This window comes from Miscanthus floridulus, chromosome 17, assembly GCF_019320115.1.
Source record: "Miscanthus floridulus cultivar M001 chromosome 17, ASM1932011v1, whole genome shotgun sequence".
In the NCBI taxonomy this organism is placed as follows: Eukaryota; Viridiplantae; Streptophyta; class Magnoliopsida; order Poales; family Poaceae; genus Miscanthus; species Miscanthus floridulus.
This window is the reverse complement of record NC_089596.1, coordinates 79,315,806-79,387,628: the sequence shown is the minus strand read 5'-3', so window position 1 is coordinate 79,387,628 and position 71,823 is coordinate 79,315,806. Positions and strand designations below refer to the sequence as shown.

Below are 71,823 nucleotides of genomic sequence, written 5' to 3'. Positions count from 1 at the left end.
CGTTTTTTGCAACTTTTTTTGCAAAGTACACAAGACATAGATGCTCAACATGCACGCACACTCATCCCTATAAACACACATACAAAAACCCTATCTCTCAAGATTGATGAAGTCACCACATGCGCATCGCCGTCGATGGGAATATCGCCTACCACTGAAAGCACAACGCCGTTAAATCCTAGAATAAATCTAGAAAAATACAAGCACTCGTGCCAAGTTGAGAACTGAACTCGGGTGGACAAGTTCCACCACAAGGAAGGCTCAGTTCGCTAGTGTATGTTTTCCTTTCTAATAAAAAATGAAGTCTTACAAAATATAAAGGTCACACATACAATGGATATATTAGAAATATCTAGTATTGTTGAAGATCCAACGGTATCCTGCTAAGAGATTATTAGCAACCTTAATCACTTCTCTAATAACAAGCCCTCAATATCAACTAGGATCAATTTGGGAACAAGCAGCAAGCAGTACAGTAGGTGCAAGGAGGAAGACACTAGGAGGTTCTAGAAGATACGGGATGGAAGTATGAGATTTGGGTACATGAGGGAGGACTAGAAGTGGAAGAGAAACAGTACACTAGAGATGGAGATGTGTGTCTGGTTCACTCAATATAATCATCAATGCCCTCTCCTCTTCCTGACTATTCCCTTTGTACTATTGCCATTGTTGTGCCAAACAGTCGAGTCCCATCTGGCAGCCCATCCATCGAGCTAGAATGACGCCACCACGTTCTGGATCCGTACGGGAGGTCCGGTAAAGGTAGTACAAGAAGCGGTTAGGCAGTGGTAGCACCTTGCTAGTGGCAATTTGGTATTGGACGTTTGCCAGCATGTAGATGTTGACACCAAAATTTGGTTCAAAACAAAGGGATCCCGTGGTCTAAATACGTCAAGGGAAATCTAAGATATTTAGCAAGGATCGGCTAACCAAGTTGCCATCAAATGAATAAGATGGCATCATCATTCCAAGGGAATGGGTCCCATTGGTAAGGACGGCAAGGCGTAAAGCAAGAAGATACGTCAGACTTCATAGAAGGGAATGGTTGAGGTCCAAGTTATCATAATTTAGGAAGCTTTATTTTCTTTTCCAAGTTTGAGGTCAGTCTTGTTTGATCAGGACTCGTAGTCAGCCTTGGATATAAATATTGAATCTCGGCTATTATAATAGACATCTCTCATCGATCAACCAAACAAGTATCTTTACTTTTTGGCTTATGCCACCCCTTAGGAGTAGGAGTAGAGTAGATTTCGATGAGTTCTTTCGGCAAGCAGGGCTTCATCAGACGACCTGACCTCTGACTTGTTTGTGAGTATCCATCACAACTTGTATTGTTACTTGTAAGGCTACAACTGACAACTGATCTCTTACAAGTCACGGTATAAGTTAGTTATCGATCTATATTGTTGTTTGTAAGGCTGCAACAGACGACTGATCTCTTACAAATCATGATATAGATTAGTTATCGATTCATATCAACTTTTACAAGGCTGCAACAGACGACTGATCTCTTGTAAATGTTGGTATTAATCAAAGTTATCGATATTGTGTAAAATAGTTTACTATTTAATATAATATCACTAATTGTCCGATCTAGATTGAGATTTATTAGTCCTATTATTTTGATCTATCATATGCTAGACACCTTTACGGTTGAATTTGATTCTTGACGTTAGATCCTGTTTTGATGACTAATCTATCTCAATCCTGATCATACATAGCGAGTGTTTGAGGTCATGTTCTATTAAGAGATAGATTCATTGATCACCAGTATCTGGTATGACTCCGCTATCAATGCTGCATCAGCCGACTTGATCAGTTGATAGCGTGTTAGATTGGACATTGTCGGTTAATAGATATATCTATTTAGAAGAGAATGGCATCAACCACCCGCTATGTCTCCATCGGCCATTTAGCCGATGGCCTGAGCTTCCACGCGTATAATATGCCCTCACTACTCCTTTACGATATAAGTAGATCTATCGACTGCTAGTCTCTGACGTAGGGTCCTACTATCAATGCTACATCAGATGACTCGACCTATTGATGGTATAATAGATCGAGTCTAGTTGTTTGTAGATTTATTTATATCTGACGAATGAGTGATCGTATGCTATACGACAAGATCACTAGAATCGGCTGTTTTAGCTGATAACCTATTTTGTTGAGGATGTACTGGCTATTTACATACTTTTATTCATTTTTATCTCAGTTAAAAGCTAGTATGTTTCTCACATGAATGCTTACACGCCTATCCTTACATCTTTCGTATGTTTTCATGATCATCGACTAGTTAAGATCTATATTCTTGAATAACTGACAGTTGCTGATATGCTTATTTTGCTTACCATGCATCATGAACATGCTGGATATCGACTCTTTAGTCGATAGCCTTATTTCATCGACTACTTAGCCACATATTTAGAACTATCTAGACAAACACCGGTATGTTCCACCTTAAATTATTGATCAAGTTTCTCTCCCTGTCAATTGTAGGGTCAAATTGACTGGCATGCTCTCGGTCATGACCATCCGGTCCAGTGTCCTCCTAAGTCCAGGGCGAGCTCAAGATCTGCTCCACGTGGTTTCTCTCGGCTTGCTGTGTGTCCTGGCGGCCCGTCACTTTTCGTCATCGACACATAACTTGGCACGCCCGGTGGGACCACAATCATCAACATGGATAATCAGACAATCCTCAAGGTTAATCTTGAAGACCTGCCTAATGACCAGAAGGCACTCATTGAGAAGACAGTAGGAAAATTCAGATAGAAGTGGTTGTTGTCTTATAGTAGGATGCGTGATTCTGTCATTCAGAAGACTCCATTGCCAAGGGTCCTCCTACATGGGCAGAGCGATCCAAATGAAGAAGCTAAAACCAGAATTGTCGCCCAGATGGTCCATAAGACTGTTCATGAAGCCTTCACGAATCACAATCAGGTGCTAGCCAATATGATTGGCAACGTCATGAAAGAAGTTTTCATAGGGGCATCGGTTGATCAAGTAGGGCCATCATATTTCAATAGCTTTAATCCTTCCACTATGGGAACCAGTGTATCTGGCTCTAGTTAGCAGCCATAGCTGAAAGATGGATAGTTCTAATAGGCACCAATGCAGCAGCTTCAAGGAGAACAAGCCCTAAATTTTCAAGCTCAGCTAACCACAGGCGAGCAAGGTCAAGTCCCGTTAGCAGCAGGGGGCTAGATCAAGCCCTACCAATGGTAGGGGGCAAGGTTAGATGACAAGAGGGAAACCACCAGCACATCAATCACCAAGTGCCCCTGTCATGCAGATGAATCAACAACCTACTAGACAAAACCAAGCCTATTCAATCCAGTAGCCAGCCTCTCTAGCTACTCAGCAGGTTAAGCAATGGCCAACTGAGGGAAGATTCAGTACTTTCTATCAAATGCCTCAGTCAGCCCATAAAATTGCTCCATCAGTGCAGAGGATCATCAAGAATGTTGATCCTAACTACTTCAATAGTTGATTACAAGGATATGCAGCTCGCAATGCTCAGATCAACTATCTAGAGGGATATCACCTGGTTTCTAATGCCAACACATACGAGATCATGCCACATCCTGGGTACCAGAATCCTTATAGTTATAATGCACAACAACTCCAGCAGCCTCTGTCTCAAGGTCAATAAGCTCAAGTACAAGGTTCTCAGGCTTAGGCTCAAGAGCAGCCAAGATAGGAAGTTGCTAGCATGGATGCTAATGAGTTTGTCAACCGGATAACTGCTATGATGTAGAGCCAGTTTGGTCTGAAGCCTAAAGGATAGGTTGGCTCTTACCAGCGCCCATACCTGGCCTGGTATGATATTATGCAACTCCTACCATGCTATAGAGTCCTATATTTCTCCAAATTCACTGGGATAGATGAGATGACAACCATGGAACATATCAGCTGCTATCTTTCCTAGCTTGTAGAAGCATCTATTGAGGAGGCACATAAAGTTAGATTCTTCCCTGTGTCCCTATCTGGACTGACTTTTAGTTGGTTTTCATCACTAGAGTCAAACTCGATCACCGGATGGGCCAATCTAGAGAATAAGTCCCACACATATTTCTATAGTGGGACAGGAGAGAAGAAGATTACAAACTTGACAAGCATGAGACAGAGGAACAATGAGTCAGGCTCTGAGTTCATTCAAAGATTCAAAGAAGTAAGGAGCCATTGCTACTCATTGAACTGATCTGATGGCCAATTGGCTGAATTGGTCCTTCAAGGGATGTCTCCATTAGTTAGAGAGAAGTTTGATGGCTAAAAATTTGAAAGTTTGGCCCATTTAGTTTAGGGGGTTTCTGCTTCTGAGAGTCAACATCAGTCCCTGCGCAAAGAGAAATATTTGAAGGGTACTGCTACCATGACTGATCCCTATGATGCCGACTCTGATGTGGATGATCTAGAAGTTGTGATCACCGAATGGACATGGGACAAGGCTCCTATATCTTGTCCATGGGTGAAGGAGTCAGAAAATACCTATGACTTAGATGTCAAGAAGGCCGATAAGATCTTTGACATGCTGCTAGAAAAGAAGTAGTTGAGATTACCTGCAAATCATGTGATCCCTTCAGCTGAAGAACTTAAAGGGAAGAAATACTACAAGTTCCACAATGCTACTAACCATAATACCAATGAGTGTTGAATCTTCCACTTTCACATTTAGAAGGCCATCGAGCAAGGAAAGATCAAGTTTGAGCTAGCTAAGAAACCAACGATGGACATAGATAATCATCCTTTCCCGGGGTGCATATGGTAGAGTTTTAGTTGGCTAAAGGAAAGACGAAGATCTTGACGTTGACTAAGGCTAGAGAAGATGGGTCGGTTGACTCCAAGGTTCAAATATTGGCTAATGAGTATGAAAAAGCTAAGAAACAGCGCGATCAGCAAAAGGGCCAATATGAACAAGGTGAGACATCTAGAGCTGGTGCTATGTGTCCTCATGTGACTTTTAGAATTTTATTGAACAAATGGCAATGCCAGAAGGTGAAGGACTACCAACGTTGGCTTGAAGAAGAAGAATATGAACGTCGATGCGAGGAAGAAAGGTATGAAAGAGATGCAGAGTTACATTGGAATTGTCCTTTCTTCTGACATGGTTGGAACGAAGGTTTGAAATTGCCTACACGACATAACTGCCTAGGGTGCATTAATCAATATTCAGAGTTCAGGCAATCTCAAACCAACCATCGATCTATCCATGAACGTTTAAGTTATCAATCTAATAACATAGATCGACGCATAAAAAATAAAGGAGTTCATGATCAGCTAGGTAAGCGTGCATATGATCAGAGTTTGGTCGGTCATGATGGAGAGAAAGAGTATGTTTGGTAAGAAGACCAATGGTGTCCAGGAGGTCTAACAAGGAGCCAAAATAGAAGAGTTCCATGCTTGAGGAATAGAGAATTAGAAGCTCAGAAGTATAAAAGACCCATAGATAGTCAACGGGTTGGCTCGGCACAGCATGACATGGGCCTGTGAAAGCACGGCCCAATGGGGGTCGGGCCAGCATGGCATGACGTGCCTCCCGGGCCGTGCCTCACAAGGCCACAGGCCTAGCCTCTAGCCCAGGCATGGCACTATGGGTTGATTTTCATGTTGGGCTGGCCCAAGAAGCATGGCCAATTTCACAGGTCGTGCCAGCCCAAGGCCCACTGGCTACTAATAGAGAGAGAGAGGGGAAGGGCAACGCCGCTCGAGAGGTGTAGGGGGTCGATGCCGCCCACCGTCGAGGAGATTGATGTTGGATCCAGAGGAGGCCATCACGCTCGCCACTCGCTGGATCCGTTGCACCGGTGTTGGATCCACCGCCACTGTTCACTAGATCTGCCAAAGAAGGGAGGGAGGGAGGATGCAGGGAGCGGATCCACCATGGAGGAGGACATCTGCGTTGGATCTGCACTGCCCCTGTCCGGAGATGTTCGCACTAGAGGAGAGTCGCCCTGCTCTATGCCGCCACCTCCTTAGGCTAGATCTCGCTGGCCGCTTGTAGGGGAGCATCACCACTATAGGGGCCATGTGAGCTTCACCATGGGGGGGCATGCGAGCTCCACCATGGAGCACCGCTGTAGGGGGCACGCACGAGGGAGGGAGAGGGGCGCCGTTGTTGCGCCAGGACAGATTGGAGGGAGGGCCGGAGGGAGAGATCGATGGCGCGTGAGGGAGAGCGACAGCACATAAGGGAGAGAGGGTGCTACATCTGAGAGGTAGGGAGAGACGTAGGGGCTAGCTGGGCCGGCTGGGGCTCTTAGCAGGCCGGTTGGCTAGGCCACCAGTGGGCCTTTAGTTGTATAGCAGGCTATGCCATGCCGACCACATACCTAGGGTAAGGCCCAGGCATGGCCTGCTCCTTCGGGCCATGCCAGCCCAGGCCCGCTAGCCACTAGGCCAGGCTAAAAAATGGGCATTGGGTTGGGCCGATGGGCTCAAGCTGCATGGCCATATATAAATAGACCTCGGACATGACACGTCAAACAAATAGCCAATAGGGGTAAGCCATCGGCTAATATTGATATGGTTTTCATCCTACCTGCAGAATTCAGAGCTCCGTCTAAGTATGAGCAAGAAGGATCCGATGAGGAAGGGTGTGATGAAGAAGAATTGGGAGAAGTAGTGGTTCAGCTAACCCTCTAGTCCCAACAAGCTATATTTGATAAACCATCTCAACATCGGCACTTAAAATCTTTATACATGAAAGGATTTGTCGATGGAAAGCCGATGACTAAGATGTTAGTCGATGGAGGTGCTGTTGTCAATCTGATGCCTTATACCATGTTTTGCAGACTTGGAAAGGGTCCTGGAGATTTGGTTAAGACTGACATGATGTTGAAGGACTTTGGTGGTAATGCATCTAAGACACGGGGGGCAATTAATGTCGAATTGATGATCGGGAGTAAGACTCTACCGACCACTTTCTTCATCATTGATGGTAAAGGAACATACAGTCTGCTCCTTTGGCGTGACTCATTCCATGCTCATTGTTGCATCCATTTGACAATACACCAATGCCTTATCCAATGGCAAGGAGATAATGTTGAAGTTGTTCAAGCCGACACCTCTCTAAGTGTGGCAACTGCTGATCCAGCCTACTGGGAGTTTGAAGATTGTGAGTGCTTGTCTGGTAGAATCTAGGAAGGAGGCATCATCAGGGTCAATGATGAACATCAACAGCTAATCCAAGCAATCGGCTCTAAGAGTTTATTTTGATGACTCCTCTAGTTGGCTATTGTGAAATGGCTAAACATTTCTCTTATAGATCAAGCTTGACAAAATATAGTCGTTCTATTTCTAGGAGTCAGAGTTGGATTTAAACGCATAACATTTCAAAGAAGCTTAATAGCCAATGGTTTCTAGAATTTCATAAATGATTTAACACTTAAATCATCATCGGCTATTTTTAGAGGCAGTTTTCCATTATGGGATTTTAATTCTGGTCATTAAGATTATTGTTCAATTATGATCGAGTTCAAATCATTGCCAGGATTGACAGCCGATACCAGCAGAGTATCACCTTTAGAACAAAATTAGCAATCCTAATTCAGCCTAAGGGTGTGAAAGCTGGTGTAGTACACATCGCCTATAGTGCAAAAATAAAGAAGAAAAATACAAGTCATGTGGAAAAGCAATAGTAGCATTCAACAGGGAGATCAACATAGAGAAAATCAATTGTTTTATTCATGATAGAGACCCTAAATACAAACTACGGGCCAAAGAAAACATTATTCATGATTCCTTTGGCCAAAGAAGTATCCGCCATAGCATCTGCATGTCCGATGAAGGCCACCACCAACTCATGATGATCATCGCCGCTGATGAAGCCAGGCTGATGCCACATGAGCTCATGTTCGAAGTTCACCTGGGCGATGGTCAAGGCAACTGTGGCACCATGACGAACGCCGTGAAGAGCGATCTCCATGGCATGCATAGGGATGTCTTGGAGGTGACTCACCACCAAATCATCCCGGGTGTTTACAGCCCCGGCGACATTGTTCGCTGCTAGTTGGAGGACCTCCAATTCCTCCGTCAGGGCGGTGATAAGGAAAGAAAAGAATCATCAAGAAAAGCATGATGGACTAGAATGATAGAAAGGTAGGGTTTTTCCTATGGATCCTACCTATGACCCTAGCGTCAGAATCTACTAGTCATGCCCGGACGACGCTGCTCTCCACCTCCATGGTGGCGAGAGTGGTTTGGGAGGCAGCCAGGGTGGCCTCCAAGTGCTCAGTTTCTTAGGTCGCCTCCCAGTGAAGACCCAGCGCCTCATCCCATTCACGAAGATAATGTCGAGCGTCATCTCTATTATACGAATCAGATGAATCATTGGAGGAAGCCACCGATGCCGCTGATTGAGCACCTCGAGCTGCAAACCTCACCAGCATGCAGTGAGTACCGACACAAGAAATGGTCCTATAGGGTATAGAATGGTTAAGTCCTGGTAATGAACAAGAGGTTTGAGTACGACTAAGCTTACCCTGGGACACGAAGATGTTGGCGTGGAAGGAGATCCTCTTCTAGAATGTCACCAGCAGGACACTTGTCATCTGTCATTGTTCCTGGCTAAGATTGGGTTTTCTGATCAGAGGATGAAGAAGAAGGAGTTGTGCAGTGGCAAGAGCAAAGGCGAGCGCATATATGACCTCTCGGTAATCCCCTGGATGTATATATTTATAACTGAAGTTGACATGGGTAGGTTTATCGAGCCGCATCAAAATAAAGAGTAGTTAATAGAGGGCAAAAGGTTGTTCCAAGAATCGAGGAGGCCATGCATGACCAAATGGGAAAGCAGCGGTTGTCAGGGTCCTCGCTATCTAAGAAGCCGAGATGCAGCAGACAGAGATCATGCCCTGAGCGCACCATGGAGAGCCACCTCCTAAACACATGTAGGGACGTCCTAGAGGTGGGCCTCCAACACATCGCCCCAGGCATTCAGGGCATCGGCCGCATCATTTGCTACAACCTGGAGCTCTGTCAGAGCTACAACAAAAAGAAAGAGGTCATCAAGAGAGGATCAGGAAAATAGAGTAATCAAATACAGAGTTGTCTTGAAGAACTTACCCACAACTCTAGCATCAAACACCACCAGTTGTGCCTAAATAGCGTTGGTCTCCCCCTCCGCGATGGTGAGGGCAGCCTAGGAGGCTTTCAAGGTGACCTCTAGACGACCGCTCTCACGGGTCACCTCCGAATAGCGGTCCATCACCGTGGTTCACTCGTGGAGATAACGACGGGCGTCGTCTCCATTATAGGAGTCGGAGGACTCATCAGAAGATCCTGTCAGTGCCGCTGATTTGGTATCTCGGTGTAGGGTCGAGATGGCGACTAGAGGGGGGTGAATAGTCATTTTTAAAACTTAATCACGACGGCTAACCAAAATAAGTGCGGAATTAAAACTATTGGTCTAGCCAAGACTATACCCCTCTATCTATATTCTCTAGCACCTTGCAAAGATCCTAATTAAGCAACAAAGGTGCCAGGCTAGCTAGAGCTCATCTAACCAATTCTAGGAGCAAGGTCACACAAACCTATGCCACTAGTATTTCAAGCAACGAGGGAGCTCCTACACATGCTAGTAAACAAAAGCACAAAGCCAACTAAGCTCACTAGCAATGCTCAATAACAAGGTAACCAATGCCAAATTAGAGAGCGCAAATACTTAGCTACACAAACTAAACAATGTGACTAACAAGGTTACACAAACCAAATTTGCCACGCAAGGAAGCTACTTCTATGCTACACAAGCAAGAAGGAAACTAGTGATTTACACAAGCTAACTAGTTACAAGAGCAACTACACAAGCACAATGTATATGAATGTAATTGCAAGCTTGTATAACGAGGATGCAAACCAACTAGAATACAAGGATGACACGATGATTTTTTTCCAAGGTTCAGGTGCTTGCTAACACGCTAGTCCCCGTTGTGTCGACCACTCACTTGGAGGTTCACACGCTGATTGGCATCACCCGCCAAACCCTCAATAGGGTGCCACACAACTAATACAAGATGAAGGTAGCTCAATGACATGCTTTACTAGAGTTGCTCTTCGTGGCTCCCATGGGGCGAGCACAATGCACCTCATAAAGCTCTTCTCTGGAGCACCGCACAAGCTTCTTGTGGGCTTCGACGGAGACCACCACCAAGCCATCTAGGAGGTGGCAACCTCTAAGAGTAACAAGCACCATCGGCTTGCAAGATGACCACCTAGTGCCACTTGATGCAACCTCATGATGCAATCATACTAGAATCGCTTACTCACTCAATCGGATGAACACCAAGCACTACCAGACAAGCCACCAAGGCTCTAGTGTGCTCAGCACAAGGCCAAAGGCTGACCACCACTCCTATTTATAGCCCCATGGGCTAAAATAGCCATTACCCCTTCACTCGGTGTTTTTCAGGACGACCAGACACGTAGGTCGTTTGCACCGGATGCATCCAGTCGCTGCTGACCAGCCACGTGTCCCATTCAAACTAGTCGTTGCCACCAATGGCTCTCTCTAACAAGTCGCATTGGATGCGCTGTTAGAAATGACTGGACGCTAAGTCGCAGTGTCTGATCGAGTCTAGTAAGCTCCTAGGGCCAACCGAATGTGTCCAGTCACTCCAGACCGGATGCTCTCAGCGTCCGATCAATTATAGCGTTGAAACCTAAGACTGTTGTGTCATATCAGACATGTCCAGTCACAGCGTCCGATCGCTATCTGTGATCCTGCCTCAGGCTATGTCTCTTTAACCGGATGCTGAATAGTAACTCCTCAGTGTTCGGTCACTCCTCTGAGCCAGAGTCTGGTCACTTTCACTTAGTCACTCACCTTGGGTCCAAATATCAGACGCGTCCGGTAGCCACACCAGACACGTCCGGTCACTCCTGTCAGACTACCCAAATTATGGATAACATACCAGACACATCCGGTATCCACACCGGACGTGTTCGATCACTCTGTGACCAGCGTGACTAACTCCTTTTCTTCACCAACTTCTTATCCTTTGCAAATGTACCAGCACCACCATGTGTATGTGTGTTAGCTTTTTACAAACATTTTCCAAAGGATTAGCCACTCAACTTGCCACGCCACTCGATCCTAGCGATGATGCAAAGTTAGATCACTCGAGTGGCACTAGATGACCGATATGCAAACAAGTTTGCCCCTCTTGATAGTTCGTCCATCTATCCTAAATCTGATCATAAACTTCTCTATACACCTATGACCAGTGAAATGAAATGTCCTAGGTTATACATTTGCCTTGCGCATTCCATTCCATCTTCTCTAATGTCGATGCAACACATGCACCAACACAATCAACAATGATATGATCCACTTCATATCATCACGTGATCATATTGGTTCATCGATCTTGACTTCACTGGCTTTTCACCGTTGCCTTCGTCCATCGGCGTCAAGTCTTGCTCAAGCTTCACCGCCACGTGGTCCATCGCTCCAAACCTCTGACTTGCCCTTCACGCTTGCAACCAGTCCATCAAGCCAAGTCATGTCTTGATCTTCTCCACCTTGATCACATGACTTAATGTCATGTCTCATTTGCATTGAGCTCCTTCATCATCACATGTGTGAGCTTTGCAACATCTCCAAGCCATTTTCACCTTCATGGCATATGTTGCTCACACACATGTACCTATGAACTAATCACATGTGTATCTCACATAAATACAATTAGTCCACCTAGGTTCTCACTCAATTACCAAAACCACACAAGGACCTTTCAATCTCCCCCTTTTTGGTAATTGATGACAACTCTATAAAGATATGGAAATTAAGCTCTTTTGGATTCATGTTGCTTGCCCAAGCAATTTTACCATGTAAAAATGATTTTGGACAAGTACCACAAACCCGAGATGGTAGTATTAGCTCCCCCTACATATGTGCTAGAGTGTTTGGTTTGAAGTTCGCACATATGCATAGATTAGAAATGTGGGAGAGTAATTACTACCAAATGGTGCTAAGGTGTACAGAGTAAACCTTTGAAGTGTGATACCAATTGGAGTTGCACCTTTAAGTTCATCCTTAGCACCATGGTTAGCTAGATAACACTTGGAAATAAAAAGCACTAGATACCTCGTGAGATCAACATTAAAAGCAAGGTACTAGCATTACTTGAAAAGCATACCAAGTGTCTAGCTATCATCCTATGCATGCTAGTTTTTATTTCATCAATCAAATTCTACAACTAGCATACATCACACAACATTCATATTGAATTTAAGAACTTATGCGATGCAAGCAAACACATGAATATGCACATATCAAATGCAATCAATCAAAGTTCATGAGCTTGCTCCCCCTACTTGTGTGCTTCTCTTGTCCAAGAATTTTGATCCATCTCTTTTCTTCAATGTTGCTCCCTCTTTGTCCATGTCCATGTCCAACCTATACTTCTTTGTCTCAATCTATCCCAAAGCTTTCATATCTTATCTCTCCCCCTTATACAATCTCAATCTCAAAGCTTTCATATCTTTGTACATTCTCTCCCCCTTTGTCATCAATTTCCATAAAAGGTGTGCTTCTTATTGATGCAAAGGTATGCATTTAGGGTAGATGGTTGAGACTTGAATCTTGCATTTTTATGGACATCACTTGATTGTTGGAATGACACCACTTGTAGATACCACTTGTAACTTGTACCACTTGTATCTTGTGTAGGGCTTCTTGAGATACCACACATAGGATCTTTGATCTTGATATCAATTTTGGGGACACCTCCCCCTATGTGATAGCATGGGTCATCCATTTGATACACTTAAGCTCTTGTAGGTGAGGGATGCATTCTTTATTTGATGATCACTTAAAGTTGAGGATCACTTGTGGAACTATCGTCTTACATAATTGATACCATGTGTAGATGTGATACCACTTGAAATATCATGATTGACCCTCTTTTTGGGTGTTGCTTCCTTTTCTTGATCAACCCTTTTGATTGCTTTAACTAAGCATCTCAAATATTCCTCGGATCACCACTTCTATGTTAGCCTTCCAAATACCACACTTGGTTTACCTACACATAGGCGGTAAGCCCCTACACTAGGGAGAAGTGACCTCTCTCCAAGAACCATTCATGACACTCACTTGAAATGATTTTTTTATTGACCCAAGGGATGGACTTAATTTGATGAGTAATCTTGATTCATTCTTTAGTCCTTTTCTTTCTACTTGTTTAAGTCATTTTCTTTCTACCAAATGATTTCCAATAGTCACCAGAACTTAAACTTTATCTTCATCTTAAGTTTGATCTCGATTTTCTAATTTGAGTATCAAATGTGTGTAAAGTACACTCTGCTTATAGATCATCTCAAAGCCAAACTTAGGTGCCTTAATTACTTATAAATATGTTTCCAATTTGAGGAACTTTCAATCAAAGTGACTCTAGATCAATCCAACATTTATCACTTTTATGGCAGATTTTGTACTCTTCAAAGAAAAATGCGTATCTCTCAAAGTATAAATCCAAATGCCACAAAATTTTGTGGAGATGTGCATCACTAAGTTATCTAGAAGCTTTAAAAATTTGAGTTTCATTTGACTTCTAGATTGCTATCAGATTTCAATTCTTCCACCACTGCTATATGCTCAAAACTGCTGCACTATAGCTGATAAGGTTCACTCTAAAACTGAAGCATCTCTTATTCAATTCTCATAAAATTTGTACAACATCTTATACCATAAGTCTAGAGCATGTACACCAATTTTTATGCCAATCCAATAAGTTTTCATCACTCAAACATGGCTTAGATCACAACTAGCTCAGATTTTGCAATATAGGACATATTTCAATAATTGAGCTATACTTCATCAAATATGAATCAAACTTGAAACTAACTTATTTGAATACTTCCATAAGACATATATCCATTAAAACCACTTACTAAAAGTCATCTCATGATTTTATCCAATATAAATCAATTCAATCTTGATTACTAAGCAATTATCCATTCAATCATCTTATAGCAAGCAATATTGCATATTTATCTAATTCAATCAACTCATATGCACCCAAATAAAATGATCAACAAGAGATATACCTTGGTTAGCTCATGATAATTGAATTAGTAAACTTCAACTCAAATATTTGCAAGTCATCTAATATATCCAATGAATCATCAATAACTTGAATATGACACTTGTATGTTGATAGCATTTGGACTTCACACAACTTTCACTTGGCATTAGGTTTGGATGTGCACTAAGCTTCATAGATTGATTTAACATATTATGAACAATGTGAGATCAATTGAGTCAAGTCTTCAATACCGATGATACCTACAAACAATCATCCACTTTTTGATGGTACCCAAACAATTTTGGGTCATCTCATGTTAGGAGCAACATACTTAGGCAAAGCCTTAGTATGAGTAGCAGGATGTTTTGCAATAGCAACCATAGAGGTACCATTACCATCCTTCCTAAGCATAGAATTATTATTAATTAAAATAGGCTTAGGGGTGTTACCTAGGGGACATGAATATGCCATGTGTCCCCTTTCCCAACATGAGTAGCACTTTCTCTTCGATTGAGCCTTCTCTTTCTTGCTCATGTGGTGCTTCCCATTGCCTTGCCTCTCATGGATTGCTTGAGCCTTCTTCTCAAGCTTGGTAGGACACTCAGAGGCAAAGTGTCCCATATTTCCACACTTAAAGCACTTGATGTGAGCATAGACTTTCTTCTCATCTTCATTCTTGCTCATCATCTTAGCATCTTGAGTTTGCATTGGATGCCTTGCCTTTCCACCCCTTCTTGTTTTCTTCTTCTTTGTCATCAAGTCACCACCATCTGCATGATAGATCTTGACTTGCTCTTGGGGTGCCTTCTCTTGCTCAACTTGTGGCTTTGGTTGAGGCTCTTCTAGTTGCTTCACCAATTGCTTGGTTGGGCACATTGAGGTAAGATGACCCCAAGTATGGCACTTGAAGCATTTCACATGCTTGAGCCTCTCTTCTTCTTTTATCTTCTTGAGCTTCTCCATGTTAGGGTAACCATTTGCATGGTGTCTCGCTTCATAACACCGGTAGCACATGGTATGAGAGAGCTTTATTTGTTGTAGCTTCTTTATCTATCTTTCTCTCTTTTTTGCCCTTTGTCATCTCCTTCTTGAAGCCAAGGCCACACTTATCACCATTGTTTCTTTGAGTCTTCAACATGTGCTCAAAGGTGACTTGAGAGCTGTAGCACCTCTCTAACTTGTTGCTCAATTTCTTTGCTTGTTCATTGAGCTCATTGTTCTCCTTCAAAAGGTTAGTCTCACAAGACATAGAAGTAGAACAAGCATCTAATTGTGAAGAACATGGCATTTCTAATAAATTATCACAAGAGGTGGATATATGCTTCTTGCCTACATCATAAGGGTTAGCAACAACATGTGATTGATCAATTGACCCATGTGATGAGCTCTCACTAGTTTTAATTTTTCCATTGGAAAGCTCCTTAGTGAGAAAAGCATAGTCTTATACCAAGTTGTCATGAGCAACACTTAGTTCCTCATGAGCCAATTTTAGCTCCTCAAGTGAACAAGTAGTAACATAAAGTAGATACTTTTGTTGTTCACATGTGTTCTTTAGAAAAGAGTTTTCATTTTTCAATTTCTTGGTTTTACCCATCTCTTTTTCTAAAGCTTTGATCATGCAACCATATCTATCTAGAAGCTCATCATATGAATCAACATCAATCACATTTGCATTAGATACCTTAGTGTCACCTCGTGACATGAAGCAATGTGGTGTAGTTGGAGAGCTTGTAGTAGCATCAACATCATGGCTTGAGCATGAACCAACATCATCAAGATCATCACCAAGCATGCTTGAGGTAGATTCTTCATGTGCAACACTTGTGGCATCATCATCAATCTTGTCAAATGATCTTGTGGTAGAAAGATCATCATCATCACTTAACAATGAGGTGGAGCAATCTTCCACAATCACTGAATCGTGGTCATGCTCAACATCCTCATGCACCTCCTCCATGGACTCATCATCATCAGAGACCATCCCATATTTCTCATTGAGATAACTCCAAATCTCATGGGCTGTCTTCATGTCAATGATCTCTCCAAATATACAATCATGCAAAGATCTATACATGATGTTAGTAGCTTAGATGTCGAGATCTAGGCATTTCTCTTATGCTTGAGTTAGATTATCTTCGTCCAACACATGAGAAAAGCCTACATCTACCATCCACCACATTTGAGGGCAAATAAACTTAAAATTGCATATCATCCATTTTTTCCACCGTGCAAAGTGTGTGCCATCAAAAATATATGGACAATCAACATCTAGCTCATAAGTCGCCATCCTCTCGGGTTGGTGAAGACCATAAATGAGAGACCTAGCTCCGATACCACTTGTAGGGTCGAGATAGCGACTAGAGGGGGTGAATAGTCGTTTCTAAAACTTAATCGCGTCGACTAACCGAAACAAGTGTGGAATTAAAACTATCGGTTTAGCCAAGACTACACCCCTCTATCTATGTTCTCTAGCACCTTGCAAAGATCCTAATTAAGCAACAAAGGTGTTGGGCTAGCTAGAGCTCACCTAACCAATTCTAGGAGCAAGGTCACAGAAACCTATGCCACTAGTATTTCAAGCAATGAGGGAACTCCTATACATGCTAGTAAGCAAAAGCACAAAGCCAACTAAGCTTACTATCAATGCTCAATAACAAGGCAACCAATGCCAAATTAGAGAGCGCAAATACTTAGCTACACAAACTAAGCAATGTGACTAACAAGGTTACACACCAAATTAGCCATGCAAGGGAGCTACTTCTATACTACACAAGCAAGAAGGTAACTAGTGAGCTACACAAGCTAACTAGTTACAAGAGTGAAAGGTCCTAATATGGCTAGAGGGGGGTGAATAGCCTATTTAAAAATCTATAAATCAACTAGAGCAATTTGATTAGTATGACAAATAGCAAAATGCAAACTTGCTCTAGCTCTACAAAGGTTGCAAGCCACCTATCCAACAATTCTAGTTGCAATAATTACTAGGCACACAACTTGCAATGTTACTACTCACTAAGAGCTCTCAAACTTGCTACTCTAAAGAGCTCCACTAGATGAACTTAAAATAACAAAGCAAGCTCTCAATTCTAATTACACTAAAGAGCTTGCCACAACTAGTTTGCAAGAATATAAATGAGTGAGTAGGGTGATTATACCGCCGTGTAGAGAAGTAAACCAATCACAAGATGAATACTAAATCAATCATCGAGAGAATATCAAAGGGCAAGAGACAACCAATTTTTCTCCCGAGATTCACATGCTTGCCGGCACGCTAGTCCCCGTTGTGTTGACCAACACTTGGTGGTTTGGTGGCTAAGAGGTGTTGCACGAACCTCGTCCACATAATTGGACACCGCAAGAACCTATCCACAAGTGAGGTAACTCAATGACACGAGCAATCCACTAGAGTTACCATTCGGCTCTCCGTCGGGGAAGGCACAAGACCCCTCACAATCACCACGATCAGAGCCGGAGACAATCACAAACCTCCACTCAACGATCCTCACTGCTCCAAGTCATCTAGGTGATGGCAACCACCAAGAGTAACAGGTGAATCCTGCAGCGAAACACGAATGCCAAGTGCCACTAGATGCAATCACTCAAGCAATGCACTTGGATTCTCTCCCAATCTCACAATGATGATGCAACAATGATGGAGATGAGTGGGAGGGCTTTGGCTAAGCTCACAAGGTTGCTATGTCAATGCAAATGGCTAAGAGAGTGAGCTTGAGCCGGCCATGGGGCTTAAATAGAAGCCCCCACGAAATAGAGCCGTTGTACCCCTTCACTGGGCATAACTCCGGGTGACCGGACGCTCCGGTCAGTTTGACTGGACATAGGACCCTAGCGTCTGGTCGCCCGATGCTTGCCATGTGTCATCAGCTTCAAACACCGATCGCCCGATCTCAACGGTCAACTGATGACCGGACGCGTCAAATAGAAAGTGACTAGACATAAGACCCCAGCGTCCGGTCGTTTCCAGTAAGGTTCCAAACATGAAATTTCACGACCGGACGCGTCCGGTCACTCAATGTTTCCTCTGTGCGCCTCACGTTAGCGTATGTCAGCACTGATCGGATGCACCCTACCAGCGTTTGGTCACTCTTCACGCCAGCGTCTGGTCACAAGACCGAGACACGTGCTCACAGCTGCTACTGACCGAACTCAGGACCCTAGCGTCTGGTCACTGTGCCACCAGCGTTTGGTCACTCTATAAACCCCTGTCTTTTCTGTATAGGGCGTCGGTGGCACTGTCGGACTATCCGCACTCTATGGGCGGACACTTCGCCGGTGAAGTTTCTAACCCTTGCTCAAATGTGCCAACCACCAAGTGTATCACCTTGTGCACATGTGTTAGCATATTTTCATAAATACTTTCAAGGGTGTTAGCACTCCACTAGATCCTAAATGCATATGCAATGAGTTAGAGCATCTAGTGGCAGTTTGATAACTGCATTTCAATACGAGTTTTGCCCTCTTAATAGTATGGCTATCTAACGTAAATGTGATCACACTCGCTAAGTGTCTTGATCACCGAAACAAAATGGCTCCTACTATTTATACCTTTGCCTTGAGCCTTTTGTTTTTCTCTTTCTTGTTTTCCAAGTTCAAGCATTTGATCATCACCATGCCATCACCATTGTCATGATCTTCGCCATTGCTTCATCACTTGGGCTACCTATCTCATAATCACTTTGATAAACTAGGTTAGCACTTAGGGTTTCATCAATTAACCAAAACAAAACTAGAGCTTTCAAAGAGCAACTACACAAGAACAATGTATATGAAAGTAATTACAAGCTTGTGTAACGAGGATGCAAACCAACAAGAATACAAGGATGACACGATGATTTTTTCGAGGTTCACGTGCTTGCCAACACGCTAGTCCCCATTGTGTCGACCGCTCACTTGGAGGTTCACGCGTTGATTGGCATCACCCACCAAACCCTCAATAGGATGTCGCACAACCAACACAAGATGAAGGTAGCTCAATGACATGCTTTACTAGGGTTGCTGAAAGGTCCTTGTTTGGTTTTGGTAATTGAGTGACAACTTAGGTGGACTAATTGTGTTTATGTGAGATACACAGGTGATTAGTCCACAGGTATATGTGTGTGAGCAACATATGCCATAAAGGTGAAAATGGCTTGGAGATGTTGCAAAGCTCAAACATGTGATGATGAAGGAGCTTAAATGCACATGAGACATGACATTGAGTCATGTGATCAAGGTGGAGAAGATCAAGACAAGACTTGGCTTGATGGACCGGTTGCAAGCGTGAAGGGCAAGTTGAAGGCTTTGGAGTGATGGACCGCGTGGCGGTGAAGCTTGAACAAGACTTGGCGCCGATGGACGATGGCAACGGTGAAGAGCAAGTAGAGTCAAGATCGATGAACCAATATGATCATGTGATGATATGAAGTGGATCATATCATTGTTGATCGTGTTGGTGCATGTGTTGCATCGACATTTAAGGAGATGGAATGGAATGCGCAAGGCAAAGGTATAACCTAGGGCATTTCATTTCACCAGTCATAGGTGTGTAGAGAAGTTTATGACCGGGTTTAGGATAGATGGCCGTACTATCAAGAGGGGCAAACTTGTTTGCATATCGGTCATCTAGTGCCACTCGAGTGATCTAACTTTGCATTGTCGCTAGGATCGAGTGACGTGGCAAGTTGAGTGGCTTTCGGGAAAATGGAATGTCTATTTCCTATTGCGCTGAATGCAAATTCTTGGTGGTTAGCACATTGGTGCAAGGGTGAAGAAGTTAGAAGTGAAAACAAGTTGGTCGCGAAGATGCCGGCGTCGGTCAACTGACCGGACGCTGGATCTGAATGCACTGGACACTGGAAGGCTGCGTCTGGTTAGGCTGACGTATGGTGACATAGTAGCTGGAGTGTGACCGGACGCTGGCTGCGTCCGATCGCGTTCGACCGGATGCGTCCGGTCATGCTCGGGAGCTTACTGGAAATGACCGGACGCTGGGGGTTCAGTGTCCGGTCAGTAGAGTGCTGCTGCGTCCGGTCAAGTTAAATGACCGTTGGAACCGGGACACGTGGTCGTCTGCGAGCGACCGGACGCTGAGGTCCAGCGTCCGGTCAACACGACCGGAGCGTCTGGTCGGCTCGACCGTTGCCCAGTGAAGGGGTAACGGCTAGTTTAGCCCTTGGGGATATAAATAGAAGTGGCCTTTGGCCATGGCTGGTGTGGAGCACCTCAAGGGACTTAGTGTCCATGCTTGTGAGTGCTTGGGAGCCTCCATCACACATATACTTGATAGTGATCATTCGATTGTGTGAGTGAGCGATTCTAGTGCGATTGCATCGTGAGGTTGCATCGAGTGGCACTAGGTGATCGAGTTGCAAGCCGGTGGTGCTTGTTACTCTTGGAGGTTGCCACCTCCTAGACGGCTTGGTGGTGGTCTCCGTCAAAGCGCGCAAGAAGCTTGTGCGGCGCTCCGGAGAAGTGCTTGTGAGGGGCATTGTGCTCGCCTCGCGGGAGCCGCGAAGAGCAACTCTAGTAAAGCGTGTCATTGAGCTACCCTCACTCAAGGGGTAGGTTCTTGCGGCGCCCGACGTGCGGGCTTAGCGGGTGATGCTAATTAACCGCCGAACCACCAAGTGAGCGGTCGACACAACGGGGACTAGCGTGTTGGCAAACACGTGAACCTCGGGAGAAAAATCATCGTGTCAACCTTGTTCTTCCCATTGGTTTGCATCCCCATTACACAAGCTTGCAATTACTTTTATACATATTAAGCTTGTGTAGTTGCTCTTGTAATTAGATAGCTTGTGTAGCTTGCTAATTACCTTCTTGCTTGTGTAGCATAGAAGTAGCTCCCTTGCGTGGCTAATTTGGTTTTAGTAACCTTGTTAGTCACATTGCTTAGTTTGTGTAACTAAGTATTTGCGCTCTCTAATTAGGCATTGGTTGCCTTGTTATTGAGCATTGCTAGCGAGCTTAGTTAGCTTTGTGCTTTTGCTTACTAGCATGTGTAGGAGCTCCCTTGTTGTTTAAAGTACTAGTGGCATAGGTTTGTGTGACCTTGCTCCTAGAATTGTTTAGGAGAGCTCTAGCTAGCCCGGCACCTTAATTGCATAATTAGTATCTTTGCAAGGTGCTAGTGAACATATATAGAGGGGTATAGTCTTGGCTAGACCGATTGTTTTAATTCTGCATTTATATCGGTTAGCCGACGCGATTAAGTTTTAGAAAAGACTATTCACCCCCCCTCTAGTCGCCATCTCGACCCTTCAGTTGCCTTCGTGGCTCCTGCGGGGCGAGCACAATGCCCCTCACAAAGCTCTTCTCTAGAGCACCGCACAAGCTTCTTGTGGGCTTCGACGGAGACCACCACCAAGCCATCTAGGAGGTGGCAACCTCCTAGAGTAACAAGCACCATCAGCTTGCAAGACGGCCACCTAGTGCCACTCGATGCAACCTCATGATGCAATTGCACAAGAATCGCTCACTCACTCAATCGGATGAACACTATCAAGCTAGAGTGAGTTAGAGGGCTCCCAAGCACTACCACACAAGCCACCAAGGCTCTAGTGTGCTCAGCACAAGGTCAAAGGTCAACCACCACTTCTATTTATAGCCCCACGGGCTAAAATAGTAGTTACCCCTTCACTCGATGTTTTTTAGGACGACCGAACGCGTAGGTCATTTGCACCGGACGTGTTCGGTCGCCTGCGTCCGGTCGCTACTGACCAGCCACGTGTCCCATTTAAACTAGTCATTGCCACCAATGGCTCTCTCTAACAAGTCGCATCGAACGCGCTGTTAGAAATGACCGGACGCTGAGCCGCAGCGTCCGGTCAAGTCCAGTAAGCCCCTAGGGCCAACCAGACATGTCCAGTCACTTCAGACCAGACGCTCCCAGCGTCTGATCAATTATAGCACTAAAACCCAAGACTGCTGAGTCATATCGGACACGTCCGGTCGCTACGTTCGGTCACTGTCTGTGATTCTGCCTCGGACTGTCTCTTTGACCGGACGCTGAACAGTAACTCCTCGTTGTCCGGTCACTCCTCTAAGCCAGAGTCCGATCACTTTCACTTAGTCGCTCACCTTGGGTCCAAATATCGAATGCATCTGGTAGCCACACTGGACGCGTCCAGTCACTCCTGTCAGACTACCCGAAGTATGGATAACATACCGGACACGTCTGGTATCCACACCGGACGTGTCCGGTCACTCTGTGACCAGCGCGACTAACTCCTTTTCTTCACCAACTTCTTATCCTTTGCAAATGTGCCAACACCACCAAGTGTACACCACCATGTATATGTGTGTTAGCTTTTCACAAACATTTTCCAAAGGATTAGCCACTCAACTTGCCACGCCACTCGATCCTAGCGATGATGCAAAGTTAGATCACTCGAGTGGCACTAGATGACTGATATGCAAACAAGTTTGCCCCTCTTGATAGTATGTCCATCTTCTAAACCCGATCATAAACTTCTCTACACACCTATGACCGGTGAAATAAAATGCCCTAGGTTATACCTTTGCCTTGCGCATTCCATTCCAATTACCAAAACCACACAAGGACCTTTCACTCAGGCGGCACCAGAAGGCCCTACCGCATGACGACGGGCACCAGCATGGGATATGGCTCTACATATCAAAAGAAGATAGTTAAGACGATCATTAAAAAGAACAAAGATGTGGACGAGGTCTAACTTACCCCTGACGGTAGAGGCGTTGGCGCATGGGGAGCTCTTCCTCCGGGATATCACCGGTAGTATGCATACCGTCGGCCATGGTTTTGGAAAAAGGAGGGATGGTTTAGATCTAGAGAGGAAGAAGATGCACAGTGACAAAAGCGGAGGCAGGAACATATGTGATCCCTCGGCTATCCTTCAAGGATGTATTTATAGCCAGAGTGGGATGCTAATGGATCTTTTGAACTGGGAAAAAATAAATTCATTTTGTGGAAGATGGAAGGTCATATCGAACATCGAGGAAGCCACGTGTGGTCTAACGAAAGGGCAGCGATTGCAGAAGCAGCGGATGTGAAAGTTTTATTCATCAAGATTATTTACAGCTTCATTCAAATCTAGGACACGGACGTGAATTGTTATCCACTGCAATTCTACATTTTTACGTGCATCCAGAAACATGCACTAGAATTGATCAGCTAAAGTTTAGTTGGTTAGCTGATAGATCATGATCAATCAAAGGAGAACCAATCACTGGTGCAGCAGTCGACAGCAATAGGAAATTTGTGCATAGCAGGGTACAATATCAACCAGACCAAGGGAATGATAGGAGATCGGCTATGAGCACGAGTTGGAAGGGGAAGGTGGATCAAAAGGTTAAAGGGATGATCGCCATCAAATGACCAAACATCATGATCTTTGGTATGCCCTTGGTCAAGAAAGGCCAACAGAATAGGTTTGCAAGGAGGCCAAAGAAGTTAGCATGGGATCAGAACGAGTGGTTGGAAGTACGGCACATGCAACGATCATGAGAAGTAATTTTGGAATAAAATCATTTTATCCTAAAATTGGGGGCCATGTGTTGACACCAAAATTTGGTTCGAAACGAAGGGACCCCGAGGTCTAAATTCGTCAAGGGAAAGCCAAGATATTTAGCAAGGATCGGCTAACCAAGTTGCCATCAAATGAATAAGATGACGTCATCATTCTAAGGGAATAGGCCCCATTGATAAGGACGGCAAGGCGTAAAGCAAGAAGATACGTCGGACTTCATAGAAGGGAAAGATTGAGGTCCAAGTTATCGTAATTTAGGAAGCTTTATTTTCTTTTCCAAGTTTGAGGTCAGTCTTGTTTGACTAGGACTCGTAGTCAAGCCTCAGGTATAAATATTGAACCTCGACTATTATCATAGACATCTCTCATCGATCAACCAAATAAGTACCTTTACTTTTTGGCTTATGCCACCTCTTAGGAGTAGGAGTAGAGTAGATTTCGACGAGTTCTTTGGGCAAGTAGGGCTGCATTGGATGACCTGACCTCTGGCTTCTTTGTGAGTATCTGTCATGACTTGTATTGTTACTTATAAGGCTACAACAGACGACTGATCTCTTGCAAGTCATGGTATAAGTTAGTTATCGATCTATATTGTTGTTTGTAAGGCTGCAACAGACGACTGATCTCTTACAAATCACGGTATAGATTAGTTATCGATTCGTATCAACTTTTATAAGGCTGCAACAGACGACTGATCTCTTATAAACGTTGGCATTAATCAAAGTTATCGATATTGTGTTAAATAGTTTACTGTTTAATATAATATCACCAATTATTCGATCTAGATTGAGATTTATTAGTCCTATTATTTTGATCTATCGTATGCTAGACACCTTTATGGTTGAATTTGATTCTTGACATTAGATCCCGTTTTGATGACTAATCTATCTCAATCCTGACCGTACATGGCGAGTGTTTGAGGCCGTGTTCTATTAAGAGATAGATTCATTGATCACCAGTATCTGGTATGAGTCCGCTATCAATGTTGCATCTGCCAACTCGATCTATTGATAGCGTGTCAGATTGGATATTGTCAATTAATAGATCTATCTAATAAGAAGAGTTTGGCGTCAACCACCCGCTATGTCTCCATCGGCTATTTAGCCGATGGCCTGAGCTTCTAGGCGTATAATATGCTCTCACAACTCCTTTGCGATATAAGTAGATCTATCGACTACTAGTCTCTGATCTAGGGTCCTACTATCAATGCTGCATCAGATGACTCGATCTATTGATGGTACAATAGATGAAATCTAGTTGTTTGTAGATTTATTTATATTCGGCGGATGAGTAATCGTATGCTATACGATAAGATCACTGAAATCGGCTGTTTTAGCCGATAACCTGTTTTGTTGAGGATGTACTAGCTATTTACATGCTTTTATTCATTTTTATCTCGGTTAAAAGCTAGTATGTTTCTCACATGAATGCTTACACGCCTATCCTTAGATCTTTCGCATGTTTTCATGATCATCGGTTAGTTAAGATCTATATTCTTGAGTAACTGACAATTGCTGATATACTTATTTTGCTTACCATGCATTGCGAACATGTTAGATATTGACTCTCTAGTCGATAGCCTTATTTCATTGGCTACTTAGCCGTATATTTGGAACTGTCTGGACAAACACTGGCATGTTCCACCTTAAATTACTGATTAATTCTCTCCTTGTCAATTGCAGGGTCAAATTGACTAGCACGCCCTCGGTCACGACCATCCGGTCCGGTGTCCTCCTAAGTCCGGGGAGAGCTCGGGATCTGCTCCACGCGGTTTCTCTTGGCACGCTGTGTGTCCCGGTGGCCCGTCACTTTTCGCCGTCGACAGTAGAATATCTAGTGATGCTCCGACACGGTGGGGTTCTGACCCAAATGAGTTGGACCTACCGGGCGAGGACCTCGAGGTTGAAAGCTCTAGTTTAGTTTTGGCTAATTAATGAAACCTATTGGACTAACTCTATGTCTAAGTGTGATTATGAGATAGGTTGGTCCAAGTCCAAGTGATGGAGCTAGATAACACTCAAGTGATGGAGATGCCAAAAGATGAGATCAAGTGCTCAAATTTGGAAAAGAAGAAAGAGGAAAACAAAAAACGTATGGAGATCAAGACAAAGATATAAATAGGGATTTTATTTTGCCGATCAAGACACAATACAGTGCATGATCGGATTTAGGATAGATGACCGTACTATTAAGAAGGGAGCTTTTATCGAATAATTCGGTCATCTAGTACCACTAGGTGTCGGATAACTATGCATTGCATTTAGGCCTAATGCACAACGGAGAGCAAGCAAAAATGTTTATGAAAAAACTATTTGGAAATGCTAACTTGGCTCTAAATATGTTTGTGAAATATTAAAGAGTTAGCATTGCTTGCAAGGGCGTGTTCGGGCTCTTGGTGCTGCCCCTGGGTGGCACCGGACTGCCTATCTAGTGGGTTCGAACAGGGTCCATGAGACGCCACGGCACGTGCCCATGTCTACTTAGCACCTTGATGTAAGGTGCACACCGGATAGGGCATCGGACAAGTTGTCCGATGCACCGCCCTATTTTTCTAGAGAGTACTAGTTGCATTTCGAGAACTCAGCGAAAATGGTCACCGGACAGGACACCGGATAGGTTGTCCGATGCACTGCCGTATTTTCCAGAGAGAGAAAAATGTGATCATCGCGTCTGTGGGTCACCGGACAGGCTGTCTGGTGCACCGAACGTGGTGTCCGGTGCCACTAACACTGACAACGGTCGACTTTTCAACCGTTGAAACTAGTCGTTGGAGGGCACCGAACAGGCTGTCCGGTGCCACCGCTGCTGTCCGGTGCCCACGTAGTTTTCAATTCCAAGGGGTAACGACTCTATTTCGTGGTGGGGGTTATAAATACCCCCTTGGCCAGCCATGGCCACTCTCTTGGACCCCCAAACTATTGAGAAAACCTATTGTGGGCAAAAGAACACAATCCACTCCATTGCATCACTTGAGATCACAGTGTAGAGTGAGATTGAGAGCCTCTAGTGCATTGCATTGAGTTCTTGCATCATGTGGCACTAGGAAGGGCGAGTTGAGCTAGTGGTGCTCTTGTTACTCTTGGTGATTGCTGTCACCTAGCCAGCCCAGAGCTTGGATGATCATTGAGCGGCAGTGGTGATTGTTTCTGGCTCCGATCGATCGATTGTGAGGGGTTATTGCGCCTATTTCCCGCGAGAGCCGCGAAAGGCAACTCTAGTGCATTGCTCGTGACTTGTGTACCCTCACATTGTGTTGTTGGTTCTTATGGCGCGTGTGAAGCCTATTAGCGCGTGAGCCACCAAGTGAGTATGTCATCACAATGTGGACTAAGTTGCTGGCAAGCAACAGAACCACAGGATAAATCATTGTGTCAGCTTGGTATTCATTTGATTGGTTTATCTCTTGCCCGGTTCGGTATATCACCCTCCACTTCATTTGTATTACATTCATTGATACACATCTCTTGTGTAGTAGTAGCTTATCTTACTAGTTCAGTAGCTAGAAGTAATTTATTGTATCTTGTTTCTTGCTAGCTCACTAGTGGTAGAAGCAGTGACATAGCAAGTTTGTTCGTGTGATTGACATAGAGATCATATACACGCATTTGGTAGGTGGCTTGCATAGCACTTTGTAGAGCTAGAGCAAAACTGCTTTATCACCTTATTGTTGTCTAACAATTTGCTCTACTGTTTTTGTAGAATTTTTATTAGACTATTCTCCTCCCCTCTAGCTATTTTTCAGAGGTCCACTCCAAGGAGCCCTGGTAGGGGACACGACGCCTGAGACTCGTTGTCTACAGATGTGGTCTCCATGAGGGGGGTGGAGTTCGCTGTAGCAATCGACGATGTAGGCCAAGCTTCCAAAGTAAAGAACTTGGCCCGGATGAAGGCACCAGCGGCGACGATGACCTCGTCGGAGAAGCGTACGTCGCCTTCTGGGGCAGCACTGTCTGCTGTGGCGACGAGACGGGTGGCTCTGACCACCGTAGAGCCGTAATCACACTCGACGCACTCCCCTACCTGGCGCGCCAGCTGGCTCGGGTTTATTGCCGTGGCAATCATCATGGTTGTTCGTCGGATGTCGGAAGTGTGGGTCTTCGGTGGCTCAGGTACTAAAAAACATAAGGGAGACACAATGATTTATCCTGGTTCGTGCTATCGAGGCCCTACGTCCAGCAGTGAGATTTTCTTCGTGTTAAGGAGCACCCAAATCGGGGGTTACAACGGAGGAGAACGGGGATTTGGTAGAGGATCGCTCGGTGCTATCCTACAGCTCATCAGCGATGAGGTTTCTTCCCGGCGAGTGAGGAACCGGCCTCTCTCTAGCCGGGTGGTCGTGGGAAACACTCTATTGTTCCTTTGCTTCCCAGATGGGATCTCTCTCTAGTGTCCGATCGGGTTCTTAGCTCTGTTCTGTTGCCCTCTCGACCTCCTTCCCTCTCTATGGGAGCCGGCCCTCCCTTTATAATCTCAAGAAGGTCGGGTACAAGTCAGTTTGGGGTTTCGACTATGGTCTTCATGCACCGGGTGCAGGAGGTGCTGTTGTGGCGTGGATGGACCTCGGCTTCGTCGTGTAAGAAGGAGCTGCTGGCGCCACCTGACCCTGCTGCCGTCGCCCAGAACTTGATCGTCAGGGGCTGTGTGCCACAGTCCTGTAGGAGTGAAGTTAATGTTAGGGAGGGACATATGTTTGAGTTTTTGTTTTCTCTTATTTTGGTTTTCCAAGAAATCAGAAACCTCCTAACTAACGGCTTCGGTATTTTAAGTTGTAAATTTTAAATTCGTCTAGTTCATCTTCGCTCTAGGCAACATTTGTGGTCCTTTCAGTTCTGATCTTCCAAATTACGCACACTAAGCCCCATCATCACCTTTAGAAAGGCACACCTGATCCCATGAAACAAGACATTGAGGCTTCTGGCATTTGTCAGTGCATGTCCAAAGAAAGGAACGACGCTTACCGTCAATGATCTCTCTAACATCTTGCGAAGAAGCATGGAGAGCATATATGGCGAATCGGTAGACTTCCCAGGGCAGCATGTTCGGTAGACTTCCCAGGGCAGCATGTTCGGTTGGCTGGTTCATATCGTTGCTGGTTCGTGAAAAAGTACTGCTGGCTGGTTTGTGTGAGAGAAAAATACTGTTCTGGCTGGAAATTTACGATCGTTTACGACAAACCACAGCCAAACGAACAGGCTGAATCAGAGGACGGGATTTCCAGCCAGAGAGTTACCGATCAAAAGAGCAAATGAGAGGTTGAAAATCAGAGGACCCAAATAAAGTCGAGGAAAAGAGGAAATAGAACAGCCCAGGAACCAGGCCATGGCACTGGCATTGACATCAATGTTTCAAGGGGATGAAAGTGGATTTATGAAAGTTGATGGAGAGGTCCATGACCCATCTGTTTTTATTAGTAAAAAGATAAACAAATCTAATTATATTTTTAGTTTTGGATAGAATTTTGTTTCTCGAGTTATGTGGCCATGCTACGAAGCTGCATCCACCACCGTTTAAAGCTCCGAGACAACGGCTCCCCAACAGTGAGCTGCCGTCCACCGGTCTCATATTCCCGGGGCCTACCTGAAAGCTCTTCGCTCCTGGGGCAGTGGGCCCCACTGTCGCCTCGCCACGGCAGACGGCACCACGTGCGCCCGGTGGCGTTTCGACGGCATAAAACGAAACCAAGGAAACGGCAGAAGCGCCGAGCGCGCGCTCCTGGAGACCTGGACTGGCAACCAATCAGCCAGTCTGAGAAGGAGATAGGGAGCAGGGTCGAGAACAAGTGGACGGGCGGACGGACAATGGCGGTGGCCGACGAGGCGGCGGCGCTGCAGTTCACACCGACGTGGATCGTGGCGGCGGTCTGCACCATCCTCGTGCTCATCTCCCTCGCCGCCGAGCGGGGCCTCCATCACCTCGGCAAGGTACGTAGCCACGTAGGCGGAGCTGGAGCTGTTGCTTGCTTTTCAGCTGCTAGCTGCTACGAGCTGTGACGGTGATGCTGATGATCTGATGAGAGCTTCACTAACTCTGGTGTTCTTGGGCCGGCATGCATGCAGACGCTCATGAAGAACCATCAGAGGCCGCTCTACGAGGCGCTCCTCAAGGTCAAAGAAGGTAACTAACTACTACTAGAAAAAAAAGTTTTTTATTTGTTCTTCTACTCAGAGACGTACGTGCGTCTTCAGTGATTTCAGCTCTTCTGTGTGTTGGTGTGTATTGTTGCAGAGCTGATGCTTCTGGGGTTCATCTCCCTGCTGCTCACGGTGTTGCAGGGGACGATCCAGAGGACATGCATTCCTCCCAGCTGGACAGACTACATGCTGCCGTGCCAAAGACCGGGGCACGACGACGAGGCTCCTGCGGCGGCCGCCATGGCGGCGCGTCTTGTCGCCGCCGATATCCTCGGTAGGATCAGTAGGGCACGGACGCTCAGCGAGGCTGGAGCCGAGGCCGGGCTGTGCGAAATGGAGGTGAACTGACTGAATAATCATGCGACTCGGATATATAACAGTCGCTGTTCATAGATTTTATAATCTGTGAAAAACATTGGTTGTCAATGTCTTATTCATAATATACATAGATATTATATAGAATCAAACCAACAACATGGCGTCTTGATGTTTACTTCTTTTTGAATATATCTTATGGTATGCGTTTGTCTTGACAGGGGAAAGTTCCACTGCTGTCCGGAGAGGCCTTGCATCAGCTGCACATCTTCATATTTGTTCTGGCTGTCTCGCATGTATTTTTCTGTGCTACAACTATGCTTTTAGGAGGTGCAAAGGTAATTAATTAAGCTGCTTATGACATAAGCCTGCAGAGTTGCATGCAGTTAATAAACTGTGGAACTCTTGTTGCTTCTTCTGCCGGCTGCTTCTTACTGTTCTTTTTTTTCACTCAGATACACAAATGGAAAAAGTGGGAGGAGGAAATTCAGAAAAACGCTGCAGGAAACGGTATCACGACCCAGCTTTGCTGTTGTTGCTCATATTTTAGTGCAATGAGACACATTTGTTTGAACATCTTTTTTTTTTATTCTGAGGAAACTGGAAACATGTAAATCTTTGTGAAAACAAAAGCTATATATGTTTATGATCTGGTTATTTTCTTCACAACAAAAGGCTATGTTTGTTGATAGGATTGATAAAATCCGATATGTGAAACTGCAGGATGTAAGAAGGTGTTACCTATGCATCAAGTTTCATTTATCAGAGAACATTACGAGGTTATTGGCACAGATTCTAAGATGTTGTGTTGGCTGGTAAGGTGTACTACATTCATGTGTTCTACTGTCATATATTACCTGTATATTGAAAAATAATATTTACTCCCTCCAAAGAAAAAACTGACGTTTTAACCCTCACATAATAGTCTATTGGTGAATTAATAGCCTTTCCTCTTGCTTTTTCCCATTCAGCTATCATTTCGTAAGCAGTTTTATGGTTCAGTAGCTAAATCAGACTACGCTGCAATGCGTCTTGGTTTTATCATGGTAAGCACCATTGGATGTCAAGATAATGTTCTGTTATATTCTTTATACGTAAACATGCATGCATTCTTTTGGATTGCAGACTCACTGTCGCGGAAACCCGAAATTTGATTTCCACAAGTACATGGTGAGGGTTTTAGAGTCTGATTTTAAAAAAATAGTCGGTACAAGGTAATAATTCAATTTCAAATTTTGAGGGAAATTTGCTTCATGAATAATAAACTTAACCATGCTGTTTTTGTCGCCTTTTAGCTGGTGCTTGTGGATCTTCGTGGTGATATTTCTGTTGCTCAATGTCAATGGTAAGCCATTATTTCAACCTTTGTAAAAAAAATACTTTCATAGTTTTTCTCTGTTAGTGTAAATTCTTCCCCGGAACTAGTTTGTCCTTTTTAACAGGCAGCTAGGTCCTGTAGCAATATTTCAGTATTTATTAAGCTTCTCAAACTACTCCCACTTCACTTTGTTAATCTGCAGGTTGGCACACATACTTTTGGATGGCTTTCCTTCCCCTTGTTGTAAGTGCAGACTTTGAAGCAAGTTCTGAATTATAAGCATTCAGGGACTAGGTGCTTAATGAAGGGCGTCTAATTACTTCCTGCAGTTTCTGTTAGCCGTTGGCACAAAGCTGGAGCACGTGATAGCTCAGTTAGCCTACGACGTAGCCGAGAAGCAGACGGCGATCGAGGGCGATTTGGTTGTGACGCCATCGGACCAGCACTTCTGGTTCGGGCGGCCGCGGATCATCCTGCACCTCATCCACTTCATCCTCTTTCAGAACGCGTTTGAGCTCGCCTTCTTCTTCTGGATACTGGTAACACTACTAAGCATTACTAGGACACCGTTTCTGATTCTGAATTGTGCTCCCTCCGATGCCCATGACTGAACGCAACGACACTGTGTAACTTTCCTTTTGAAGATGACCTATGGATTCGAGTCCTGCTTCATGGACAACATCGGTTTCCTTGTGCCCAGGCTCGTCCTCGGGTAATTCGCATGGCCTCCCTCCAGTACATCTCACAGGAATTCAAATGGCAGCTGTGCATGTACATGAGCATGTTCTTCATTCTGACTCTTGCATCCATCTCCTTGTATGTACCTGCAGGGTCGTCATTCAGCTTCTCTGCAGCTACAGCACACTGCCTCTTTATGCAATTGTAACCCAGGTGCGTGCGTTGGCAGTTTTCTTTGTCTCAATATTCGTTTGTCGTCGGTGCACTTGTTATATACAGTATCCTTCAAACACTGATTGATGGCCTGTGCTCAAAGATGGGGAGCTACTACAAGATGGAGATCTTCAACGAGCATGTGCAGCACGGCGTCTTGGGCTGGGCAGAGAAAGCCAAGAAAAGATCGGGGAAGGAGGGCGGCAGCTCCCCGACCGCCGAATCCATGCACGGCGAAGATGCGGCCTAGGATTGGAATGGCGAAGCTAACGGGTAGCTGTGGGGGAGGACGATGAGGCAGCAGTTGCAAACTTGCAAACAGAGAGCGATAGCATGTTTCGTTTGCTCTACAGCAATGGCTTTGTATGTTGGGTGGTTTTTCTGCTGTAAAGCACAGACGAGACGAGCTGTAATTTTTGCAGATAGCTTCACTCGCAGCAGCCGGAAAACACTGCTGGTATTATGGTATATTTGTGATCTCATCTGCGCCGAAAATTCCTCAGAAGATCCTGAACTCGATGACGCCGCAGTGTTACCGTACATTTTGCAATCTGACGATGACCACACAGCAGTACGATAAGAATGCGTCACTCTGCACGACGGCGCTCAGATTTTCACCACGAGGCAGACAGCAATAGCAACAAGCCAACAACGCCTCTGGTTAAGATGAGACCAAGCTCGGACAAGGTAGAAACGAAAATTCATTAATTCAACAAGAGCCGAATCTTCCAACATCATACCACTGTTGCCACAGAAATTCAGCAAGAACCAAAACTCTCAACGTCATTTCATTACTGCCACAATACTTCATCCTGCCAAAACATGTGTACTCTACGACAGTGGCTTGTAACCAGCATAGAATGTGAGCCTAGCTCATCTAATTGGGCGAGAAATGAAGTTATACATCCGAACCATTCAGTTTCGAGTTCTCATCAATTCAGAATTCGGATGTCTATTTTTTTCTTCTTCTAAATGATTAATTAAAAGAACGTCTAGTTCTTCCTAGGTTCCTTAATTAATTTTTCTTTCAATAACGTACTCGCACTTTTGAAGGTAGCATCACTCATGGCAGTCAGAAAAGACAGTTGATATATTTATAATATCGTTAATGCTCTGTGCAGGGCGTCTGTCCGCCCGGACGCACCTTGCTAAGCCTGGTCCCCTCACGGCTTCTCCATCTAAAAAAAGTGGACATATTTGGCATTCCACTTCCTCCTTGCCCATTGCGGCCTTCGTTCTTATCCATTCGCATCGATGACTTTGATGCGGAACTACGGGACAGAGGTTGCGACGGCTGTGCCGGCAAGCTTTGCACACGCTACCAGCAACCGGTGCACCGTCGAGCTTCATGCATGCATCACCGAGCCGGCGAGCCTCCACGACGGATGCTACAGCAAGCAGATGAGGGGAGGAGCTTCGTGTGACGCCGCCCCGCCGGCGAGTTGCCGCCGACCTCCGCGCCACCGTCAAACTCCACAACAACGAGTATTCACCTGCCCAAGCAGCAAAGTGACATTGCGTTGCAAGTGTACGTTACAGGTGTTTCAACTGTTTCAGACGAATGTTTCAAGTTGTTTATCTGGATGTTGCAAAAATACATCTAGATGTTGCATATGTTGCAATATATATATATATATATATATATATATATATATATATATATATATATATATATATATAGAACTACTATCCTGTAGCTGGCTACAGAATAACTTATTCTGTAGCCACTTTGAGTTACGATAATTACTATGTTATTTTACGAGATTATAGTAACTCCTTACTAAGTGGTTTAATATAACGTTATGGTAAATATCCCCATGTGTTATAGTAACCCAACTATCGTAAATATGTATTTATATTATGGTAAATTAGTATATAAAATTATAGTAAATGGAGGTGGCTACAGAATAACTTATTTTGTAGCCGGCTACTGAATAGCCTCTCCCTATATATATATATATATATATATATATATATATATATATATATGTGTGTGTGTGTGTGTGTGTGTGTGTGTTTTCTATTTTTAACGTATGTTGCAAGTGTTTTATCTGCATGTTGCAAGTGTATGTTCCAAATATTTCATTTGTTTCAGACGTACGTTGCATCGAGAGTTTCTTGTTTTAAAGGTATGTTCGGAGAGTCACGGGGACACGGTGAGTGATAGGGGCACGGCCCGGGCACCGAGGGATGGGGTGCGGCGAGCCGAGTGCCTGCGGAGGAACATGCTGGAAGGCAGGGCGAGCCGCGCGCTGTGGGAAGGCGGGGCAAGTCGCTCGTATCGGATGGTTACTGTGCCTCGTATCGAACGGCTAAGAGCTGCGTCCATACACGTCGGCCAGATGTCCAAGCGCTAGCCTCTCCGTTATAATATCTAGCCATTACAGTGACTCCGCAAAACCTATGGTGGAAATGCTGCGTGGTAACTTTCATGATACTTAGTTGGTCTTTCCCAATCTAACCATGGAGGCAAGGCAAGACAAGAATCAATCATTATCTACGCAACTGCAGCTCTCATCCCCTTGCTTGACACAACAAAATGGCCTTTTGCTTGCGATGACACTGACACCACCAGCACCAGCAACAGCAGAACTTTTAGTCTCAACTAAACTGGTGTAAAATAGAAATGAAATTCAACAAGACCCAAACCTTTCAACACCATATCATGTGCCACAAAATTTAGTCGCCAGACTCCACCTGCCAAAAAAAAATCGCATAATTCGGCAAACAATACCTCCATCACAGGAGCCAAAGGTCATGTTCTGACAACATCAGACCAAAAAGATATTTGGCATTCGTCCCTAAAAAAAATCTTTGAAGAACCCGATGGGTGACAAACTTCGGTCATTCACAGTAGAACTAGACAGTAAAGAACCCAAATTTACTGAACAGTTATGATACATCACACAGCCATGATGGTCACTGTATAACGTTTTACACCATTCGATCAAGTAGTAGATAATAGAACCACCACCGTCAATCAACTTGGGTCAATATTGTGCAAAGTTCTGCCAGCAACAAGTACCCAGTAAACACAGTAGGACAAGCAGATCGGGCAGCGCTCAATAGCATCAAGCAGAACTCGATGGTACAGAACCCAAATTTACTGAACAGTTATGACACATCACAAAACCATGATGTTACTGTATAACGTTTTACACCATTCGATCAACTAGTAAATAATAGAACCATCATCGTCCATCAACTTGAGTCAATATTGTGCATAGTTCTGCCGGCAACAAGTACATAGTAGACATTTCGCAGAACAGTAGAAGGAGCATGATATAATCTGGACCGGAATAAACTCATACCAGCCATTCATTAAAGTTTCCATGTGCTGTCCCCGACGATGTGATCTTTGATAAATATGACAGTATGACTGAAATCAGTATTCTTCAGCAGCACTAGCAGCACTCAGATCCACACTAAGATCCACAGTCTGCAATGAGATCAGAGTTAGGATGCACATGTTTGATCCATATTTGCAACATAAAGTAGTAGATCGAGGAACTAGATTCATTAAATCTTAAAATTACAGCATAGGCGACTTTTTTTGTTAGCTGGAAGTGTGGAACACACACAGTTCCAACTCTTGGTATCTAGCTCCGCTCAAAATAAGGTGTGCATCAAGTCATGATTAAACAATGCTCAGTTAGTTGTAACTACTCGATAAAAATATCACAGATTCACAAGTTTTCATTTAATTGGACTTAAGTTAAAACTCTAAAAAAAAGTTGGACTTAAGTTTGACCAACAATTTAGCACAGTACACTAACCAAAGACTACTGCAGGCTACATCACTCCAATCATAAAAATAAAGATGAAGTCCATGTTACCTTTCCAGTGATCAGTGTATACATGTTCAGAACATCTGTTACAGTTGTTTCAAAATGTGTGGTGGCATCATAGCTCTGCACGGTGAAACAGCCACAAAGATTTAGTAGAATGTTTAAACAGTGAAGTTAAATGTTCATTCTATTAACATATACTGCACATCTTACCGTCGAGACAAAGCAATTGTCAAGAGATGGTTCGTTCACTGGTTCATATCTGTCATAAATATCATAGAATATCTCATCTACAGAACCAAGTAGATCAATTCCAGGCTTTAGCTCAGACTGGGGATTATCAGTCTCTGCTTCTGCAGACACAAATGCAATGAACTTCCCTCTGGGCGCAACATTGTGCGTGTATGAGCAACAGAAAACATACCTAAAAGAGGATATGGACAGAAATATCATAATTGCGTCAAGCGTAGTGATCCACTTGATAAAAGTGTTTAAGTAAATCTAGTGATTAATGAAATGAAAACTATTTCAGCATGAGAGAAGGCCTCACATGTCTGATCTGCGTCCAAGTTGTTTCTGAGGCAAAATAATTTGAACCGAGTGGGACTCATTTGTATTAGGGATTGGGTGGCTCATGATAGCAATCGCTCGTACAACTCTACCGATCTTCCTAACCTGTTGAGAAACATTAGGGTGGCAGAAAAAATGAGAAAAAAAAAAGTTTAGCAAAAACACCAGAAGGCCATATAATAACAAATACCTTCTCAAGATGGGGGAAAAAAGAAGTTCAGTAAATTAGCTTGTTATCTAGCAAAGTATAAGTATTTGGCACCGAAATGACCGAGTCCTTTAAAATCTGGATATAGAGAGTATTCACCTTGTTTGGTAAATATGAAGGATCACAGACCACCTTCTTGCACTTTGCAGTTTCACCTTCAGATGTGACACCGCACACTTTCCCCTCCATATCGAATTCAACCTACAAAATGAAGCAACACAGGTAAAAAGGAGAGCACTTTCTTGTCATCTAAATTATGTGAAGATAGGTGAAAAAGAAGACCTTGCACTCTGGCTTGTTTAACATGTAAGTACCACCATAAACAGCACTCAATCGTGCAAAACCCTGTAGCCCAAAACAAGCACTGTATCATCAACAAGGAACATGATGCCCACTCGAGAAGTATTACATTAACAGATTCGATTTTGACTGACCTGCGGTAGCTCACCCAGCCCATATAGTGGATAGATATATGGCGAGCCTCCTTGAAAGCGTGCAAGAGACTCTGCATATAGCTAAAAGCACACAATAGGTGAGGAAACATATTCAAACCATTAGGAAGCACACAAGTTTATCTATAGCAACTAGGAAGCAGCTTTGGCCAAGACTTACTTTCATCCTTTTCACTGTATCAAGCGCCGGTTCATCAAGGTAACGATCATCTCTATGAAGAGCAAGTGCATGTCCGACGAAATCCACTGTATCATCACTTAAACCATATTTACTGAAATACACATGGAACATGAGTTACCTTTGTGCAGAAAGAGGTTAGTTATTTGCCATTGAAAAATTTGCAATCCCAAAATGTGTCACTGACATGTGGATCATGGACCCACATGTCATGAACACAATAAGGGGATTGGAACATGCATAGGTTGAATTTTACACAAGAACATAAGAGCAACATGCAAAAGAAATATCTTTGCACGACATATGGAATAAAATGCTATCCATGTATAATCTGCGAGGCAGCAATGTTCACAATGGATCTTGTAGGAGCACAACCCTGAATGTAGCAAGAGTGCCACTAGGAAAAATCTAGATGCTAACTACAATGAATTTAGTTCACAGGTAAGATGCAAGGCCAAGCAATGTCTACAAGGAATGAGTATAATGCAACAAGCAGAGAGGTACTAACGCTATAAGTTCTCTAGTTGTCACCCTAGTAAGGTCCAATCCTTGATGTGTCCTTGGATCAGCTTCATTGTAATCTTGGACATAAATGAAGAAGTTCCTTGCTCTGCGCTTCTCGAACAGGCCCATCAAAGGGGACTTCAGAGCCTCCATATCAGTGGCAGGGACCTTGTAAATCTGTGAAAATAATAACAGAGATACGGCATGTTACCCTACTAGATCTAAGAAAATTTAGGAAACGTAATGTTGATGAAAACAGGACGAGAACATAGACTGATGACTACCTTCCCTTTGCTGAAAACATAGCTCCCATCAACAGCTTTGAATGACAAGTACTTTGTCACGTCAGTGTGGATGAGGGTTCGAACCAATGTCCCATTTGCCATCATAAACTGATAACAGAAACAGACTTTTTTTAACAATGAATCAACAAAAACATAATTATGGTACACGGTAATATAGATAGTAAAAAAAGAAAACTATTAACAAATAAGTCATAAATATAGCAGGAGTACTTTGCAGACTTCTTTTTACAAACAGTTCTGCAAGGGATTTTCATAACTTTCTGAAGCAAAAATCAACACATAAATCACATTAAAAGAATACAAATGTTTCCTGTCAAGTCAAAACAATGCATGATCACAGGGTTGGTGTTATATTTATCATCCCGCAGGTATTTCCACAAATATTAGCTGTGCTGATAAAGGTGCTAGAAAGACATGTTTGCATAGGATAAAGGCTGTTGGTGTTGCACCTTTGGCACCATGTCCACATTGTAGTCTCTGCTTGCACCTAGATGTGCTGGGGGCTTGTCTTCCCCTCTAAACCTCTTCCAGAGCTATTCCAAAAGGTAGAGTGGAAAGCATGTCAGTCTAAAAGATCCAGCAAAATCAATCAAAAGCTTTGTTATGACAAGAAATCGATGCACAAATCTAGAACCCTCTGTACTTAAACAGAAGTTGTAGGAGTTGCTTACCTGATTAAGGTTGAGGGAGGTGGAATCTCCTCCATAGTAGTCATTTCTGTCCATATGCAAAACCTATAATATCATCGAAACCACGTCCTCAAAAGTGAATTTCCTAAACTTAAATGTAGACTTAAAATACCACAACCTTAAGGTTCTAAAAATGGCATAAGGATCAAAAGCAATTACAGACCAGGTGGCATAGAATAATTCGACTCATGCATACATGCATAATGCACTGAGAAAAGACAGAGGTGTTTGCAAGGGGTTGTGGCAACTTCTGGATATCGTATGTACTCTTAAATTGACTCCTCATACGGCACTCTCATTATACATCCACTTAAAAGCTCTCTAATACAAGGCCCCATTCCCTGGTGGCACAACTCTAGCTCCAAGAACCAAGATTCACCTCAGATCTGGAGTTTGTATACTAAAATCAAGAATCTCAAGACTATAATTTGTCTAGAACTGAAAGAAACAACTCATCCGAACAACTTAAATGTACCCATAGCTCCAGATTCACAGATTTATGGACCTAGGAATACCTAGCTCCGAAAAGTCCACAGATTTATTGGAGCTGGAGCCCTGCTAAAAGGGGTCAAAGCATCTCTACGGCATAAGGGTTCACTGTTTCATGAAAGAGGCTTTTAATCCCATCCTACTTGGTTTGGACTCTTGGTAGCTCGCTTATTAGCGGAGACTAGGCGTGTTTGAATGGCGTCCGAAGGTTGCCATGCTGGCATGCTGCAAGATCAGCGCGCCGCACTCGATCAGGCTGTTGTTTGTTTCATGACTGAACATTTGGCTGCTGCACCTTGCTTGGCTGTTTTTTAGTGCATTTGGCTGAAAAAGCTCGCCAAGAGTGTGGCGGACATTTTGTCCGCCAAACTTCTAGCATGGCCACACTTGCAGCTTGGTGTTGTTGGGAAGCAAAACAAACCACCCTTAATCTCCAGTGTTCCATTGCCAGCCCCATGTTCTAGATGACCTCCTCCCACAACCCATCTACCATGCCCCTAGCTGGTACCAGCTGCAGGTGGCTACTGTAACCAGCTCCACTGCTACCGTCAGCAGTTGAAGGCAACCTGGCATGCCCTACAACCAGTGGCGGAGCTAGAGCAAATCTGAGAGGGGTGCGTTTGCCTTTGTGGGTGCGAGTGTTTGCAATGTGTGGGTGCATATATGGTGGAAATTTTTTGTGGGTGTGGCTGCACCCACAGAGTTCAGTATAGCTCCGCCCATGCCTACAACTCTGCTATGTTACCACCACCGCCGCTTCCTCACCTTACCCATTAACAGCCAAGCTGCTACCAGGAAGCACTCAGTCTACCAGCTTCCCCATAGTCGCTCAGCAGCAAACCTATGGTTACCAACACCCTTGCTGCCCCTGCCACAGCAGCACCAATACCAACCACAGTCCAGCTTCCTCCTTGAAGCTGAGGCCAAAGGTCAGGGTGGCTTGGGAAACCCAGAATCCTAACCCTAACTTCTATCATCAACGCCGTATTGCAAGCTACATGCTGCCACCTGTGTATGTGCAACAAATAGGGAAGCCCACTTATTAGGCTAATATGGAAATTGAAAAACATTGGTTTATCAAAAGCAACAAGTGTGGGCAAGCAACACGACAAAGTACAATTAGTTTGGGCAAGAATGGCCACCCTTCTCCCTCTCCTTAATCCTCACTTTAATTCGTACTACATGTTCTTCCACCGAATTGCTGGTAAACAGTACGATTGAGTGCCATTTCCCGATTAAGCACGGCTGCTCGCAGTCCTGATCTAGAGAACCACTCCTTGCTAAGCTCAGACTATACTCAATTGCATCAATGGCTGGCCCGCCCCTATGGATTCACCAAGCGCTTAAGGGGCTCGTAGGTAGACGAACGCTATAGATCAGCATACGACAGCAAAGCGAAGCATGCATCTAATCGCAGCGCGTAACGTCCAGATCAAAGGGGCTGGGGCACCCGATCTAGGAGCTCGTGTGCTCCAGCGACCCAGTCCACTCCAAGTGATGCAAGCGACCTTGAAGCACCGGACTTGTACGCGGACCCGAAATCCGAGCACGGCAGCTACGGATCCTACTAGCGGCGGCTGTAGGGGAAGCGAGCGGGCGTGAGGCGGGCTCACCTTGAGGCCGTCGACGGAGAGGAGACCGCTCAGGATGCACTCCTTGAGCCCCGTGCCTAGCACGATCACGTCGTACTCCTCATCCATGGCTGGCTGCCCGGTGACGCGGCGGCGACGGCGGCGAAGAGGAGATGACGCGGCGGAGAAGAGAAGTGGAGTTGACGAAAGGAAGCGAACGGTGCGGTGCGTGGGGGGTGGGAATGGGATTTTGGCGTTTGGGAATCCGAGAGGGAGGAGCCGGATGCCGGATGCGGATGGGGATGCAACTGGTCGCTTTCGCGCGCAGGTCCTCGGCTTACGAGATAATTGCGGCCGTCTTTTATTTTTTGTTTATTATAAGCAAACATGCTAGTGTGTTACAACCGGAGAAGAAAAATGCCGTTTGGTTCAGTGTTACGTGAGGGAATGGCAATGGAATCAGCTGCTGACGTTAATGGATACAGGGGAATGAAAAACGCTTCTTGTTTGGTTCGCGAGTCCCACCGCTCTGCGACTGAAGGAGGGAGGGTAGCGTATTTGTATTGGGCTGGACCCGTTCGCAGAGCCACCTGAAGCAAACACGGAATGAAGTGATCTCTTGACGCTGTGAGCGGTTGACGGGACGAAAACACCGAACCAAACACTATAGTGGGAACCCGAACTTCAGTTAAACAAATCATCTATTATATTTTGAATTGCAATATTTCCTTTTCACTCAATCTACTTGGTTGTATATGTTTTGTAAATGCATATACTTCTTGAACTTGTTATTGGAAATCTCCAAACACATATATAAGTTTGATTTGTGTTTGAACTCTCTAGGCGTAGTGAACTTCATATTATTCTGTTGTGTGTAGATGTCAACGGGGGCCTGTTCCCCGAATCACCACGGGGAGTTCATCCATTAGGGGACGGGGATGGTATGAATTCTACCCCCACGGAGGATTAAACGGGGCTGAAGTTATCCCCGTCGGGGATAAGGGGGCGGGGACGGTATGCAGGCCCCCATCCCCGCTCCCCACGGGGACCCGTTTCCAAAGGCCCATATACTGGCAAGGCACAATACCTGTGATAAGCAATGTTGCAACCCTAGCTCCTCACTTCCTCAGTCCCCAACTCACCCTCTCGCAACCGCCAGCCACCGCTCACGCTTCCTCCACCCTCTCTGGTCAATCCAAGCGACCACGTCGCACGGAGATAGGGCGAGGCTAGCAGGCACATGCGGGCGGCCGAGCGTGTGTGCAGATGCCTACGCTGCACTGCTACAGCGAGCAACCAGACGGGAGTGGCGGACTGTCGGGGCTATAGATCTGCAGAGCTAGGAGCAGCACTAGTAAGCATTCGGCGCCTACCCTCTATTTCTAGCTATTGGTTTATCTTCTCAGTGATACATTTTTTTTATTGCCTTCCTTCTCACGTCCTAGATTGGAGCTCGTTGCCGCAAGGCATGGTCGATTGGTGTAACACCCTGGTGTTACGATCCTATTTAGCGCCACAATTTCGATCTAACAGGTTTTACCGAAACGAGTTTCCGGGGCTTTAAAAGTCTTAACTTAGGTTTTAAAGTATCACTCGTGGCAAGTTATATCGCACTAGCTAGTTGAATAGTTCTGGGATGCAGTCAAAACTGAAAGTTATAACTTCCCAAATCGGAAACGATAGGCGATGGCATATTAGTATTTAAATTCTAGCTATTTTTCTTGAACGTTAACTTTATATTCTTGCATCGTTAGTTGCCTCATGGTAAGTACTTTGGCGTGGGGTGGTGCGCAGAATGGTCTGAAGTAGCAGGGTTGACCTAGAAGTTTTCGAAACCTTTTAGAACGCACGTAGAACTACGTTCGGTGCTCTATTCGTGAACCGACGCGCTGTGCGACGAATCCGTCTTGGCCTTCTCGCATCTTCTTCCCTAGTCGCTCTTTGGTCGCGCCGAGTGTTTTCCTAGCAAGCTGGTGGTGTGAACTTTGAGTTAGCGAGGTTGGTCGAACCTTAACCGCACTGTTTGGCAGCTTTGGCGTCGCTTTAAAAAGCGTGCACGACACTGATTTCGCCCTTTTGGCCTTTGGGTCGCGGTCACCTGGCGTGCCTGCACGCTTGGCCGTGTCCGGCTGAGCGCAGGCCGCGCTGAGCCATCGCAATCGCGCTGCTGTCCCCGCGTGCTTGGGTGCCCGTCTGCCATGCCTTGCCCCGCTGGCCAATCTGTGGACGCCGACCACACGCCGGGTCCGACGTGGCCGTGTCCGCTCTCTGCTAGGCGCGAACTGTTGCCGGACGAGCACTGCTCTCACGCCCGACATAGGTCTACGTCCCGACTGACCGTCGCTGCCTGCCTTGTCACGTTCCGTCGTGCCATGCTCAGCCAGCGCCATGTGAACCTACCGCGTTTACGAACGTCACGACACCGCGCGGCTGCTGCACGCCATGTCGCTGCGCCTGCGTCGTGGCTGTCTCGTCGAGCTCCCGTCGTGTCGGTTGGTCATTGCCCTGCCCGCGTGTTCATCGTTTTGCTTCAGCCGCCCGCTCTCGGACATGGCCAGGTGGCCCCGTCATGTAGCCGACATCTCCTCTGTTCGAGCACTGCTACACTGTGCCTCTATCGCGCCTCGTGTCGTTGTCGGCGCGCCGTTCTATTTCTGGGCGCTTGGGCCGTCTCGGTTCGATTATTCGCGTCGGTAGCTAAGTCACGAAGATGGCCAACCATTCGAACCGTAGTTAGCCACCGAGGTTCTTCAGCGATGGCCAATTTACGAGTTTCGTCTCCACCGGTCAAGATCGCCGCCGTGCACGACGCATTTGGGGGTAAGCCTCCACGGTCGGCATTAGTTCAATTACTCGTGCTCCTGAGCTCGCCTCGACCTTATTCTGCTGGTGCTCGCATCATTCTGGTCAGGGACCTCATCGGTGATGCGGTGGCGCACCGATGCCACGCTCGGAGCACTGCCGTATCGCGTGGGCGCACATGGCCGGGATCCTCCGAACCTTCCCCATCTCAACCAGTTGTGCGGCTTGTTTCGGGGTAAGCTCTTGTTGCTCCCTCACCTCCCCGTTGCTCTCGTCACCGCGCTAGCTCATCGGAGCAGCTACGCCAGCCCCGCAAACCACCGCCTGCTACTGTAGAGGGCCCTAGGGCGCCTTCCCATGCTCCACCGCTTCCAATCATCATCGGCTGGGTCGTAGACAGTGGTCGACCACGCAATTGGGCCAGCGTAGGTCCTCGATGTCCGGCGCAGCAGCCGTGTGCCGGCCGGAGCCGCGCCGTCGCGCACAGGGCGGTGGGGACTGCCCCGTTGGGAAGATGAATTGTTTTGGGGACCTTAGTGCAAAGCCTGGGTCTGTGGGAATAGGGCGGGTTGCGGTCGTGCATTTACCAGTGTAACCGAGGTCTTTTCTGCAAAAATCATCGTGCGCGCCTCGCCGGGCCGTCTTGGTTCGCCTACGTTTGGGCCGTCGGCCGCGCGCTGCCTGGGCCGCGCACCACGCATGGGCCGCCCGTGCCTGCTTGCGTCTGCCGCCGGGCTGCCTCACCGCTGGGCCTGGCCGAACGGGTCGCTAGGCCGGCTGATGGCCGTTGGCCTTTGTACTTCTAAAACAATTAGCAAAATTAATTCAGGAATAAAATTGTAAAATTAATATAAAACTGTGCAGTTGTCCAAAAATGATGAAACCAGTTTTGTTAGTCCCCTAAAATCATGCTATACCTGTTAATATATTTTGTTCACAAAGTTTGGCAATATTTTTGGGAGCTATATAATTATTTTAAAATGCTTAATATTGCTAAAAGATGAACTTGTAGGAATTTCTGGGATAAATCGGTAATAGTGTTGACTCTAAAAAAATTGACAGTAAACTACTAATATCATTATCTACTCTCTGTAATTTTTGTAGCTCAAGAATAATTAGTTTACTAAATAGATAATGATGCCCCGTTCCGAATAAAGATTAAATGAAAAGAATGGGATAAAGAAACACTTTGGTTTATATAACCAAAATAATTATTGGGAAATAACGCCTTGTGCGACAACATGGATATGTAGCCTAAGTACGGTCGTCGTTAGCACTAGCTCATTCACTTGAGAGATGAAGAGCGTATTTATACGAGTCACGATTGCAGTTGACTAATTACATCTTTGCATTGCATCGCATGCATATCATATAGGTATGATGATGGATCAACGGATCGATCGAAGGATGATTGGGAATTCAAAGATGGTGTAAGGGTATTCTCTCTAGGAGATGCTGCAATGGGCTTGTTATCCAGCTGATGGTGGATGATCTAAAGATGCTGATACTAACTTTTAATATATCTTACCTAGGCAAGCCCCGGTGCATAACCCCTACTTTTCTGCAGTTTAAATTATATATGTGCATTAAGTTTTAAGGAGTTGAATGAAACCCACTTGCATATATATCTTTATCCTATGAGTCTTACTAGTATGACAGGATCGTGTAGATTGCTATGCTACAGGACTCCGCAGAAGTCGAGTGATTGTCTGTCACTCGCGAGAGATAGGAAATATATTATTGGATTACTATCACTTGGAAAATATGAAAATGGTGGAAAGGAAAATGGTAACCGGGCAGGGATATAGTTTGGGTATTAGTGGGTGTAAGAAGTTGTGTCGCCGCGGAGGCGGGTCATAGCTTGGTTACACCGTTTCTCCCTGTCTGGTCGATTAAGGACCGATCGTGCATATGACTCTAGGCAGGTCACAGACTTATTATCTCGAGCACATACTTGTGTATGGGTGCTTGGAATGCTTGTTGCTCTCTTGTCGCGGATCCGGCTCTTTCCGGACCGACTATCAGGGTTTTATTTTGGTGGAGGAGGTCCTTGCACCACACTGAGTCTGGGACTCAGGGGCGGGGGCTTGGAGTCCCAGTTTGGATAGGGACCTAGACAACCGGGATAGGAGAGTGATGGGTTGGTCCTGCTTGTGCCGGGGGTACAAGCGGGGCGTGTGTTTTCGGGGTACCCAGCTGGGGGCATTGATTCGCGAATCGCCGGGCTATCCGGTATGGCTTGTCTACGGTTTAGCATCGTAGTAAGAACTGGAAGATGAAAGATGGAAGATGGACAAAGGAATCTGATTGCTTACCCCTTACTTGAAAGTAGCACAGGTGCTTACATAGAATGGTTAGTTAATGAACTAATACGGTTATTAATAAAAATCCAATATAAGGAGACATGCTTAGTAATGCTTCCTGCAAATGCAATAAACCCACAAGCCAGATGGCCTTGCATATCCTTGAAGTCTTTTCTTTTCTCCTGTCGGGTAAGTCTTGCTGAGTACAATTGAGTACTCAGGGTTTTATTCCCTCCCTGTTGCAGGTGACAGGTGGACGCTTGAGCTGATCTTTGTGTGTGGATTCCTCCTGATGGGCTCAGAGAGGATTTCCTTTACGCTGCGATCGTAGTGGCTATTTATAACTCTCACCAAATGCTTTTATAAATGGAAGTTTAATAATCTGTTGTCGTAGTTTATATATCAATACTTCATCATGTCATTAATAGAGGTTTATTTCTGCTGTAACTCTAATCACATGTTTATATTCCGTTGTTCAATTAAATTGTTTACAACTCTGATAATATGATTTCATTCCGCTGTTATGTCAATAATTATTATACTCTAATGTTGTATTAAAAGTGATGTAAGAAATGGTTCAGAATGATGTAAGCTTTATTCTCTCATTTGTGATCCTGATGGCAAAAATGTGGATTTTCGGGTTCTTCCCTGGGGTGTGCCCGATGGATCCGAGTAATTTAGTGTTCTCCCTCGAGTGCTTAGTGTCTAATGAAAGACAAGCACTCCTGTGAGGCACTAAATTAGGCGGTTCTGCCACAGGTGGTTTCAGAGCATAAATGAGAAAATAAAGCTTCGAAAACCTTTTCTAAACTAAAATTTGACAACCCATTGTTGCAAAAAGTTAGGATGTTTATATGCGAAGTTATATAAGTAGCCTTATTACTATGGTTATATATCCAGGATAGATGGCACTCTGCTGACTTAGATAGGCTTGATCAAGTTTTCTACAGGTACACTGACTCGAGCATAGTTCGATAGTATCGACGAGTACAGGGAGAGAACGATGTGCCATAAATCTAAGAACGGTTGCCCTATATGTTGGCAACAGTGAAAGGACGTATAGGACCTGCATTCATGCATATCCTATTTGTGCATTGTCGTGCCGTATTGCTTGTAGATACGCCATTCATAGGTGTCACGCGTGTCGTATTATGCACGACGGACTTGTTCCTATTCTAGAGTTCAGTCTGCACTATGACTTCGTGTTTCGCGTTCGCCCGTGGTTCACGCCGGTCATGACCCACGTCTCTCTGTACCCCCATTTCTGTGCTCTTATCGGACCCTTGCCCTGCAGTCGTACTAGTCAGTAATGGCATCGCACGTCACTCACCTCAAATGCACGGAATTTGGTCGATTCGTCGTAGTGATCTCGTGTGGGAACCCTGTTGGACCGCGTTAGAACCACTGAACGTTCTGCCTTTATAAGTAGAGCCTGACTTAGCAATTGGTATCACCACTCGACGCACTTTAGCTCGCTTTGCTTTTCCTTTGAGCCAGCTTTTCGCTCAGCCTTCCTTGCAACCACCGCCAAAGATGGTAGGAGCCTGGGTTAGTACCTACTGCCTGAACATTGAGGGTTTTCCCAAAATCCTGCATGCCACCCTGCAAAAGCTCGGAGTTAATGATCGCCCCGAGTATGAGGGCCGTGAGTATGAGGAGCATGGCGCCGAGCGGTGTGAGGTTACCGTTTACATCGGGAAGAGTGAAGAGTTCCCCGACATCACTGAAGCCTGGAGTGTGACCGTAACCGGGTTTTGCTTCGTCGACACCTACCAGGTTGTGGCCCGCAAAGCCTTGCGGTACCTTTGCCAGATCTATGAGAAGCCCATTGCTCGTACTCCCATGCGGTTCTTTCCTCCTTTGGACAAGAATAGGTGGGCATGGAGGGCCTGCATGGAGGCTTTGCAAGGACAAGATGTGCAAGAGGATAGTCCCACCATGGTGCACTTGACCACGTACCTGCTCGCTCTGGATGAGCAGTACGACCGTCAAGCCTTGGAGCTGAGGGCCTGCCTTCGGCGCGCCGAGGAAGCCGAGATCTTCAACCGGATGCTTCAGGTGCAGCTCGCCGAAGCGCATGCCAATGCTGCAGCTGCTGAGAGCCGAGAGGCTACCCTGGAGGAAACTCTAAAGGGGGCCGAAGACCGGCATGTTCATCAGCTGCGGGTGGCCTATCTTGTCACCAGGGCCAAGCGGAGGACGCTGGCTGCTGAAAGGCAGGATGCCCCGATCTTGGAAGGGATCCCTATCCACCTGCCAACAAGAGGTAGAACTGGTGTTGCAGCACCGCCCGCACCTCCACCCTCGGAAGTGTCAGAAGAAGAACCCTTGCTCCCTCTCGCTCAGCCGTTGCCCCGTGAGGATGTAGACTAGTTGCCTTGGAACGCTGTACCCGTAGTAGTAGTGTTTTTTTTCGTTGTTGTCCTCCGGTAGTGTATTCTTGCCGTTGTTGTTCGTCCGTAGCGGTTGAGCTCGTTCGACCGTAGGTGAATGCTGTGTCGTGAATAGGAGCCTGAATGCCTGTACGTTGTACCCGTGTAAGATCGTTGGAATATGTATTTTATTTATTTTGCTGTGTTTGTTGCGTTCGTCCACTTTAGTTTCGCTAGCCGTACTTAAAGTTGTCAAGGGAGATAGTTAGCAGGGTACAAGAGAAGTTGACATTCAGATGCTAGCAGATCAGCCACGATTGGATGTTATTGGACATTGTATTGACTAACTGTGGATGCCCCAGCAGAACACTTGAATTTCTTTAAAATAAATCCATCGTTGGATTTGAATTCCTTGTCCCTTGTTGTGAAGGGAACTTTTGTTGTTTGAATTTTCCTTTGCAATACTCCTCTTACTCTGTGGTCTATGACCCCACTGCCTTCATGGCATGTAAGTTGGTAGTAGTTGCATGGTTAATAGCTTATGGTGCCGCGATGAAACCGAGGGCTCCCTGTGGAACAGCTGCCACATGGTGATGCTGCTCGGCACGCGCTGGTATCGAGGTTGTTGACCAAGTACCTTGCCGAGTTACACCGCCGTACCATTTGCTTTAAAAATTTTCTCCTTGAAAATGTTCAGGTGTTCAAACAGGAAATCCATAATGGGTGATGCAAAAGTGTTCTCTCAAGGTGTTTTGGAGGGAGAAAGTATGACATGGTCTCAGTCTATATGAAGGACGGATATGATCGAGTGAAGGAAAACAAAAGTCAGAGTGGACATTTTATCCCAAGCCCTGTGCTTAGTTGACCGTGCTACGCATGCCGGGTTATTTCGCTGCGTGCCCTACGAACGCCGTCGATGTCGGGTCCATTATCGTCCTATTTTCACGTGACCACGACATCGTGCAGTGCTTGCCGTCCTTATGCACTATGCACTTTTCCTTTCCTGGCGTCTGGTCGGCTCTCTGCCCCGCACCATCGTTCCTGTGCCAGACACCCCCCCCATTTCCTCTTCCATTTCTTTCTTCTTTTGGTGACACGATCGCCCACACGCCTGCCTTGTCGAGCAGATCCCCCTCTCCTCTCCTTTATTTCCCCCTCTGTCGCTCGTGTAGGAAGCGCACCATGTCCGATCTTACCTCCACAACATGAAGCATCTGTGTATCCCATCCACTCCATCTCCACTTCCGGTGTGTTGCTCCCCACCGTTCGCCACTATAAAATCCCCTTGGTCCTTACTCTTCTTCTTCATTCCCATTCCTCTCACATTCACAGCAGAGCTATGAAATCCAGTTGACCTGGTGAAGCTAGGTTCGGCAGTCTAAGGTGATAGTGTGATCTGAGAAGAAGGAAGGATCCGGTTCGTCGAAGAAGTTCAAGATCTCTTGGTTAGTTGGTCTTAGGGTTTGCGACGTTTTACTTCTCAGTCGACTATTTCTGGATCTATTGGTGCTACGCTATGTTTTGGATAATCATTATCTTATTGTTTCTCCATTGTCCTCGTCTATCTCGACTTCTAGAGTAGGTCTCGGTTGTACCAAGTTGCTCTTAACCATGTATCCCTAGATCCCCGTGTGGTTTATTATTCGAAGTCTATCTTTCGTGTAATCCCTGATTTATGAAATGTAATCGCGTTTCCCATTTCTGGTTCCAGCTTCGAATCTCGGGATGAGATTCTTTTTAAGGGGGGTTGGTTGTAACACCCTGGTGTTACGATCCTATTTAGCGCCACAATTTTGATCTAACAGGTTTTACCAAAACGAGTTTCTAGGGCTTTAAAAGTCTTAACTTAGGTTTTAAAGTATCACTCGTGGCAAGTTATATCGCACTAGCTAGTTGAATAGTTCTGGGATGCAGTCAAAACTGAAAGTTATAACTTCCCAAATCAGAAATGATAGGCGATGGCGTATTAGTATTTAAATTCTAGCTATTTTTCTTGAACGTTAACTTTATATTCTTGCATCGTTAGTTGCCTCATGGTAAGTACTTTGGCGTGGGGTGGTGCGCAGAATGGTCTGAAGTAGCAGGGTTGACCTAGAAGTTTTCGGAACCTTTTAGAATGCACGTAGAACTACGTTCGGTGCTCTATTCGTGAACCGACGCGCTGTGCGACGAACCTGTCTTGGCCTTCTCGCATCTTCTTCCCTAGTCGCTCTTTGGTCACGCCGAGTGTTTTCCTAGCAAGCTGGTGGTGTGAACTTTGAGTTAGCGAGGTTGGTCGAACCTTAACCGCACTGTTTGGTAGCTTTGGCGTCGCTTTAAAAAGCGTGCACGGCACTGATTTCGCCCTTTTGGCCTTTGGGTCGCGGTCACCAGGCGTGCCTGCACGCTTGGCCATGTCCGGCTGAGCGCTGGCCGCACTGAGCCACCACCATCGCGCTGCTGTCCCCGTGCGCTTGGGTGCCTATCTGCCATGCCTTGCCCCGCTGGCCAGTCTGTGGACGCCGACCACACGCCGGGCTCGACGTGGCCGCATCCGCTCTCTGTTGGGCGCGAACTGTTGCCGGACGAGCACTGCTCTCACTCCCGACATAGGTCTACGTCCTGACTGACCGTCGCTGCCTGCCTTGTCACGTTCCGTCGTGCCATGCTTAGCTAGCGCCATGTGAACCTGCCGCGTTTACGAACGTCACGACACCGCGCGGCTGCTGCACGCCGTGTCGCTGTGCCTGTGTCGTGGCCGTCTCGTCGAGCTCCTGCCGTGTCGGTTGGTCATTGCCCTGCCCGCATGTTTGTCGTTTTGCTTCAGCCGCCCGCTCCCGGACACGGCCAGGTGGCCCCATCGTGTAGCCGACATCTCCTCTGTTCGAGCACTGCTGCACTGTGCCTCTGTCGCGCCTCGTGCCGCTGTCGGCGCGCCGTTCTATTTCTGGGCGCTTGGGCCGTCTCGGTTCGATTATTCGCGTCGGTAGCTAAGTCACGAAGATGGCCAACCATTCGAACCGTAGTTAGCCACCGAGGTTCTTCAGCGATGGCCAATTTATGAGTTTCGTCTCCGCCGGTCAAGATCGCCGCCGTGCACGACGCATTTGGGGGTAAGCCTCCACGGTCGGCATTAGTTCAATTACTCGTGCTCCTGAGCTCGCCTCGACCTTATTCTGCTGGTGCTCGCATCATTCTGGTCAGGGACCTCATCGGTGATGCGGTGGCGCACCGATGCCACGCTCGGAGCACTGCCGTATCGCGCGGGCGCACATGGCCGGGATCCTCCGAACCTTCCCCATCTCAACTAGTTGTGCGGCTTGTTTCGGGGTAAGCTCTTGTTGCTCCCTCACCTCCTCGTTGCTCTCGTCACCGCGCTAGCTCGTCGGAGCAGCTGCGCCAGCCCCGCAAACCACCGCCTGCTGCTGTAGAGGGCCCTAGGGCGCCTTCCCATGCTCCACCTCTTCCAATCGTCATCGGCTGGGTCGTAGACAGTGGTCGACCCCGCAATTGGGCCAGCGCGGGTCCTCGGTGTCCGGTGCAGTAGCCGTGTGCCGGCCGGAGCCACGCCGTCGCGCGCAGGGCGGTGGGGACTGCCCCGTTGCGAAGATGAATTATTTCGGGGACCTTAGTGCAAAGCCTGGGTCTGTGAGAATAGGGCGGGTTGCGGTCGCGCATTTACCTGAGTAACCGAGGTCTTTTCTGCAAAAATCATCGCGCGCGCCTCGCCGGGCCGTCTTGGTTCGCCTGCGTTTGGGCCGTCGGTCACGCGCTGCCTGGGCCGCGCACCGCGCATGGGCCGCCCGCACCTGCTCGCATCTGCCGCCGGGCTGCCTCACCGCTGGGCCTGGCCGAACGGGTCGCTGGGCTGGCTGATGGCCGTTGGCCTTTGTACTTCTAAAACAATTAGCTAAATTAATTCAGGAATAAAATTGTAAAATTAATATAAAACTGTGCAGTTGTCCAAAAATGTTGAAACCAGTTTTGTTAGTCCCCTAAAATCATGCTATACCTGTTAGTATATTTTGTTCACAAAGTTTGGCAATATTTTTGGGAGCTATATAATTATTTTAAAATGCTTAATATTGCTAAAAGATGAACTTGTAGGAATTTTCGGGATAAATCGGTAATAGTGTTGACTCTAAAAAAATTGACAGTAAACTACTAATATCATTATCTACTCTCTGTAATTTTTGTAGCTCAAGAATAATTAGTTTACTAAATAGATAATGATGCCCCGTTCCGAATAAAGATTAAATGGAAAGAATGGAATAAAGAAACACTTTGGTTTATATAACCAAAATAATTATTGGGAAATAACGCCTTGTGCGACAACATGGATATGTAGCCTAAGTACGGTCGTCGTTAGAACTAGCTCGTTCACTTGAGAGACGAAGAGCGTATTTATACGAGTTACGATTGCAGTTGACTAATTACATCTTTGCATTGCATCGCATGCATATCATATAGGTACGATGATGGATCAACGGATCGATCGAAGGACGATTGGGAATTTGAAGATGGTGTAAGGGTATTCTCTTTAGGAGATGCTGCAATGGGCTTGTTATCCAGCTGATGGTGGATGATCTAAAGATGCTGATACTAACTTTTAATATATCTTACCCAGGCAAACCCCGGTGCATAACCCCTACTTTTCTGCAGTTTAAATTATATATGTGCATTAAGTTTTAAGGAGTTGAATGAAACCCACTTGCATATATATCTTTATCCTATGAGTCTTACTAGTATGACAGGATCGTGTAGATTGCTATGCTACAGGACTCCGGCAGAAGTCGAGTGATTGTCTGTCACTCGCGAGAGATAGGAAATATATTATTGGATTACTATCACTTGGAAAATATGAAAATAGTGGAAAGGAAAATGGTGACCGGGCAGGGATATGGTTTGGGTATTGGTGGGTGTAAGAAGTTGTGTCGCCGCGGAGGCGGGTCATAGCTTGGTTACACCGTTTCTCCCTGTCTGGTCGATTAAGGACCGATCATGCATATAATTCTAGGCAGGTCACAGACTTATTATCTCGAGCACATACTTGTGTATGGGCGCTTGGAAAGCTTGTTGCTCTCTTGTCGCGGATCTGGCTCTTTCCGGACCGACTGTCAAGGTTTTATTTTGGTGGAGGAGGTCCTTGCACCGCACTGAGTCCGGGACTCAGGGGCGGGGGCTTGGAGTCCCAGTTTGGACGGGGACCTGGACAACCGGGATAGGAGAGTGATGGGTTGGTCCTGCTTGTGCCGGGGGTACAAGCGGGGCGTATGTTTTTGGGGTACCCAGCTGGGGGCATTGATTCGCGAATCGTCGGACTATCCGGTATGGCTTGTCTACAGTTTAGCATCGTAGTAAGAACTGAAAGATGGAAGATGGACAAAGGAATCTGATTGCTTACCCCCTGCTTGAAAATAGCACAGGTGCTTACATAGAATGGTTAGTTAATGAACTAATACGGCTATTAATAAAAATCCAATATAAGGACACATGCTTAGTAATGCTTCCTGCAAATGCAATAAACCCATAAGCCAGATGGCCTTGCATATCCTTGGAGTCTTTTCTTTACTCCTGTCGGGTAAGTCTTGCTGAGTACAATTGAGTACTCAGGGTTTTATTCCCTCCCTGTTGCAGGTGACAGGTGGACGCTTGAGCTGACCTTTGTGTGTGGATTCCTCCTGGTGGGCTTAGAGATGATTTCCTTTACGCTGCGATCGTAGTGGCTATTTATAACTCTCACCAAATGCTTTTATAAATAGAAGTTTAATAATCTGTTGTCATAGTTTATATATCAATACTTCATCATGTCATTAATAGAGGTTTATTTCCGCTGTAACTCTGATCACATGTTTATATTCCGCTGTTCAATTAAATTGTTTACAACTCTGATAATATGATTTCATTCCGCTGTTATGTTAATAATTATTATACTCTGATGTTGTATTAAAAGTGATGTAAGAAATGGTTCAGAATGATGTAAGCTTTATTCTCTCATTTGTGATCTTGATGGCAAAAATATGGATTTTCGGGTTCTCCCCTAGGGTGTGCCCGACGGAATCGAGTGATTCAGTGTTCTCCCTCGAGTGCTTAGTGTCTAATGGAAGACAAGCACTCCTGCGAGGCACTAAATTAGGCGGTTCTGCCACAATTGGAGCTTGTTGCGGAAAGCATTTGATGCACAGTCCGATTGATGCTTTGAAGCATGGCCATGAGGACTTTATGGCCGGATTGGAACCCGTTGGCTGTGGATGTGTTTGATTTATAAATTTGTGATGTCTTTGTATCATGGATTTGTTTATATACCATTAACGTGAATTTGTGAATACATGCATCCTGTTCGTTTGGGCTGATTTGGCTTATAAGTCATGGCTAAAAAGTACTGTTAGCTAGTTTGGTGTGAGAGAAAAATATTATTTGTTGGCTGATAAGCCATGGCTTATAAGCCAAATACGACCTAGCGAACATGCTGATGAATGGTTGACATCAAGATGAACTATCATGAACTGACGCGTGTACGAGGATCCCCACAGGAACTAATTCCCCACACGGGAAGGAGGATGGGGAGAAAGTCTCCTCCCGTGATACTTGACGGGGATGGGGATGGGGAGGGACTCCCCGACCGGGAAATTCCCCGTTGACATCTGGAGTTGTGTGCAGAATTTTACAACATTGCGTGAAAGTTCGTCACTATGCTAACTGTTGCAAAGTTTTATTTGCTGTTAATTTCAGAAACGCCTATTTACCCCTGTAGACGACGTCAAGGTCTTTTCACGTGCTTTTATTTCTTAGGTCGTTTTATCCACCTTTTGTACTAGCATTTTCTTCTCTTGATATATATAGGTATGAGACACTTCTTTGAGTGCCTTTATTAATAAAAAAGACCCACAACATTTAGGTGATACAAGGAGTCCCAAAATCATCTTGAAGACATGAAGCGGAACTAGGGTGCTTTGGGTCTCCCCTCTCCCATTAACAACTACTGAGGCATTTAGCAGCGAGCAAGAAACGGAAATGCTGATATGCATATCTGAGAAGTGATCACGATACATCAGTGACAAGAACGAGCTGGTTCTAGCAAACGTGAACACAGTTTAAAGTTAACCGTCAGATCAATCATGTAAGGAACAAAGGAACCACCATCATCATCCACTGTTCGCATAAACGGTCTTCAGCCCGTTTAAACACAATATAAATGATATACGGTGGTATGCTGTTTCTGTCCGTTTAATCGGCTGCACCTGCAGCACAGTACTGTGGTAACCCTGGCAAGCCACCAGGCAGGGCCTGTCTTACGCCGTTCTTCTTTAAAGTATGGTATCTCGAGGATGCAATGTTTAATAGGAAAATCTCTAGTATTCTTCAGCAGCGCTGGCAGCGCTCAGGTCGACACTGAGATCAACGGTCTGCGAGACGGACATGCAGAGAGTTAAAGATGTGCAATCCATCTTTGGACCAGTAAACGTAAAATAGTAATGTCAAACTGCCAATAATAAAGAGATAGATGTCTAGTTAGGGATTAGTTTTGTTTTGAGGCAAATCATCTATTGCTGACAGAAGGTTAACAAACAATTGACCATTCAGTGTAAAGATAGCAAAATTCACTAGTAGGTTTTGAACTCTCAGGCCCAATACAACATTGAAGAAATTAATATTTGATACATACATCTGCTTTGCTGACCACAAAAAAGAAGTAAAAAGAGATATGACATGAACCATACCTTTCCAGTAATCGCTGTGTACATACTAAGAACATCTGTCACAGTTGTCTCAAAGTGTGTAGTAGCATCATAACTCTGCAAAGAAGAAAGCTTCCATAAACATCTAAAATATCTGAGACTTGTAATCACTTTGTTATTACAGAATGCTGAACTTACCGTTGAAACAAAGCAATTATCAAGAGATGGTGCATTGACAGGTTCGTATCTGTCATACATATCAAAAAACAGTTCATCTACTTGACCAAGTAGATCAATTCCAGGCTTTAGTTCGGACTGCGGGTTATCGGTCTCAGCTTCCGCAGACACAAATGCAATGAACTTCCCTTTTGGCGCAACATTATGTGTATATGAGCAACAGAACACATACCTAAGAAACATTTTCAGAATGCATGTCACAACCAAACGGTGCAAACTAAATTAAGGCACTCAGCCAATGAAAATTATTTGAAATATGAGTAAGAGACCCACATGTCTGACTTGCGCCCAAGTTGCTTCTGCGGCAAAATAATCTGAATCGAGTGGGACTCATTTGTGTTTGGAATTGGGTGGCTCATAATAGCGATTGCACGTGCAACTTTTCCAATCTTCCTTACCTATTCACAAACACAAAGTGAACCCCAAAGCAGGAGAGCACCATATAGTAAAGCAGTCAACAGAGGTATTGTAGCAGGAAGGTTTAAAATTCCAGTAAATTTGGTTGACATATATCAAGGTTTCAGTGAATTCCTTCTACACATAGACAAAGTACTTCAATTTTCTATGGGCAGTGGCATTTACCTTGCTAGGCAAGTAAGAAGGATCACAGACAACTTTTTTGCATTTAGCCGTTTCACCTTCTGAAGTAACACCACACACTTTCCCTTCCATATCAAATTCAACCTGCAAACGTATTATATGGTGAAATCAGAAAAGAGCATATTTGATAAGTTGCTTTCACAGACTATGATAATTAGGAGTAAAATAAAGGTCAAGCCACTACCTTGCACTCTGGTTTATTTAACATATATGTACCACCATAAACAGCACTTAGACGTGCAAAAGCCTGAACCATAAGACATCAACTTAGCATGGAAGCTTCTTAGAAGCATCAAAGTGCAATAAAAGTGACTAAAGTCAGTGCAAGGAATTGAGAAACAACTGACCTGTGGCAGCTCACCCAACCCATATAATGGATAAATATAAGGCGAGCCTCCTTGAAAACGTGCAAGAGACTCAGCATAAAGCTAAGAGAAGACAGCCAATGAAATATTATCATGTTCCCATCCAAGAATACTTAGAAATCAGGAATATAATAAAAGGATACATATGCCAGGAAATAGATTTGACAAGATTACAGTATAATATGAAAAAGGAACAATAGTTTAACAAATCTTCACTCAAAACATACCTTCATCCTTTTTACAGTATCAAGGGCTGGTTCATTTAGGTAACGATCATCCCTGTGCAGAGCAAGTGCGTGGCCGATAAAATCCACAGTGTCATCACTCAATCCATGTTTCCTGAAAACAAAATGACAAATAAGGTTACTTATAATGCAGGACAGCAGCAGGAGGACATGCCAAGTATTATACATCCTCTTTAAAGTTCTAAGAAAAAGTGTAGCATTTAGAAGTTGAACGGCTATAGCAGTTTTGTTTAGCTGTTCATCAATATAACACTACAACATTTAACTTGTGTACATTATTAAAGGGCGTACCCAGTGCAGAAAGCTCCCGCTCTGTGCGGGGTCTGGGGAAGGGTGTTAGTGGCAAGCCTTACCCTCGCCTGTGCAATGCGAGGAGACCGCGACTCGAACCCGGGACCTTCCGGTCACAGGCGGTAAGACTCTACCGCTTGCACCAGGCCCGCCCTTCAACTTGTGTACATTATTGATGCACAAAATATCATCATACTGTATGAAAGCAGAAAGAGGCTAAAGTAGGTGAAGAATCATATAAGATCCATGCAGTAACATGACGTGGAGTGATACAAGAATCATACAGCACATAATAACATGGCAACAAGGACAGAAAGTACTACGATGCCAGGATGGTCTAGATACTCACGAAATCAATTCTCTAGTTGTAATCCTTGTGAGGTCCAACCCCTGATGTGTTACTGGATCAGCTTCATTGTAATTTTGGACATAAACAAAAAAGTTCCTTGCTCTACGTTTCTCAAATAGACCCATCAAAGGAGATTTTAGAGCCTCCATGTCGGTGGCAGGAACCTTGTGAATCTGATGAAAATGAAATAAGGCAGCATGATTAGAATATAGAAACCACTTGTGAGAAACCCAGCAAAAGCTGAACTTACAAGATAGAACTAGGATGGATGAGTGTAAACTCAAGACATTACCTTCCCTTTGCTGAAGACAAAGCTTCCATCAACAGCTTTGAATGACAAATATTTTGTCACATCAGTGTGAATAAGAGTACGGACCAAAGTACCGTTAGCCATCATAAACTGGTCAGAGAGAAAGAGAGTTTGATATAGACATATTTTTATCATCAATAAATTAACGTAAGCATATATTGATTGTAGGTTTGAAGCATTCCATGGGCTGAATTCTAAATAAAGATATTGTTCTTTAACAACAATAAATACAAACGCTATCCGGACCAGGGTTTCAGTCAGGACAAGACTAAGCAGTGCAAATGAGGTATATGGTATTGTAACGAATATATAAAACAATTAAGGAACTAATTAGTGTGCAAGAATAAGAAAATATATGTTTTTAGTTAATATATTTGCCAAGTATGACGAGGCTGTTGCAAGAAATAATCACATAGGTACAATCCATGGGGGATTATCACACCTTTGGAACCATGTCTACATTGTAATCTCTGCTGGCACCTAGATGTGCCGGTGGCTTGTCTTCCCCTCTAAACCTCTTCCAGAGCTGTTCACAAAAAAGATATGGGTGATTAAAGGGAATACAATGAAAAATAAGGGAGTACTTCATCAATTATTAACCATCTAAACCAACTGAATGAGTTGCTAGCACACAAAAAATCGAAACATATTACTCCGTACATGCTCCAGTTTCAAAAAAGAACCAGAATCATAGATTTATAGCTTCTTGCCTGGTTCAGGTTTAGGGAGGTGGAATCTCCTCCATAGTAGTCATTTCTATCCATGTGTAGAACCTGCAAAAGCATCACACAAAACTCTTCAGAATCCATTAAAAATGAAACCACCATTGGCCAAGTTAAAGCAGTAAGCTGACTATTAAACTTAAGCATCTTTCTCCCTCCTTTCAATTACCCCCGTCTCACCGCACTGATATCAGAGGATAGATGCCATCTTATCGTCTTAAAGGATGGGAACAGCATTTTTAAGTCACAGAAACGAAGAAGTACGATAGATCAGAATTCAAATCAATGAATCTCACTTGAATCTAAATAGTTGTTCCTAGTAGATTAGTTGTCTCCTCATTTAAGAATCTAACCTTGCCCTGATCTTTCCAGTCTACAGAAATCAAGAAATTGTGGCAACACTCGCAGGATTTCACGATGTTCTGCATCAACTGGCTAACTCCCCAGACCAATGCCAGGATCCAGATGGAGCCAGATGCGCAGATAACTTAGACAAGCACCCATCCGAGCGCACCAGTCCCGAATCAGACAGGGGTCAGACGAGCACACCGCCTGATCTACTACCACGACGCACTCTACCAGACCCCCACCGCGCAGGCCCCGAGCGGCGGCGTCCGGGTACGTGGGGGAGAGTGGCGGATCGGACTCGGGGACCGGATTGAGGTCCGAGTGTCGTTACCGGGAGGCGGGGGCTCAGTGCTCACCTTGAGGCCGTCGACGGAGAGGAGGCCGCTGAGGATGCACTCCTTGAGCCCCGTGCCCAGAACGATCACGTCGTACTCCTCGTCCATGGCGGCGGCTCGGCGGGTCCGGGTCTCCGGGATCGAAAGCGAGCGGAGTGGCGGCGGCGCGGGCGCGGCGATGCGGAGACGAGGAGTGCTGGAGTCGAGTTGAAGCAACGGCGCCGCAGGCGGGGAGGGTAGTAAAGTAGGGCCGTGGGGTGCGGGAGTCCGGACTACGGAGGGACGGAGCGGTGCGTGTGCCGTGTGCCGGTGTGCGTCACCGATTTGCCCGGAACACGGTGCGCAGTCTTGCAATTTTGTGCGATAATTGCATGCGAGGGCTTTGCCGAGATGCGCGCTGTCTCTCCCTCTATCTGCCTCTCTGGTGGGAGTGGGACTCGCGAGTGGTGACGAGGTTTCGTGGCGCCTTTGCCGCTTTCGGCGACGCCGGCCGGCGTGCGCAAGTAGTGCTCGAGCACATGGCAATGGATCTGAGGACTGAGGTTGCCTTGTACATGGGCCGGCTCGGACCGGCGCCGTGTAAGGTCAAGGTCGGATACTCTGACTGGGCCGGCTTTGGGTTAAAAGGCCAGTCTGCTAGGCCAAATATTTCTTCTTCTTCTTCAACAAATGACGATGGCCCGTCTCAGAAATGCTTCGATTGTATTAGTTTTTCCTTCCAAATCAAAATTAGCTGATTTGGATGAAATTCCACTTTGGATCGACTCGTTAGGTTCATCTCACTCAGTTCAGTTTGAAATTGGATTTCAAACAATACAAGAGACTATAATAAATAAGAATATACAACATATGTTCTAGATTATAAGACGTTTTGGCTTTTCTAGTACATTGTTTTTAGAGTAAATTGCAACTACCATGCAACAACTATCTAAGTGAGTTCATGTTAGCCCAACATCTTATATTTTGTATAATTTAATGCAACAACTATTCAAGTGGGTGCATATTGATCCAAAATCTTATAATCTGCTTAACCTGATACAATAACTTGGCTTATAAGTGCATATACGACGTTGCGAGTAGTAGTATATCACACGTACAGTACATGTTATCACTAATTTGTTATTATTTTTTATATTAATTTAAAACTAAAATTAAAAGCTTATTTATCTAACATCGCTCACTAGATCCTAGGCCACCTCAAACACGCTTCTCACCCAATGTTTCAAGTAAGCGATGGATGAGATGAGCGCGCCAGTGTGGTAGTGATTCAAAGTGTACAAAGACACTTTGCTACAATGCTTGGACCGCATATGCACCAAATGAACCAAGTTCTCACACCAAATTAAACAGACTATAAGATGTTGGACCAACATACACCCACCTAGATAGTTACCACATTAAATTGGACAAATTACAAGATGTCGGTCTAACTAACATGCACCCACTTAAATAGTTGTTGTATGGTGAGTTCAATTTACTCTATGAGAAATACGATGAAAATTCATAAAATAAACTTATGACACATCAAACTACAAGAATAAGCTGGTTCCTCGAACCAAACACGTGAAACTAAGGTGATGTTGGTTCAACTCTGTAAATGGTAAGGTAAATGATATCAAATTGCAACGCCTAATGCTTACTACACTGTAATGGAAAAGCGAAGATTGTTTGCTCATGACAATGGTTTCAACTACCATCGATGTGTTTTGTTCGTAACTAAGATAACCGAAGAATCCCATCCTGAACTTAACTTGCCATGCTTGGACATGAGGCTTTGCTTGGTGAATAGAGCCACTCGACTGCGAAAGTGTGTTGAAGTCCGCCACTGCAGAAAACACAAAATCGAGGAGCACCAGAAATAGGAAGCCAAGGTGAAGCAGAATGGACAGGACATCATATTGACCCAATTTTTTACAATTTGGCCCATTTTTGAAGAAAATTTACGTTTGCCCCCCTAAGAGACGTAAACACATTTTTGGACCCTAGGGGTCGGCGCCAGGACTCATGGCGCCAAGGTAACATATCTCGGTACCACAGATCTTGGCTCCAAAGTACCTGGCCGAGCACAGCAGGGCAGCCTAGGTGGCGTTGATGTGGTCAGTACCTCGGTGCTAGAATACATGACGCCGAGGTCAGCGCCAAGATCTGCAGCGTCGAGCTTGGCGCCATGTATTCTGGCATCGAGGTACTGGATAACCGCGTGTGGCTGCCACAGCTCTCTCTCTCTCATGCTCTATCTCTCCCTCTCTCACGCTCTCTGTCTCTTCCTCTCACCGCCGCCACCAGCCAGCCCCACCATCGCCCACGCCTCCTCCGCCGGCTGTCGCCCGCTCCACCGCTCGCCGTCCCCCGTGTGTCGGTCGCCTCCCCGTCCCACTCCTCTCCTCCTCCTCCGGCACCGCCGCCGCCAACGGTGCCTGCCACACAGCGGTAGGCCACGTCCACCTCCGACGCACCATCCCCTCCTCCCCCTTCGGCGCAGCGGCACTGCCTTTGGCACCGGAGGCACCGGGCGCCGCCCCTGCCCCAGCCTCCACCGCCCAGGTGCCCGCCAGCAGGCCACGTTCGCCTCCAACGCGTCATCCCCTCCTCCCCCGCTGGTGCAGCGACACCGCCCCCATGGTGTGGCGTTGCTGGTGACTTCCCTCAATGCCGACGAGGCCTGTGCAGTGGTAGATGAGGCCTTCTAGAGGTACACGTCGCTGAGCTTGAGGAGAGGCGGCATCGGGGTGGTCGTCGTGTGGTTCAGGAATGACCTCCGAGTTCTTGATAACGAGGCGCTTCTACGTGCATGGGCGGCTTCTGAGGTGGTCCTATCGGTGTATTGTGTCGATCCATGGGTCTTGCAAGTAGCACACATTACTTTGGGCTCCTACCCAGGTGCCCGCCACACATCTAGGGAGGGCGTGACGCCTCCATGGAGGGGAAGCCAGGGAGGGCGGACGGGAGGAGGAGCAACCCGACGGATGGCTGGCTCACCGGCGTGACTTGCGGCGCCACCTGGCGTACCGCCGCACTAGAGTGGAGCAGGAGCTGAGGAGCGACGGTGAAGCAAACAACCCCAGCAACAAGTCGGCAGGCAAGCAATGAGGTAGTTCACTAATATCACTTGCAGCAGCCTTGCGCACTGGTAGCCATATGGTAGGAAACTAGGAATGTAGGATTGTACTAGCACATTGGTAGCACATTGCACATTGCTGTGACAAACTAGGAACGCACATTGGTAGCTATGTGGTAGGAATGCAAATTTGTAAAATTCGCAAGCAATTAGTAATTTGTAAAGATGTTTTCTTTAGTGTGAATGAAGATGATATAATGGAGACTTTTGTGGCTGTTAGGAAGCATAAGCCCAACATCGAGAATAATATTGTTGTCTTATTTGAACTATCCTAGTTTGTTAGTTCTATTCTATTGATGATGTGCTATTACAGTTATTTAGTGATTTGGTGATGTAATTTAGTTAGCTAATTTAGGTAGATTTTTATTTAGCTAATTTAGATAGATAGTTAGATAGTTAGATAGTTTAGTTATATAGGTAGTACTTGTAGTAGATGTAGTTAGATAGATAGGTGGTTTAGATTAGATACTTATTTATTTAGGTAGAGAGTCGGAAACTTTTATATGTATGTAATTTAGTTATACCCATATTAGTTAAACTCGTAATAACTTTGGTGTTGTGAATACCAACTAGATGGACAACGTAGTCACCCTGTTTCATGGAGGAAGTGTGGAGGAAGATGAGTTTGGGAATGTTAGTTTTGTTGGAATGCAAAGGGTGCCAGTGATATTCGATGATCGGCCATTGTTTTCTGAGTTGTTTGGTAGGGCTCGTGATAAGCTTAAATGCAATTCAAATGAAGATGCCATCTTAGTTGAGGGGGTACTTCACCATAGCAGGTCAGGGACAATTTTGAGGCGGTTGGTCCCAATTTCATCAGAGGCTGAATGGGACAAATATGTCAAAACTATCATGAAGAATGAGTTTCAATGTTTGGATTTGGTTGTGCGGAAGTTGTCCAATGATCCCACCCCTCATGGGTATTCACCCCCTAATGGTCATTCACCCCTCATGGGTTGTCGCCAGCACCAGAGAATCTAGCCCCCCTCTGAGCCTCTGTTACCCAACTATGAGGTGGATGTGGAAGATATGGTTGTGGTGCCCAATGCTCAATCCGCCCTGAAATAAGGTTGGTGTATATCCTAGTGTCTGTGCAGAATGTGGGACTGATGATGTTGTTGGTGCCCCTTAGGAGATCTTTTTGATCCAGAATCATCCTAGTAAGTGATTTAGTAACACTTTTGCTTTCCTTATTCTTTGTCCATTACATTCCTTTGTCTCAATGCTATCTATATTTGTGCTTTAAATGCATGAGACAATCATGATAATGATGGTTGTGCTCCTGTTCCTCCATCAACCAACGTGGACCTAGGGTTTATGGCCTCTAACAGTGTAGATGTTAATATTGCGGATGATGAGGAGCCTTATAGCACAGCAAGGGCCGTTGATTCTAATGATGACCGCCTAGTTGTAGCTTTGAGCGAATAAGAAATAGAGCTCATCAGACGCTTATGTCCTGATCATGATCCACTGGTTCTTAAATTCAGCGACCTTAGTCATTCTCAACATGCTTATGGAGAAGGAAGAGATGACAAGCTGCTAGAGGCTCCTAAGGCTGATGACAGCGTGGAAATTCAAAGGGCATGGCCTTCAAGGACTTGCCTACCTTAAGAAGGTGGCTACAGGAATATTTTGTGAGACGTAAGAGACCATCCAAGGTGAGACACTCCTATGTGGAGTGTCGTTACACGGTGGTGTGCGAGATGGCAGATTGCAATTGGAGGGTCTGTGCTCACAAATAGAAGGCCATAGGGAAATTTAAGATCACCAAAATTGTAGGTCCACACCTGTGCCCAGATAGATCTAAAACAGAATCATATACAGTTGACCTCTACCCTCATTGTCAGAAAGTTATACACAACTTTGAAGGGTTAGCCCAACTTAAAGGTCAGAACAATTATGGAGATGACTAAGGAGATATTTAAGTATGACATAAAGTATGGGAAAGCATGGAGGGCAAAGCAACGGGCCTGGAAGATGATATATGGGGACTGGGAGGAGGGGTACGAGCAGTTGCTTGCAATGTTCAATGCAATGAAAGTAGCAAATACAGGCATGCATTACGTGTATATCCTGAAGCCAAATGAATGGAAGGACGGGAGGCAGATATTCTTTCGTCCATTCTGGTGCTTTCCCTAGTGCGTCGAGGCCTTCAGGCACTGTCATTTAGTGTTATCCATTGATGGTACTTTTCTGCTTGGCAAGTACATGGGCACACTTTTGGTAGCCATTTTGTGTGATGTAGACAACGCATTGGTTCCTTTGGCTTTCGCTTTGGTGGAGAGGGAGAATAAAGATAACTGGGGATGGTTCTTACGGCTTGTCTATCTCGTCCTCTAGGACCAATCTGCTTTAAACTGGTCACCCAGGACACATCCGGACTCTGTTTTCAATGATCCACATATGTATGGAAAGCTAATTTGATAAGGAAGCCAATCCAAGTGGTCTCACATCAAAATCTCTTCGAAATCAACAGGAATCGTCAAAACAAGTCAGCGTCCAGAATCTACCAGGGTGCTACGACACCTTCTTTTGGTCCGTTGGACCGTGTATCGTGTTTGGGCCCATTAGGGGGTGCGTCCAGGGTAGGCGATGGCCCTAAGACCTTTATAATCATATGCTACCACCGTTATTAGGTTTTGGGTTTTGCTTAGATTATTCTGTCAAGAACAGTTTCGCCGTTCATCGATTTGTGAGACCCCAACTTCGTGAGATAATCTTTCATCTTCAATTTGGTTGTGTTCTTTCTTGTTCTTGCTTGTGTTCTTCATTGCACAGGTAAGGATTAGCCTTCTTGGCGAGGTGAACCTAGTCTGTGACATGGTTGAGATAACCAGAGGAGCTGTGGTGCTAAGATTGTAGGGTTCGATCTTTCAATCTGAAGCCGGATCAGTGTGTCATTCTCTGCCACAACGATAGTTACCATCACCTGACAGAAGATTGGGATCCCCGTTCCCATTAAGTGGTATCGGAGCTAAGGTATACCGTCAGGTTTACATTTATCCCCTAGTTTTGAGTGTTTCGCTTTCATCCCGTAGTCCAGTGCCATACTCATTTTTCCTATCCTAGAACATTCCATGCCATAGCCTTTGCATATTTTAGTTTCAGAGTCCGTCGTGTTGAGTTTGTGTCCTAGTCAAGGTCTTGTTGTTGGTTAGGTCGTGTTAGAGTCCAGTTCATGTGTTTTCCCCCATCATTTTTATCAAATCTTTGCTTCGGTGATCAATTTTGCGCACATTATTCCTGTTTTGTCCTATAATTCGGAGCCAATTCTTAAAACTGGTCTAGTTTTCGCATACAGACTCCGATTTCGACGTTCCATATATCAAAATCGATCAGAAAAAAAATTTAGATCCGTCCATCCTTGCTTTATTAGGGTTTGAAATTTTTAGATTGGTCAAAAAGTGGTCACAAGATCCTCTTTTCGTGGTCACAAGGTTTTTATCGATTTTGAGCAAGTTTTCTAAAAATTCCATAGACCACGTCTTACACTTGTTTGAGCTCATATTTTCTATGGTTACTTCTTTTGTGCTCCTAAGTAAAATAAAAATATCAAAAAAATAAAATAAAAAAAATCAAAATTTCTCAAAAAACAACGACGGCCCAAAAAATAGAAAAAAAGAGAGGGGCAAAAGAGGAACAATATTTAGAGGAGCATATAGAGAAGGCCAAAGTGAGCTGTGTTAGCGTGTGCTGTCTGATTCCTTGTTTGTGTTGCTATTTCCATCTACCATACTTGTTTTTCATACACCTGTCACCTTGCTATCCACCATACTTTTGTCACACACCTGGTACTTAGAACATTTTAGACCAGCAACGAGAACAAGTATTTTGGACTATAATTCAGCATTACTTTATGTTATTGACTTGTGTGCCAGATATACATATTACTCTTTGTTTGCCTTCTAAGCTCCACAAATTCTTCAGATTAGTGTAGAAAAAGGGCTTTGCAATCTCAGTACCACTGCCTCATAGGTATCACGAACCAGCCGCTGGTTGTACCGTCACTGTTTGCGCTGGTAAGAACTTTGTAAGAGCTTGGTAAGACGCTTCCACTTGCTGTGAAAAGTGACACCACTGCAATCACGTAGTCATTTGGTAGGGATAACTTTCATCATTTGTTCCTTGTTTTTGTGTTTACAATGACAGGTTGTTCGTATCCACCGACTTATGATGGTATAGGTGCTGATGAGTACATGGAGTAGGAAATTGCCATCGATAATATATTTGCTACTTGCTTTATGTGTCCAAGGAGGAAGGTAAAAAATGCAGCTAGTGTTTTGTGACATTCTGCTTTATCTTGGTGGGAGTCTTTAGATCCTTCTGATAAACCTCAAACTTGGAATGATATGAAACTTCTTATGCGAGAAACCTTTGTTAATCCACCTCCTATTTTGACTTCGTATGCTGAGGTGCACCATTTAGAGGAAGAGTCTGTTGTTATTCCTCTTGCTATGACTAACCTTCTATAGAATAATGTACATAAGCGAGAGGATGACGTGAAAGAAAATGAGGAGCTCACAACCTCATATGCAAATTCAGAACCATCACTTCACCATGCACCTATTACTCCTGCTGAGAACACAGGTAATGCCCATGGTCCTACACTCACGGAAGGTGAAAATTGTCTTAATGTACTAAATTTTTTCACAAACCATGCTGTCATAGAGCAATTGTTAGTGGAACCCTCTCTTGATTTATCTTTGTCCCATGATAATTTGCTTGATATTCCTTGTGACAAAGATGAATTGGTTGAAAATATTTTAGTTTTACATGTTTTGGAACCAGTGACTTGTGCTAAAAATAAACATGTTATTCATATTGCTACTAAAATTGATGAGTTCAAACTGTCGTCTTCTTTATATACTTTGGGTTACATTGAATTTGATGTTTTGTATAACCTAGATTGTTTGGAAGAGAGCCTTTTTAAATATGCTAATTTGCCTTGGTTTTCTAAACACACAGGTTAGTCATAGCAAGCAGCCTTGGTAGCGACAGTTGTAGCAAAACGACGTCTGTTTCACGAGAAAATCAAGAACTAAACAAAACCCAAACCCTAAGGAGAGCGACGACTGCTATTTATAGAGTCTTGGGCATCACCCCCTGGGCATGCCCACTAATGGGCCCAAACACGATACATGGTCTAACAGACCAAAAGACAGTGTTGCAGCACCCTGACAGATTCTGGATGCTGACTTGTTTTGACGATTCTCGTTGATTCCGAAGATATTTTGACATGAAACCACCTGGATTGGCTTCCTTATCAAATTAGCTTTCCAACCATATGTGGATTGTCGAAAATAGAGTCCGGATGCGTCCTAAGTGACCAGTTTAAGGCAGACTGGTCCTAAAGGCCGAGAAGGACTCGACTTGATTTGGGCCTCCACCTTGGTGACTCAAACCAGATGAGCTTTGGGCCTCCTTCATGCTTAGGACACCCTTGCTGATCTCCTTGGTCTCCATATGGTTCTCTAAGCATAGTCATATGTATGGAGGTCATGTCCTCATGATGTAGACTAGGCCCGATCTTCCGAAAGGTATGATAGCATCGATTGGAGGAGACTCGACGTTCATGATCTAGGCTTCAAACCAAGACTGATTTGGACCCCCACAACCGTTACACCACTGCTCTGTTGGTTATTAACCACGCGAACGCGATTGACCTCGCCGAGAAGGCTTTCTTACAAGCGAATTGAGAACACAAGCAAGAACAAGATAAACACAATCTGAAATTGCAAATAAATATGAGGCTTATGATAATGAGAAAGAGTTCAAGTCTTTATTCGAAAGGACTAATCGCCACAGGCGAACAAGATTAAGAACTGGAGCCCTGGTTCACAGCAAGCGGCCTTGGCGGTGACAGTTGCAGCAAAACGACGTCTGTTTTACGAGGAAATCAAGAACTAAACAAAACTCAAACCCTAAGGAGAGTGACGGTTGCTATTTATAGAGTCTTGAGCGTCACCCCCTGGACGCCCTCCTAATGGGCCCAAACACGATATACGGTCCAACGGACCAAAAGACGGTGTCGCAGCACCCTGGCAGATTCTGGACGCTAACTTGTTTCGATGATTCCTATTGATTCCGTAGGTCTTTTGATGTAAAACTACTTGAATTGGCTTCCTTATCAAATTATCTTTCCAACCGTATGTGGATCATCGAAAACGGAGTCCGGATGTGTTCTGGGTGACCAGTTTAAGGCAGACTGGTCCTGGAGGCCGAGATGGACTCGAACTTGATTTAGGCCTCCACCTTGGTGACTCGAACCGGATGAACTTCGGGCCTCCTTCATGCTTAGGACACCCTCACTGATCTCCTTGGTCTCCATATGGTTCTCCAAGCATAGTCATATGTATAGAGGTCATGTCCTCATCATCCTCCCTTTCTTGACGAAAAGCCGTCCTCGACGTCGTTTTTGTTTGAAGTCGATCCTACACAACATGAGGACAAACGAGGTTTCCAAAATAATGAGAATGGACATTGTTGTGAGAAAGAATATGACCACATGTCCAAGTTTGTAGCATGTCTTGTCCTATAGACATGTAGTCTGCTCGATTGAAATACACACGATTTTTTCCAATACTATCCTGCAAAAGATTAGTACTAACAAGAAATATATGCACTCTTTCTTTGGATTCCACTTGTGTTCGAAAAGCAAAACTAGAGGAATATGGCATAACAACAATGTTGATTTTACTGTCCTCTAGTTGATCATTAATTTGCACAACAAAAGAAGAATTTGGATTTGTACAAATATAAACTCGTTGTATCAAATATTGCCCTTGGTTGTTATATTTACCAAAAACATGATATGTATGTCTAGAGAACCATACCAAATCAGCATATGCATAAAGTTTCTCCTCTAAAGAACTAAGATTACACTGAACATCAAATTCAATGTAACCCAAAGTATTTAAAGAAGACAACAATTTTAGCTCATCAACTTCACTAGCATTATGAATAACAAGTCTCATTTTTAGCACAAATATAGCATGATCATTCTTCAATGATTGCATGGGTATAACATAAATATCATTATGCAAGTCATCTTCGTCACAAGAAACATCAAGCAAATCATCTTGTGATAAAGGTAAATCAAACGAATGCTCCACTAAAATTTGCTCTATCATAGCATGATTGGTGAAAAAATTCAGCACATCAAGAGAACTCTCACATTCTGTGAGTTTAGCATTATGGGCATTACCTTTGCTCTCATGTTCAACATGGGTAATAGTTGATAGTTCTGAATTTTCACATGAGGCTATGAGCTTCTCATTTTCTGTCATGTCATCCTCGCTCTTTTCTACATTGTCTTGCAAAAGGTTAGGCATAGCAGGAGGAATAACAACAGACTCTTCCTCTAAATGGTGCACCTCATCATATGAAGTCAAAACAGGAGGTGGATTAACAAAGGTTTCTCGCATAAGAAGTTTCATATCATTCCAAGTTTGAGGCTTATCAGAAGGATCTAAAGACTCCCACCAAGATAAAGCAGAATGTCGCAAAACACTAACTACATTTTTTACCTTCCTCCTTAGACACATAAAGCGAGTAGCAAATATGTTATCGATGACAATTTCTCACTCCATGTACTCATCAGCACCTATACCATCATAAGTCGGTGGATACGAACAACCTATCATTGTTAGAAGCAAACAAGAAAACACACAAGTATGTATTTTCCTATAAACTACTATAGGATGTGGTCAAGGAGTAAAGTCACACACTCTCAAGCGTCTTACCACGGTCTTATAAGTGTTCTTAACAAAACAACAGGTGGTGCAATCGGTCGGTGACTGTGATACCGTTGTAGCTTGAGTGTAGCAGTTGCAAGGTGAACCTATACTTGGTTAAAAGAAAGTGGAGCTTGGACAAGCACAATATAGTAGCAAGGAATAGCAAAATTCGCTACTAAATAGTAAAGCTGAATAAGTATCCCAAGTACTTGTTTTAGTTGTTGGCCTACTCATGTTCCAAGTATCAGATGTATCAAGTGATGTAAACAGCAAGAATATGATTAGGAACAAGGTAGAAATCAGCACACGCAAACATATCTCAAATGGCGCTCTCTATGTGCTCCTCTAGATATTGTTCCTCTTTTGCCCCTCTCTTTTTTCTCTATTTTTAGGCTATCGTTGTTTTTTGGGAAATTTCGACTTTTTCTTTTTATTTTTTTGATATTTTTTCTTCACTTAGGCGCACAAAATAAGTAACCATAGAAAATATGAGCTTAAACAAGTGAAAGACGTGGCCTGTGGAATTTTTAGAAGACATGCTCGAAATCGACAAAAACCTTGTGACCACAAAAAGAGGATCTTGTGACAACTTTTTGACCAAAATAAAAATCTCTGACCCTAGAAAGGCTAGGGATGGACAGATCTGAAATTTTTTTCTGATCGATTTTGATATATGGAACGTCGAAATCCGAGTTCGTATGCGAAAACTAAACTAGTTTTAAGAACACACTCTGAATTAGAGGACAAAACGGGAACAATACACGTAAAATTGGTCACGGTAGCAATGATTTGATGGAAACAGTGAAGACAAGTGTAGGAAATTAGATAGCATGGACTAGGGTTTGATGGATACAAAGGAAACTCAACAAGACTTGGAGATGTTCACGGATTATGATGAAAAACAAAGGGGAAAACACAAACTGAACTAAAAAACGATCTAAAACCAGCAACAAGAACTTGACATAGGGCACAAACTCAACAACACGAAACAAAGATGAACTTGCACGGTACAATGAGGCTATAGGATAGGGAATATGTGATGATATATATTTTTTTGGCTTTTTGTGGACTATAGGTAATACAAAAACAATAACAATCTAAA

The 71,823-nt window shown here is 44.8% G+C and overlaps 3 protein-coding genes across 3 annotated transcripts; 1 reads left to right on the top strand and 2 right to left on the bottom strand.

Annotated features, from left to right (window-relative positions):
* The first annotated feature begins 29,213 nt into the window (after positions 1–29,213).
* Positions 29,214–32,656, top strand: LOC136516971 (MLO-like protein 1). The gene is made up of 14 exons (XM_066510487.1): positions 29,214–29,442; positions 29,578–29,635; positions 29,747–29,991; positions 30,189–30,305; positions 30,423–30,477; positions 30,691–30,782; positions 30,939–31,013; positions 31,093–31,181; positions 31,263–31,312; positions 31,488–31,528; positions 31,615–31,824; positions 31,930–31,997; positions 32,116–32,176; positions 32,280–32,656. The coding sequence occupies exons 1-14, from the start codon at positions 29,320–29,322 to the stop codon at positions 32,424–32,426; spliced, it is 1,431 nt and encodes a 476-aa protein (XP_066366584.1). The 5' UTR covers positions 29,214–29,319; the 3' UTR covers positions 32,427–32,656.
* A 2,380-nt stretch (positions 32,657–35,036) lies between these two features.
* LOC136516972 (guanosine nucleotide diphosphate dissociation inhibitor 2) lies at positions 35,037–41,199 on the bottom strand. Its single transcript, XM_066510488.1, has 13 exons — positions 40,973–41,199; positions 38,853–38,915; positions 38,631–38,714; positions 38,161–38,268; positions 37,881–38,053; positions 37,355–37,466; positions 37,177–37,257; positions 37,025–37,087; positions 36,842–36,943; positions 36,515–36,639; positions 36,178–36,388; positions 36,013–36,087; positions 35,037–35,615 (listed from the first exon to the last, which is right to left on the bottom strand). Exons 1-13 carry the CDS (start codon positions 41,057–41,059, stop codon positions 35,562–35,564), a joined length of 1,338 nt encoding a protein of 445 aa, XP_066366585.1. The 5' UTR covers positions 41,060–41,199; the 3' UTR covers positions 35,037–35,561.
* A 14,194-nt stretch (positions 41,200–55,393) lies between these two features.
* On the bottom strand, positions 55,394–60,665 carry LOC136515093 (guanosine nucleotide diphosphate dissociation inhibitor 2-like). The gene is made up of 13 exons (XM_066508786.1): positions 59,889–60,665; positions 59,173–59,235; positions 58,905–58,988; positions 58,445–58,552; positions 58,153–58,325; positions 57,495–57,606; positions 57,250–57,330; positions 57,087–57,149; positions 56,885–56,986; positions 56,576–56,700; positions 56,264–56,474; positions 56,108–56,182; positions 55,394–55,792 (listed from the first exon to the last, which is right to left on the bottom strand). Exons 1-13 carry the CDS (start codon positions 59,973–59,975, stop codon positions 55,739–55,741), a joined length of 1,338 nt encoding a protein of 445 aa, XP_066364883.1. The 5' UTR covers positions 59,976–60,665; the 3' UTR covers positions 55,394–55,738.
* Positions 60,666–71,823: the final 11,158 nt, after the last annotated feature.

Excerpts from the sequence above, each read along its gene's own strand:
- LOC136515093 (XM_066508786.1), bottom strand. The coding sequence starts at position 59,975 with ATGGACGAGGAGTACGACGTGATCGTTCTGGGCACGGGGCTCAAGGAG. Across the intron at positions 56,701-56,884 it reads CTTCTTACTTGCCTAGCAAG|GTAAGGAAGATTGGAAAAGT; the intron begins GTAAATGCCACT and ends GTTTGTGAATAG. Across the intron at positions 55,793-56,107 it reads ACACAGCGATTACTGGAAAG|ACCGTTGATCTCAGTGTCGA; the intron begins GTATGGTTCATG and ends TCCGTCTCGCAG.
- LOC136516971 (XM_066510487.1), top strand. The coding sequence starts at position 29,320 with ATGGCGGTGGCCGACGAGGCGGCGGCGCTGCAGTTCACACCGACGTGG. Across the intron at positions 30,783-30,938 it reads CTAAGATGTTGTGTTGGCTG|CTATCATTTCGTAAGCAGTT; the intron begins GTAAGGTGTACT and ends TTTCCCATTCAG. Across the intron at positions 32,177-32,279 it reads TTTATGCAATTGTAACCCAG|ATGGGGAGCTACTACAAGAT; the intron begins GTGCGTGCGTTG and ends CTGTGCTCAAAG.
- LOC136516972 (XM_066510488.1), bottom strand. The coding sequence starts at position 41,059 with ATGGATGAGGAGTACGACGTGATCGTGCTAGGCACGGGGCTCAAGGAG. Across the intron at positions 38,916-40,972 it reads TCTCCGTCGACGGCCTCAAG|GTTTTGCATATGGACAGAAA; the intron begins GTGAGCCCGCCT and ends ATGATATTATAG. Across the intron at positions 37,467-37,880 it reads ACAACTAGAGAACTTATAGC|TAAATATGGTTTAAGTGATG; the intron begins GTTAGTACCTCT and ends TGTGTATTTCAG.